General features: G+C 37.2%; 4 protein-coding genes and 1 pseudogene across 4 annotated transcripts; 4 read left to right on the top strand and 1 right to left on the bottom strand.

The window, feature by feature from the left end:
- The first annotated feature begins 3,585 nt into the window (after positions 1-3,585).
- On the top strand, positions 3,586-4,536 carry LOC124104551 (olfactory receptor 4F15-like). The gene has a single exon (XM_046461551.1). The coding sequence runs from the start codon at positions 3,598-3,600 to the stop codon at positions 4,534-4,536; it is 939 nt and encodes a 312-aa protein (XP_046317507.1). The 5' UTR covers positions 3,586-3,597.
- Positions 4,537-28,458: 23,922 nt separating this feature from the next.
- Positions 28,459-29,415, top strand: LOC124104523 (olfactory receptor 4F6). The gene has a single exon (XM_046461515.1). The coding sequence runs from the start codon at positions 28,477-28,479 to the stop codon at positions 29,413-29,415; it is 939 nt and encodes a 312-aa protein (XP_046317471.1). The 5' UTR covers positions 28,459-28,476.
- A 10,259-nt stretch (positions 29,416-39,674) lies between these two features.
- On the top strand, positions 39,675-40,628 carry LOC124104541 (olfactory receptor 4F15). The gene has a single exon (XM_046461531.1). The coding sequence runs from the start codon at positions 39,690-39,692 to the stop codon at positions 40,626-40,628; it is 939 nt and encodes a 312-aa protein (XP_046317487.1). The 5' UTR covers positions 39,675-39,689.
- A 1,914-nt stretch (positions 40,629-42,542) lies between these two features.
- On the bottom strand, positions 42,543-49,446 carry LOC124104066 (transmembrane emp24 domain-containing protein 4-like; annotated as a pseudogene).
- Positions 49,447-69,703: 20,257 nt separating this feature from the next.
- LOC124104474 (olfactory receptor 4F3/4F16/4F29) lies at positions 69,704-70,645 on the top strand. The gene has a single exon (XM_046461438.1). The coding sequence runs from the start codon at positions 69,707-69,709 to the stop codon at positions 70,643-70,645; it is 939 nt and encodes a 312-aa protein (XP_046317394.1). The 5' UTR covers positions 69,704-69,706.
- The last annotated feature ends 1,444 nt before the right edge of the window (positions 70,646-72,089 follow it).

Raw genomic sequence — 72,089 nt, 5'->3', positions numbered from 1 at the left:
CCCCTACTTGTTTGTTATTATTAGGAGGAGTTTAAATTTTATATTTAAAATTATTTTTTACATTATTATCAAATTCAAGTTTTCTTAAATTGTGATTAGAGTGGTTTAAGAATGTACCATTTCTATTTTTGGAAATTTATTGTGGTTCAATATATGTTCATTTGTGTGATCTTTATGATTACTTGAAAACAATTACTCCTAGAAACTAAAACATAAACCTCTGCTTTAGGTTTCAGAGTATGATGCCACTTAGGTTTATCTTCTTATTTACATACCTTTTGTTTTTTTATATCCTAACATTTTTATCTCTGCCTCCATTCCCTTTTTGTGACTCACTTTTAGCTTCCTCCATTGGCTTGTCAGGATTCTGGGTGACAATTCCCTTGGATATGTATTGGTGATCCCAAGTCTCATGTTGTTGATCCTGTCTCTGTAGTATCATTTGGTCAGTATTCCCTCGTGTTCCAATTAGCTCTATCTCCCACAATAATAACATTTTTATAAATGTTTGTGCACAAAGAAATGCTAGATCTGACCAGAGGAATGTTGAATGTGGTTATGTTTTGGAAAGAGTTACATCTTTGGTCTTTAAATGAGTAGATTGGCAGCACATACAGAAATAGTTTAGTGATATGATGGTACAGTGTTGAAATCCCCAAGGGCAAGTATTATTAAATAGATGTTTCTAGTGACAGTATTAATTTGTAAAGAAATAAATTAAATATTACCTTGCATAGGGGAAGCAGCTTTAGCAGAGCTTAATGAGCAAACATCAATAAAATGAGAAGAAAAAGGACACAGAAACTGAAATTTCTTTCTTGTCTTTTAAAAATCTATATTAATTTAAGGTTGAAGTTGAGAAAAGGGAATTAGAATGTTAAGGAGAAAGTCTTGGAAGTTTGAACAGAATCTACTTGCCTTAGTTCTGGAGTTTATTTTTGACACAGAGACATGTTGCGGGTGTGCTAAAAATGTGAAAGGCTAAGGGAAGGAATACTTAATACTTCAATAAGTTCAAAGTGTCCATTAGGCATGATGAGCATCTAGTAAATGTTTGTTGGTTGAGTACAAATTATTGTGATTAATACAAAATAAATGATCCAGCAAATTTGCAATGATATGTTAATCGAGTCACAAAATGAATTACAGAAGAGGGAGAAGGCATGATCAATGTGAGGAGAGGGCATTCTATGGGATGTGGAGACAGAGTGCCTTTGCTTCTTTGTCCATTCACTAGAGAAGGTAAGAACTAAGTCTCTTCTGCAAAAAGCTAAAGGATTCTGTGGGGATCAAGACATTGGGGGTCTGAAAGCACAGCAGGTTTTATATGGCTTTGCATTCTCCTACCATGTTTATTTAAAAAGCCAGAATATATTATGGATGCATTCAAAGTGGCTTAAGAAACCCATATGCTGTGAACACTTGAGGATAAATCTGTCTTTTTTTTACTTAGATTTGCCCAGTGTGCTGAGAGTAGAACACGGGGCACCCAGAAAGGGTCTAGGTATGTGATACAACTGTGAAGTCATGAGAAAAAGCTGTCTGCTGTACATGTTGGATGAGAGCAGTGAGAGCATCAGTATCAGTTCTACCACTCACTCCTGGCCTGGCATCTTACTTATCCTCCTTGGTCTTCATTTCTCTACCTGTAAAAAGGAGCCAGTAATACCAATTTTCATGGTTTTCATAGATGTCAAACAGGATCGTGTCTGTAAAGGAGTAATTATAGTGTTTTGCACATGGTGGTCACTGTTTTTGTTAGTTATTGTTATTACCATAGAAAGCTTACCACTGTTGCAGACTGGGGGACGATTCAGCAGTTCTTTAAGTAATCATCCCTTTCCCCCAGACTGGGGGAATAATTCAGTAATTCTTTAAGCTTAGTTATGATGCTGTGTATTGGAATAGATTAGCTCCATCTCTTAATCTGCAACACGGGTTATGATTTCGTTCGGAAGATAGTCCTAATCACCCTAACTCAAGGGTATCTTTTCTGTTTAAAAAACTATGATCATATTACTATTTGACATTTTTTTGGTAGTGAGGATTGCACCCAACAGTGCTTAACAACTGACTACACACCCAGACCTTTTTATTTTTTATTTTGAGATAGAGTCTTGTAAGTTGCTCAGGACCTTGCTAAGTTGCCGAGACTGTCTTGAACTTGTGTTCCTCCTGCTTCAGCCGGCCAAGTTTCTGGGATTACAGGTGTGTGCCACCATTCCTGGCTTTATTTGACATTTTAAAATAGTTTATTTTTTATAATTTTTACATTGTGTGTGTGTGTGTGTGTGTGTGTGTGCGCGCGCGCGCCTGCACATGCTAAAGTGCAAAAGCATTAAGTAATACTTCAGGAAGTTCAGAGTGTCCACTGAGGATGATGGGCATCTAATAGATGTTTGCTGATTATTTGTTGATGATTGTGATAAATGACAAAATAAATGATTCAGCAGATTTGCAATATTGTTAATGAAGTCACAGAGTGAATTAGAAAAGAGGGAGATTAATTTGAAGAGAGGGCCTTCTATGGAATATGAGATACACCCAACTACAAACAAGGGAAAAGATGCAAATATATTAGCAGTTCAGTGAAGAGCATATCATTATTGTGGTGAGCTTCATTACACAGCAGACTAGCACTGAATGATAAAATAATAAAAACATTACACTTGAAAAGATTCCTTAATGTCACCTGCCTCAGCCCCTTTATTTTATAGATGATGAAACTGGGTTCAGGAAGTAAGCTGAGTTTGGAGGGATGGTAGAAAGAACCGAGTACTCAAATTCCCTCAGGGCAGGGGTAGGACATGTTCACGTTCTTCTGATTTGAAGTGTGACATTCTTTCTATCATTCCAGGAACCAGGGAAAGTTAATATGGCATGGATGGTGATTTGCAAGTATCATTTTTGTGTAATTTTGTTATTATCCTGTTTTTACTCCATCCATCTTTAGATTCTGCATCATGAATCTCTTTTCTGACCTTGTACTTGACCAGAATGCTGTCACAGCCCAGGCTGTGTAATCCATCTACACCCTGGACTGAGCTACCAAAGTGAGAATTTTAGGGTTTCTCTATTATCTCCTCTCCTCATGGAGAAAAAGTGAATATGATTTGATAAAACAGGAATAGCATGAAGCTAAACATGAGGGAGTATTGATGAGAGTGATAGTACTGCATACAGGAGTAAAGACATAAGGAAAACAAAGGTCATGAGAAATTGCTTGAAGTTTGGGGAATTCCATGAGCAGGAGCAATAAACTGTGAGGGAGAAATCAGAGTTCATTTCCATGCCCTTTCCCTTCCATCATCATATTATTCCAGAGAATTCCTACTCCTCCAGTGATCTTCTGATTCCTAATTTCTTTTTGCCTAATCTCTTTTTTAAACCTGGAAATTATAGGGAGTCTGGGAGTTAGAAGCAGTGGCTTGTTTTTGCAGCTATAGTTGAATGGCAAAAGGGTTTGTCATTGCTCAGGCAGTATTTTTTCCTTACAAGTTGAAACTCATGTAGTCGGTGAGTCCCTACAAAGTTTGATTTTTTTTTGTTACTTTCCTTTATCAGGTAATGCTTGAGACAGTTCTGCTCTCTGAGACAATGGATGGAGCCAACCACTCTGTGGTGTCTGAGTTTGTGTTCCTGGGATTTTCCAACTCGTGGGAGATCCAGCTTCTACTTTTCCTCTTTTCTTTTGTGTTCTACTTGGCAAGTCTAATGGGAAACTTCCTCATTTTGTTCTCTGTGACTTCTGACTCGAACCTACACTCCCCCATGTACATTCTGCTGGCCAAGCTCTCATTTCTTGACCTGGGAGGTTGCTCTACTGTGGCCCCCAAAATGATGTATGACCTTTTTAGAAAACACAAAGCAATCTCTTTTGGGGGTTGCATAGCTCAGATCTTCTTTATTCATGCTATTGGGGGAACAGAAATGGTGCTGCTCATAGCCATGGCCTTTGACAGGTATGTGGCCATATGTAAGCCTCTGCACTACCTGACCATCATGAGCCCACGGATGTGCATTATCATTTTGGTTGTTGCCTGGATCCTTGGCCTCATCCACTCAGTGGCCCAGTTGGTTTTTGTTGTAGACCTGCCCTTCTGTGGCCCAAATGTACTGGACAGCTTTTACTGTGATCTCCCTCAGCTCATTAGACTTGCTTGCACAAAGACAGATAGACTGGAGTTCATGGTCACGGCCAACAGCGGATTCATCTCTGTGGGGTCCTTCTTCATACTGATCATTTCTTACATCTTCATTCTGGTTACTGTTCGAAAACACTCCTCAGGTGGTTTATCCAAGGCCCTCTCCACTTTATCAGCTCATGTCACTGTGGTTGTTTTATTCTTTGGGCCATTGATCTTCTTCTACACCTGGCCTTTTCCATCATCACATGTGGACAAATTTCTTGCGATCTTAGATGCAGTTCTCACTCCTTTTCTAAATCCAATGATCTATACATTTAGGAACAAGGAGATGAAGACAGTAATGAGGAAACTTTTCTATCAGCTTGTGGGTTACAGGAAGATGTCCTAAACACTCTAAACCAAAATGCAACTCTACACTCAACGAAGATGGGAAAAATGTAGTCACTGAAAGTTTTGATCTCTCTTAATGTAGTACACTAGGTTACATTTAGGTATGTTACCATGTTACCTTGCTCTTGTGTATCTCCAGTACCCTCACCAAGTAAGGAGATGGGGATCTAGCAGTGGAGCTTCCTGTGCTTCAGGATCTGAACTGGGTGATTAACGTAAATCATTTAATATTCATGATAACAACACAGTGAGAATTTTTACTTTGATAATTTTTAAACGTAACTAAGAGATGCTTTCTGCTCATTCTCTTTGTAATTACAATGTAAAATGTTTCAAACCAAAGTCGATTTTTACCTTTAATCCACTACTTCCAATCTTCTTTATACCTCCAAAGGTGCCAAGCAGTGAGTTTAATTATTTAGAGTTGGAAATCAGTGTATTTCTCCTTTTCACTGTATGCTTTCCCTGTTTTGAATTTGTTAATATTCTTTATCCGAACTATCCAGCAAATTGCCATAATAACTAAATGCTTGTTTTTTTTTCCCTTCCCTCCCTTTCTTTAGTATCTGCCTTCCTACCTCATCCTTTGGACACTTAGAAAACTCTTGATTATATAATAGGACAATGGAAATTTTAGAATTTGGGATCTAATTCTAAAATTAGATCAAATGGGATCATTTGTTACAACCTATTTATTTTATAGATGATAATACTCAGGAACAGAGATGTCACATGATAAATCTAAGTTTATCATGAAAATCAGTTCTCCTTACTTTTAGATTAAAAACATTGAAAATATATCTAAGCCTACTTATTGATTTGAATTCCTAAGGTTTCTGCTAACAGACGAGTGCTCCTCTGGTTTCTATTGTCTTTCTGTTTCTGACTCCAAGCAGAAATGTCACAAATGAATCCAAGGCTCTTTTCATTGGCATCAGCTTCATATGATGTCATTTCCAAATTCTTCTTTTTTTTACAGTCCAATAATAAATTTCTTGGACTAAGTCCTGGTTATTTTATAACTGCCTATATATATATATATATATATATATATATATATATATATATATATATATATATATACCTTATCCATGGCTTTTTAACGTCACTTAAAAAACCCTCCAAAATCAAACAGTATTCCTCTGTTCATATGCTTTTCTACTGAATGAATCCTCTAAAGGTCATTCAACATTACTTTTTCATTGTTACAAAGGTCTGTCAGTTTCTGATATAAGGTTCAAGAATTTGGGGTATGTGTGTTACTGTATGCTTTTGTATGCTTCTGTTAGTGGCTCATGGTTTCCATGACTGAACAGCTGGGACACATTAGAAATTTTGGGCCCTAAAGATAGTATAAGGACAGAGAAAATATTTCTGATTTATTAACAAAATAATTTATTGATTTATAAACTAACATATATGATATTATGTTAATATCAATTTATTTTAAGGAATCTAGAAAAATATTGCATTTATATCCATATCTCTGAAGTTTTGCTATTTTTTTTTTTTTTTTTTGCTACTGGGGATTGAACCCAGGGATGCTTTACCACCAAGCTACATCCCCAATCCCTTTAATTTTTTTATTTTGAGACAGGATCTCACTAAGTTGCTTGAGATTGCAGGTGTATCACACCACGCCCGACAAAGTTTGTTGATTTTTCATAGGTCCTTATGATGAATTAATTTCTTAAAATATTGGCAGGTCTTAGACTTTTTTTAGGAAGTTAATTTATTCTTTGATTTTTACTTTTATTCTTATTTAATTAATTTTTTAAAAAACCCTTTTTATTGTGATTATAAAATCTCACAAGCAGCACTACAGGGCATTGAGTTGAAGGAGGGAAACCACTGGGTTAACCTTTGTGCTTTGTGGAGACACTTTGAATGGCTCCACCTCTACCCTTTGACTCAATAATTGAACTTTTAGCATTTGATCACAGGTAAGTAATATAATAAAGAAAATGTGTTATTTATTACATCATCATCCATTACCATGCATAATTAGAAATAAGTTCATCCATTAAGATAGAATGTTTAGTAATGTATAGCAAATTCCATTAGCTACACAAAATGAGCTGATTGATTCTTAAAGCATGTTCTCAAATATTTCGATTGTATCAATAATAAAATATGACAAAATGTAAAATTAACTGAGCAATCTTTAACACACACATGCCTTTTACTAACAGTACTATTAGTTCTGATATTCCATACTAAATTGTGCTCTAAATGCATAAACTATTTTACTTTGAAAGAAAAATGAGAAAATATGTGTAGTCTTATTTTATTTTTGACTTTTAAAAATTGTTAATTCACTTATAAATTATATATGTATTAGGAAAAATACAAGCTTACATTTTAACTTAACCAGGTGAGAAAAATTTCTTTTTGGTAAAATTAGCCATTGGGTAAGGGTTGGCTATGTATGACATTGTTCCTTTTCCCTTTTGGTATGCTTTGTTTATTTCTTTCTCTTGATAATCTCATGATAGATCTTTTTGTATATCAGTGTAAAAGAAAGTTATGTGACTCTCTGATTTTCTGTTTGGCAAATGGCAACTTAGATGTACAATCTTTCCAAATAAAATTCAGGTTAGTTTTTCTACTTGTCTTTAGCTGTTTCATTTACAAACCCAATTGAAGCCATCATAACTTTTTTCTCATCTATTTGTATTTTCACAACATATTTAAGCTCATTTGTTGTTCTCATCCAAATATCACTACCACCACCACCACTACCAGTATCAGCAGAACCACTACCAACATCAACACGACCACTACCACCATTTATTGAATACTAATGATGTGGCGGGCAATATCCTAGGTCGCCTACACATATTAACTTCTTTAATTCCAACAGCAGTCAGCTAGATAATCATTTTTATTCCACAGATTAGGTAACTAGTAGGCACAGAAATACTTAGCAAGTAGTTTAGGGACATGCAGCTGCTAAGCGATAGAGCAAAGATCTAAATCTAGGTGGCTTCTGCTTCAGCATCCCGCTTTTGAATCACCATATTATATTACCTCCCAGGATGGTGGGTTCCTTCACGTGTAGTTCTAAAATCTAAATATTTTTCTCTTTACTTAACAGCCTAAAATGGTAAAGATAAATATACATCAACTCAATACAATATGGTATTTGATTTTTTTTGTACCAAAGATTGAACCCAGGGGCACTTAACCACTGAGCCACATCCCAACCCTTTTTATTTTATTTTATTTTACTTTTTAAAATATTTATTTTTGGGGTGTAGATGGATACAACACAATGCCTTTATTTATTTTTTTTAATGTGGTGCTGAGGATCGAACCTGGGTCCTGCCCGTGCTAGGTGAATGCTCTACCACTGAGCCACAATCCCAGCCCCATTTTATTTTATTTTTGAGGCAAGATCTTGCTAAGTTCCCTAAGGTCTCACTAAATTTCTGAAGCTGACTGTGAACTTGTGATCGCCCTGCCTCAGCCTCTCAAGTCACTGGGATTACAGGCATGCACCACTGTGCCAGGCCCCAAAATATGCTATTTGAAATTTATGTTCTGTCATTTTAATATATCATTAAAATATCCATGGGTTTATTGTTTGAAGGGGGTAAGACTTAGAAGTAATTTATGTAATAAGATAATTTTATAGGTTTCTCCTATCCATCATTATGGAGGTAGTGCATTGTGTACTCCTTGGAGATCCTTAGTCCACAATAGAATCATATTGAAGAAAATGTTGAAGCCTAAGTGGACACTTCATGGGGTTCCTTCATTCTCATAGAAACAGAATTTAAATTAGTCCACTCATTAGTGGGAGTGAATGAGCCAATTTTCATGAGTGTTTGGTTTACAGCTGGAATTGACTGCCAGAGGGTAGCCTCAATGGATCCTCTGGTTAGCCCATTCTCTCTCTCAAGTGGATGCAGAAGGTTGGGTTGTAATCAAAAGGTGACATGAGAAGAAAATTACCTCTAGATAGGAAAGAGAGGTGGGAGGGAAAGGGAGGGAGAAGGGGAATTGCATGGAAGATGGAAGGAGACCCTCATCATTATACAGATTACATGTATGACGATGTGAGGGAAAAAAAAAGAAGTGTGTCACATTAGATTGGGTAGAGAGAAGTGAGGGGAGGGGAGGGGGGATAGGAAGGACAGCAGAATAAAATAGACACTACTATTGCTGTATGTGTATACGTGACTATATGACCAATGTGATTCAGCAACCTGTACACTCAGAAAAAAGAGTAATTATACCCCATTTGATTCAAATGTATGATATGTCAAGATCATTGTACTGTCATGTGTAACTCATTAAAACAAATAATAATAATAATAAAAAAACCCAAAAAAGGTGAGAATCAGTCCTATAATCAATGTCTCCAGGAATTAAGTAGGATTCAGAATAACTTGCTATGTGCCAGCTGGGGATGGAAATAGAAGATGAAAAATACACAATTACAAATTTCTGGGATATCACTGTCTAGTGAAAGAGAGGGTTAGGAAACAAATTGTTACAATAAAACATATAAGTTCCATATGCAATGCATATCCCTGTATCTATCTATGCATCCATAAATGTGTAAATCTATAATGAGGTGTAGGCATAAAGGAGCAGATGAACAATTCTGCTTAGAAGTCTCAGAGGAGAAAGTTGAGCTTGGTATTGAAAATTGAGGAGGAAAATGAATATGTCCTGGTTCCCAAACATTCAGCATGGTGACTATGGTTAATAGTGATGTATTGGATAATAATGATCATCACATTCCACTATCATTAATAACTCCATGCCTCCTCCCCTCTGCTCCAACCCCTCTGCCCTATCTAGAGTTCATCTATTCCTCCCTTGTTCCCGCTCCCTATCCCACTGTGAATCAACTTCCTTATATCAGAGAAAACATTCGGCATTTGGTGTTTTGGGATTGGCTAACTTCACTTAGCATTATCTTCTCTAACTCCATTCATTTACCTGAAAATGCCATGATTTTATTCTCTTATTGCTGAGTAATATTCCATTGTGTATATATGGCACATTTTTTTTTTAACCATTCATCTGTTGAAGGGCATCTAGTTTGGCTCCACAGTTTAGCCATTGTGAATTGTGCTGCTATAAACATTGATGTGGCTGTATTCCTGTAGTGTGTTATTATCCAAAGTACAGGTATGAAGACACGAATTGGTGTGAATATACTGTGTATACAGCCAGAGATATGAAAAATTGTGCTCTATATGTGTAATAAGAATTGTAATGCATTCTGCTGACATATCTAAAATAAATAAATTAAAAAAATAACATAAAGCAAAGAGAAAAAAATAGTGATGTACTGTATCCTTGAAAATTTTCTAAGAGTGGATCTTATTTATTCCCACCAACAATAAAAGTAACTATGTGAGGTGATGGATATGGCAACTAGCTTGACTATGGTAATAATTTCATTATGTAGATACCTTTATCAAAACATCCCACTGCATACCTTGAATACATACAATATTTCTTTCTGCATTATACTTCAATAGCTGGGGAAAAAAGGGAAATTTGCATAGGAGATTGCCACCTAGGTGTGAGAAGGCATTTCATGCCATGTGAACACTATTCAAAGGTGTGGAATACTGTACAAGGGCAGGCTTAATCGATGAATTCTGAAGGTGTTCTTTTGGTGCATCACAGCAATAGAGATCGGGTTGGAGGGGTAGGCAGAGGTCGTATTGATGTATTTGGTAGCTATAACTAAGAGTATTAATAGGTAATGGGACAAACATTAACATGAGGGTAACATGAAAAGATTTTTTTCTAACATCACTTTTATCACAGTGTAGAGGGTGAATTTGGGGGGTCCAAAGGAAGAATGACTTCTGAGACGCAGGTAAAACTACCTGCAAAATGGCAATGAATTGAAGATAAAATGGGGATGAATTGAAGATAAATTTTTTTGACTTAATGATTATTTCCATCAATAATAAAGAAGTGGTGGTGAAGATAAGTTCAAGTTTAATGAGTTGTATGACTTAACCTTATATTAGATAAATGATCAAACTGAATTTCTGTCCACCTATAATTGATTTTAAATCAGACATATACGAACATACTCTTATAAATGATGGCAAGTCTCACAACTTGTGTCTTGCAAATCATAGTTTCAGAGCCATGATTGTTTCAAGAGGGCTTTGAATTTATTCTAAAAGCATTTGGAGATATTTTTGAATGTTAACTAATAGGATAATTAAAAATATCTCTTAGAACTTCCCAGTAAAATCAACATGTCACATTGTCAGAGTTCTTTTGATGAGAATTCTTAGGAATGCAGGCTGAGTGATTTATAGAATGCTCTCTCTCATCTTCATTATCATTGGTGGTACACTTAACGAATGTTTTCTATACAACCTTATTTGTTTCTTACAACAATTCTATGGATCAAGAACTAATATTCCTTCTTTCTTCCTTTTTTTTCGGGGGGGGGCAGGGGATGGGGGATGGGGTTTGGGTACTGGGGATTGAACCCAGGGGTGCCTAACCACTAAGTCACATACCCAGCCCCCTTTTTAATTTATTTTTAGACAGGACTTGCTAAATTGTTCAGGGCCTCAATAAGTGACTCAGATTGGAACTTGAAATCCTCCTGCCTCAGCCTCCTGAGTTGCTGGCATTACAGGCACGAAGCACCATGCCCAGCATAGTTTATTTTATTTTTGAGACAGAGTGTTGCTATGTTGCCCTGGCTGGGCTTAAACTTGATACTCTCCAGCCTCAGCCTCCCATGTGACTGGAATTACTAGCATGTGTCACCACATGTACTTTAGAAGTTAAAAAAAGGGAAAACTTGGAGAAGAAAAATGACTATCAATTTTGACAGCTTTCCTGTTATAGGAATTACATCCTTTTAGGTGCTGTGAAGAATAGTATATTAGTCACAGTCATCCTTTTGCTCAGGTCAGCCCGTGCATCCTGATGGAACATGGGAACTCACCCAGGGAAGCAGTAACCCATGGATCTGAGATGATGTCACCTGCTGGGTATCAAAGGTTTTTTTTTTTTTTAAGATTTGAACATTTCAAACTGATAATAAAAGCATGAAAGTTGTAAATATTAATGGAATAGCATGTAGTGTTATGATGCAACTATATCATGTAACGTTTGCCCCATCACTAAAGTATTCTTTCTACAGTATAGATCTTACTATATCACACCTTGCTAGAACTCCAGTGCCTCCTTCTCACCAGTAGGAGAAAGTTTAAACTCATTAACATGGTTATAAATCTCTTCCTCATTTGGTTCTTGTTTAGTCTTCAACTTTATCTTTTCCTCAACTTTATTTTTTCCTTTCCCTCTTTTCTATTCTGTGCTATTCTTGGAAATCACTGGAAGAAATCAAGCAGAGGAATGATAAGATGTTGTTTTCAACTGAGAAATATCACTCGAATTTCTATCTGGAGAACAGAGTACTTTTTTTTTTTTCCCTGTGCTAGGCTGTACGATACCACTGAGCTACATCTTTAGCCTGGAGAAAAGATTTAAGGAAGTAAGAGTAGGAAAAAAAATTTAGGAGGATTTGTAGTAAACTAGGTGAAAATTAGTAGTATATTTGCCTAGAATTTTAGCCATGCAGATGCTTCAATATTGATAAATTTGAATTTATTTTGAAAGAATAGACAAATCCTTTGAGTGTGCATTGAGTATAATAGAATGATCATTTATAAAGCAAGTCAACTGGGAGTGAGAACTACAATTGGGAAATGAGCTTTTCCTGAAACCCTGATGAATTTTTATGGCCATAGTTAATAATCATAATTGTCATATATAATAGTATACAGTAATCATGCATCTCTGTTATATAAGGTATCTCTGTTGTATAAGTAGGTGGAATACATCAAATCTCAAATGAAAAGATATCAGCATGCTTTCTTCATAGCATTTATATGAATGAGGGCCATAAATGTTTTGGCTGTAAATGAAGGGTTTTATAAGTAAAACCTTCCCCATATTGATTCACATATTTTGTAAACTTAGGCCTTGAATATCTTTGGGTTGGTAAAGATGTAGAATAATACTTGGAATAAGCAAAAATATTTATCTAGTTTTTCAACATTTTAACAAATGTTATCACCCACTATTCAATAAGCATGTATAGGAATGAAGTTAAAAGAATTTAAGACAATCAGCACGACTTGTTGAATACAAATGTGTTATATTTGCCACAATATTTTAAGACTTCTATGATCAGCTTGAGCAGCAGAGGTTTAATTTTTCCTTGGATTTATTTCCCCAAGCATTTGCACATAATCAGCACTGCCACGGTCCATGGTGCAGCCATTCTTCTTGGAGGACATAAGCCATGCATGACACATAGTTATCTACTTCTGACATTGCCCACCTCTCTCAAGCTGCCAGCTCTGAGTTGCCCATATCATGCTGCCTGAAACTTTGTTGACTGCCCTGGCTCTTTTGCTTGGTTTTTTACTTCCCCTTTGCAGCCCTTTTAGAGGGACTTTTGAGTGCCTAGTTTAATGAGGCTTTTCTTACCACAGCCTAACCATTCCCCAAGAGTGTAGAAAACTGAGAATCTAGGGCAGTGTGGGGAGGGACAGAAAGGCTGTATTGGAAGGTGGCCATGCACACTCTTGATCTGTAGCTGTGTGCTCTGTCACTAGGACCTGCTGCTTAATGTGGCTTACCCTGCTTGATATTTTATGCTTAACATTCCTAGGCTTTTTATTTTTTATTTTGAGGCAGGGTCTTAGGGCCTTGTTAAGTTGCTGAGGCTGGCCTTGAATTCGTGATCCTCCTGAGTCGGTGGTATTACAGGTGTGTGCCACTGTACCTGGCAAGACTTCTTCTTAGATGTACCAAATTTCTCTCTTTTGGATGCCTCAAGTTATAAGTCAGCTTTATATGTATCTAATCTCATTTGTTGATAATGAGAATTTTCTTTTCACAGGACTTCAAGTCTCTTTTCAAATCTTCGTAGCTGGAGGGAACTGTGACCACGCACAGAGCAGGCCCATCGGCCTGCTGAGGGGCAGAGCCACCCCCCACCCCCCGCGCCTGCCAGGTAGGTGGAACGGTGACCACGGACAGAAAAGGCCCAGTGGCCCGCGGCGGGACAGAGCTTCCAATCACTCCTGCAAGGTAGGCGGGCCTGCGACCCACCGGCAGAAGAGGAGCAGCGGCCTCCTGAGAGGCAGAGCCGCCCCCTCCCCCTGCACCGGCAAGGTAGAGGGAACTGTGACCACGCACAGAGCAGGCCCAGCGGCCTGCTGAGGGGCAGAGCCGCCCCCCACCCCCCGCGCCTGCCAGGTAGGTGGAACTGTGACCACCGACAGAAAAGGCCCAGTGGCCCGCGGCGGGACAGAGCTTCCAATCACTCCTGCAAGGTAGGCGGGCCTGCGACCCACCGGCAGAAGAGGAGCAGCGGCCTGCTGAGAGGCTGAGCTGCCCCCTCCCCCTGCGCCGGCAAGGTAGAGGGAACTGTGACCATGCACAGAGCAGGCCCAGCGGCCTGCTGAGGGGCAGAGCAGCCCCACACCCCCCGCGCCTGCCAGGTAGGGGAACTGTGACCACCGACAGAAAAGGCCCAGTGGCCCGCGGCGGGACAGAGCTTCCAATTACTCCTGCAAGGTAGGCGGGCCTGCGACCCACCGGCAGAAGAGGAGCAGCGGCCTGCTGAGGGGCAGAGCCGCCCCCTCCCCCCCGCGCCTGTAAGGTAGACGGAACTGTGACCACCATCAGAACAGGCCAGACCTGCAACCAAGAGACAGAACAGGCCCAGTGGCCTGAGGAAGGGTAGAGCCCCCCCCCCCCGCGCCTGCAAGGTAGGCGGACCTGTGACCCACTGGCAGTACTGCCCCAGAGGCCTGCAGAGGGGCAGTGCCGTTGCCTGCGCCTGCAAAGTAGACAGAACTGCGACCACCGACAGAACAAGCCTAGCGGCCCGCAGAGGGACAGAGCCGCCGCCCGTGCCTGCAAGGTCGGCGGACCTGCTACCGACCGGCAGAGCAGGCCCAGCGGCCTGCCGGCGTGGTAGGCACATTGCCCCAATTGGAGGAGGGGCAGAGACGCCGCCCACGCCTGCGAGGGAGACTTTGCAACTATACAAGACCAATATAAATATATAGGGGGAAAATTCAATAGCACAACAGTTTCACCAAGTAGAAAGGAACGCGAACAGTATGAAGAGACAAGGAAAGAAAGGACCACAAGCAATGCAGGTCAACTCAACGTTAGAAGAGGTAATAGCTGCAGCAGAGGGAATGTCAGATAAAGAATTCAGGATATACATGCTTCAGATGATCTGGAGTCTCAAGGAAGACATCAGACAGCAAAATCAGACAATGAAAGATCACTTCAACAATGAATTACATAAACAAATCCAAGAAGCAAAAGATTAACTATACAGGGAAATAGAGGTTATAAAAAACAAACAAACAGAAATCCTAGAAATGCAGGAAGCAATAAGCCAACTTAAAAACTCAATTGAGAATACTACCAGCAGAGTAGAACACTTAGAAGACAGAACATCAGACAATGAAGATAAAGTATTTCAACTTGAAAAGAACATAGACAGCTCAGCAAGACTGTTAAGAAACTATGAGCAGAACATCCAAGAAATATGGGATAACATCAAGAGACCAAATTTAAGAGTCATTGGGATACAGGAAGGGACAGAGTTTCAAACCAAAGGAATGAGCAATCTATTCAATGAAATAATACGAGAAAACTTCCCAGACTTGAAGAATGAGACAGAACCCCAAATCCTAGAAGCCAACAGGACGCCGAATGTGCAAAATCATAAGAGACCCACACCTAGACACATTATAATGAAGATGCCCAACATACAGAATAAGGAGAGAATTTTAAAAGCTACAAGAGAAAGGAAGCAGATCACATTTAGGGGTAAGCCAATCAGGATAGCAGCTGATCTTTCAACACGGACTCTGAAAGCTAGAAGATCCTGGAATAACATATTTCAAACACTGAAAGAAAATGGGTTCCAACCAAGAATTGTGTTTCCAGCGAAATTAAGCTTCAGGATGGAAGATGAAATTAAAACCTTCCACGATAAACAAAAGTTAAAAGAATTTGCAGCTAGAAAACCATCTCTTCAAAACATCCTTGGCAAAACATTACAGGAAGAGGAAATGGAAAATAACAATGAAAACCAACAGTGGGAGGTAGGACAGTAAAGGGGGGAAAATAATCAAAGAGGAAAACAAACCATGTTTAGTAACATAAATAAACAAATATGGCTGGAAGAACAACCCATATCTCAATAATAACCCTAAATGTTAATGGCTTAAACTCACCAATCAAGAGACACAGGCTAGTAGAATGGATCACAAAACAAGACCCAACAATATGCTGCCTACAGGAGACGCATTTGATAGGAAAAGACATACATAGGCTGAAGGTGAAAGGTTGGGAAAAATCATATCACTCATATGGACTTCGGAAACAAGCAGGAGTATCCATACTCATATCAAATAAAATAGATTTCAAGCCAAAGTTAATCAAAAGGGATAAAGAGGGACACTACATACTGCTCAAGGGAACCATACACCAACAAGACATAACAATCATAAATATATATGCCCCAAACAATGGTGCAGCTATGTTCATCAAACAAACTCTTCTCAAGTTCAAGAGTCTAATAGACCACCATACAATAATCATGGGAGACTTCAACACACCTCTATCACCACTGGACAGATCTTCCAAACAAAAGTTGAATAAGGAAACTATAGAACTCAATAACACAATTAATAACCTAGACTTAATTGACATATATAGAATATACCACCCAACATCAAGCAGTTACACTTTTTTCTCAGCAGCACATGGATCCTTCTCAAAAATAGATCATATATTATGTCACAGGGAAACTCTTAGACAATATAAAGGAGTAGAGATAATACCATGCATCCTATCTGATCATAATGGAATGGAACTGAAAATCAACGATAAAAGAAGGAAGGGAAAAGAATACATCACTTGGAGAATGAACAATAGGTTACTGAACGATCAATGGGTTATAGAAGACATCAAGGAAGAAATTAAAAAATTCTTAGAGATTAATGAAAACACAGACACAACATATCGGAATCTATGGGACACATTGAAAGCAGTTCTAAGAGGAAAATTCATTGCTTGGAGTTCATTCCTTAAAAAAAGAAAAAACCAACAAATAAATGATCTCATACTTCATCTCAAAATCCTAGAAAAAGAAGAGCAAAACAACAGCAAAAGAAGTAGAAGGCAAGAAATAATTAAAATCAGAGCTGAAATTAATGAAATCGAAACAAAAGAAACAATTGAAAAAATTGACAAAACTAAAAGTTGGTTCTTTGAAAAAATAAACAAAATCGACAGACCCTTAGCCATGCTAGCGAAGAGAAGAAGAGAGAGAACTCAAATTACTAACATACGGGATGAAAGAGGCAATATCACAACAGACACTTCAGAAATACAGAAGATAATCAAAAATTATTTTGAATCCTTATACTCCAATAAATTAGAAGATAGTGAAGGCATAGATAAATTTCTTAAGTCATATGATCTGCCCAGATTGAGTCAGGAGGATATAGACAACCTAAACAGACCAATATCAATTGAGGAAATAGAAGAAACCATCAAAAGACTACCAACTAAGAAAAGCCCAGGACCGGATGGGTATACAGCAGAGTTTTACAAAACCTTTAAAGAGGAACTAATACCAATACTTTTCAAGCTACTTCGGGAAATAGAAAAAGAGGGAGAACTTCCAAATTCATTCTACGAGGCCAACATCACCCTGATACCTAAACCAGACAAAGACACTTCAAAGAAAGAAAACTACAGACCAATATCTCTAATGAACCTAGATGCAAAAATCCTCAATAAAATTCTGGTGAATCGGATACAAAAACATATCAAAAAAATTGTGCACCATGATCAAGTAGGATTCATCCCTGGGATGCAAGGCTGGTTCAATATACGGAAATCAATAAATGTTATTCACCACATCAACAGACTTAAAAATAAGAATCATATGATCATCTCGATAGATGCGGAAAAAGCATTCGACAAAGTACAGCATCCCTTTATGTTCAAAACTCTAGAAAAACTAGGGATAACAGGAACATACCTGAATATTGTAAAAGCAATCTATGCTAAGCCTCAGGCTAGCATCATTCTGAATGGAGAAAAATTGAAGGCATTCCCTCTAAAATCTGGAACAAGACAGGGATGCCCTCTCTCGCCACTTCTGTTCAACATAGTTCTCGAAACACTGGCCAGAGCAATTAAACAGACGAAAGAAATTAAAGGCATCAAAATAGGAAAAGAAGAACTTAAATTATCACTATTTGCAGATGACATGATTCTATACCTAGCAGACCCAAAAGGCTCTACAAAGAAACTATTAGAGCTAATAAATGAATTCAGCAAAGTGGCAGGATATAAAATCAACACGCATAAATCAAAGGCATTCCTGTATATCAGCGACAAAGCCTCTGAAATGGAAATGAGGACAACCACTCCATTCACAATATCTTAAAAAAAAATAAAATACTTGGGAATCAACCTAACAAAAGAGGTGAAAGACTTATACAATGAAAACTACAGAACCCTAAAGAGAGAAATAGAAGAAGATCTTAGAAGATGGAAAAATATACCCTGTTCATGGATAGGCAGAACTAACATCATCAAAATGGCAATATTACCAAAAGTTCTCTATAGGTTTAATGCAATGCCAATCAAAATCCCAACAGCATTTCTTGTAGAAATAGAGAAAGCAATCATGAAATTCATATGGAAAAACAAAAGACCCAGAATAGCAAAAACAATGCTAAGCAAGAAGTGTGAATCAGGTGGTATAGCGATAACAGACTTCAAACTATACTACAGAGCAATAGTAACAAAAACAGCATGGTACTGGTACCAAAACAGGCGGGTGGACCAATGGTACAGAATAGAGGACACAGAAACCAATCCACAAAACTACAACTATCTTATATTTGATAAAGGGGCTAAAAGCATGCAATGGAGGAAGGATAGCATCTTCAACAAATGGTGCTGGGAAAACTGGAAATCCATATGCAACAAAATGAAACTGAATCCCTTTCTCTCGCCATGCACAAAAGTGAATTCAAAATGGATCAAGGAGCTTGATATCAAATCAGAGACACGCCGTCTGATAGAAGAAAAAGTTGGCTACGATCTACATACTGTGGGGTCGGGCTCCAAATTCCTCAATAGGACACCCATAGCACAAAAGTTAATAACTAGAATCAACAAATGGGACTTACTCAAACTAAAAAGTTTTTTCTCAGCAAAAGAAACAATAAGAGAGGTAAATAGAGAGCCTACATCCTGGGAACAAATCTTTACTCCTCACACTTCAGATAGAGTCCTAATATCCAGAGTATACAAAGAACTCAAAAAATTAGACAATAAGAGAACAAACAACCCAATCAACAAATGGGCCAAGGACCTGAACAGACACTTCTCAGAGGAGGACATACAATCAATCAACAAGTACATGAAAAAATGCTCACCATCTCTAGCTGTCAGAGAAATGCAAATCAAAACCACCCTAAGATACCATCTCACTCCAGTTAGATTGGCAGCCATTATGAAGTCAAACAACAACAAGCGCTGGCGAGGATGTGGGGAAAAGGGTACACTTGTACATTGCTGGTGGGACTGCAAATTGGTGCAGCCAATTTGGAAAGCAGTATGGAGATTTCTTGGAAAGCTGGGAATGGAGCCACCATTTGACCCAGCTATTCCCCTTCTCGGTCTATTCCCTAAAGACCTAAAAAGAGCATGCTACAGGGACACTGCTACATCGATGTTCATAGCAGCACAATTCACAATAGCTAGACTGTGGAACCAACCTAGATGCCCTTCAATGGATGAATGGATAAAAAAAATGTGGCATTTATACACAATGGAGTATTACTGTGCATTAAAAAATGACAAAATCATAGAATTTGCAGGGAAATGGATGGCATTAGAGCAGATTATGCTAAGTGAAGCTAGCCAATCCCTAAAAAACAAATGCCAAATGTCTTCTTTGATATAAGGAGAGTAACTAAGAACAGAGTAGGGTCGAAGAGCATGAGAAGAAGATTAACATTAAACAGGGATGAGAGGTGGGAGGAAAAGGGAGAGAGAAGGGAAATTGCATGGAAATGGAAGGAGACCCTCAGAGTTATACAAAAGTACATACAAGAGGAAGTGAGGGGAAGGGGAAAAATAATATAAGGGGGACAAACGAATGTCAGTAGAGGGAGCAGAGAGAGAAGAGGGGAGGGGAGGGGAGGGGAGGGGAGGGGAGGGGAGGGGGGATAGTAGAGGATAGGAAAGGCAGCAGAATACAACAGACACTAGTATGGCAATATGTAAATCAATGGATGTGTAACTGATGTGATTCTGCAATCTGTATATGGGGTAAAAATGGGAGCTCATAACCCACTTGAATCAAATTGTGAAATATGATATATCAAGAACTATGTAATGTTTTGAACAGCCAACAATAAAAAATTAAAAAACAAAAAACAAAAAAGAAAACAAAAAACAAACAAACAAACAAAAAAAAAAAACCAGCATGGTACTGGTACCAAAATGGTGGACCAATGGTACAGAATAGAGGACACAGAAACCAATCCACAAAACTACAACTACCTTATATTTGATAAAGGGGCTAAAAGCATGCAATGGAAGAAGGATAGCATCTTCAACAAATGGTGCTGGGAAAACTGGAAATCCATATGCAACAAAATGAAACTGAATCCCTTTCTCTCGCCATGCACAAAAGTGAATTCAAAATGGATCAAGGAGCTTGATATCAAATCAGAGACACGCCGTCTGATAGAAGAAAAAGTTGGCTACGATCTACATTTGGTGGGGTCGGGCTCCAAATTCCTCAATAGGACACCCATAGCACAAAAGTTAATAACTAGAATCAACAAATGGGACTTACTCAAACTAAAAAGTTTTTTTCTCAGCAAAAGAAACAATAAGAGAGGTAAATAGAGAGCCTACATCCTGGGAACAAATTTTTACTCCTCACACTTCAGATAGAGCCCTAATATCCAGAGTATACAAAGAACTCAAAAAATTAGACAATAAGAGAACAAACAACCCAATCAACAAATGGGTCAAGGACCTGAACAGACACTTCTCAGAGGAGGACATACAATCAATCAACAAGTACATGAAAAAATGCTCACCATCTCTAGCAGTCAGAGAAATGCAAATCAAAACCACCCTAAGATACCATCTCACTCCAGTTAGATTGGCAGCCATTATGAAGTCAAACAACAACAAGCGCTGGCGAGGATGTGGGGAAAAGGGTACACTTGTACATTGCTGGTGGGACTGCAAATTGGTGCAGCCAATTTGGAAAGCAGTATGGAGATTTCTTGGAAAGCTGGGAATGGAGCCACCATTTGACCCAGCTATTCCCCTTCTCGGTCTATTCCCTAAAGACCTAAAAAGTGTCCCTACAGGGACACTGCTACATCGATGTTCATAGCAGCACAATTCACAATAGCAAGACTGTGGAACCAACCTAGATGCCCTTCAATGGATGAATGGATAAAAAAATGTGGCATTTATACACAATGGAGTATTACTGTGCATTAAAAAATGACAAAATCATAGAATTTGCAGGGAAATGGATGGCATTAGAGCAGATTATGCTAAGTGAAGCTAGCCAATCCCTAAAAAACAAATGCCAAATGTCTTCTTTGATATAAGGAGAGTAACTAAGAACAGAGTAGGGTCGAAGAGCATGAGAAGAAGATTAACATTAAACAGGGATGAGAGGTGGGAGGGAAAGGGAGAGAGAAGGGAAAATGCATGGAAATGGAAGGAGACCCTCAGAGTTATACAAACGTACATACAAGAGGAAGTGAGGGGAAGGGGAAAAATAATATAAGGGGGACAAACGAATGTCAGTAGAGGGGGCAGAGAGAGAAGAGGGGAGGGGAGGGGAGGGGAGGGGAGGGGGGATAGTAGAGGATAGGAAAGGCAGCAGAATACAACAGACACTAGTATGGCAATATGTAAATCAATGGATGTGTAACTGATGTGATTCTGCAATCTGTATATGGGGTAAAAATGGGAGCTCATAACCCACTTGAATCAAATTGTGAAATATGATATATCAAGAACTATGTAATGTTTTGAACAGCCAACAATAAAAAATTAAAAAAAAAATCTTCGTAGCTGTGTCTCTATTTCCTGAACAACTTTGGCAATCAAGACACTGTTCAGCTCTGGCAAAAAAGCCTGTAGGAGTTCATGCAGCTGAGTTGAGATGTGTGCAGTATCAGGATAGAGGCTCAATAAGAAAATAAGAAGGCAAATCACTTATTACTAATTTGTTGAATAATATAAGACACAATCAGGAATGGAAGAGAGCCCCTTTGAGTTAATAAAATCTGGAATAATATCACTTTAGAGCACTGTATCAGGTCACTATATTAAAGTTATTTCTAACTGAATGGTGTGGTTATGGAATCATTGGTTGATTAAAAACATGGCTAGGATATTTTATACTTCTTTCTGTCAACAAGTGAAGTCTATTTCTCCAACTTAAATTTGTCTTGGTGTTGTCCCTTGCTTTGACCAGTGAAATGTAGCAAAAGTGATGTTTTCTTTTCTTTTTTTTAAAATTTTTTATTGTTGGTTGTTCAAAACATTACATAGTTCTTGATATATCATATTTCACACTTTGATTCAAGTGGGTTATGAACTCCCATTTTTACCCCACATACAGATTGCAGAATCACATCAGTTACACATCCACTGATTTACATGTTGCCATACTAGTGTCTGTTGTATTCTGCTGCCTTTCCTATCCTCTACTATCCCCCCTCCCCTCCCTCCCCTCCCCTTTTCTCTCTCTACCCCCTCTACTGTCATTCATTTCTCCCCCTTGTATTATTTTTCCCTTTCCCCTCACTTCCTCTTGTATGTAATTTTGTATAACCCTGAGGGTCTCCTTCCATTTCCATGCAATTTCCCTTCTCTCTCCCTTTCCCTCCCACCTCTCATCCCTGTTTAATGTTAATCTTCTTCTCATGCTCTTCGACCCTACTCTGTTCTTAGTTACTCTCCTTATATCAAAGAAGACATTTGGCATTTGTTTTTTAGGGATTGGCTAGCTTCACTTAGCATAATCTGCTCTAATGCCATCCATTTCCCTGCAAATTCTATGATTTTGTCATTTTTTAATGCAGAGTAATACTCCATTGTGTATAAATGTCACATTTTTTTGTATCCATTCGTCTATTGAAGGGCATCTAGGTTGGTTCCACAGTCTAGCTATTGTGAATTGTGCTGCTATGAACATCGATGTAGCAGTGTCAAAAGGGATGTTTTCTAAGTTCTGGAACTTTGGCAACAAGTTGCTTTGCAGCTTCCACTTGTGCCCTCTTGTGGCATTCTCCATCACCATATATGGAAGCTTGGGCAAAACTACTGAATGACAGATGACTCCCTTGAAAGAGAGGCCAGTCTATAAGCTACACTAAGGTTGTCTTAAACCTGAGTGAGGCCATCTTTAACCTTCCAACCTAGTCAAAGTGCCAGATGACTGATGCCATTGGGGAAGCCCAAATGAGACCAGGGGAGGAACTACTCAGCCAAGCTTGGCCTGAATTGCAGACTCATGAGCAAGTAAAATGTTATTGATGTAAGCTACTTTGTTATACACCAATAGAAAATAGATACAGAGTATTGTTTATGAATGGCCCTTTCATTGACTGACTGTATACTTTTTAGGTAAATAAATAAAATATAATCAGATTTTAAAAATCCTGTTGATTTTTTTTTAACAGAAAAGACCTAACCTATGAGAGGTTATACTGCTAGTGATTTCCTTTATCCTACCTCCACTAGCATTTTGAATCCATCCTCTTTTGTTGCTCTGCTGACACCCTGTTCATTTTTCCATATCTCACACATAATCAAGAACTAAATAAATATTGACCAGACGGCTGTGCATTTTACTACCTCTAATTTAGTTATCCTTTATTATGGGACACAGAGCACATTCAGATTCCACATCAGAGGATGCTGTTCATACTTTTATCTCTCCCTTGTTTCTTCCTGTGGAGATGATATGCTTTATTTTCACTTTTTGGAAAGTGTTTATTTTCTTTTGTGTGGAGTTTCTTCCCTCATAAATGAGAAAAACAGGCAAAAAGATTAAAAAATATGAAATTTTCACACACACACACACATCCCTATTCTCTCTTATTTCCTCTCAAGTGACCCATTACCAATTTTTCTGTTTGATTACTGTGGCCAAATATCTGTGGTCCTTGGAAACAATTCCCTTGGCCAAATGTGCTCAAGAAGCCAATCCCAGGATTCTACAACAGCATTAAGTAATTTTTCAGTGCTGCTAATTAGTTACTTTGCCTCTATGGAGGTATTACCTGTGACTTTTTATGCCAAACAATGATAATGTTTTAAAGGCAAGAACTCTGCATTTTGTGGTCTTCTAAGTCCATGATAATTTTAACATTGGTCCAGGTAGGTTAGATGGATGGGAACTGTCTTTGATGGGGATCAGAACTCCACGTTGAAACACACAATTATCTGAGGGAGAATTTCATAAATCTCAAGAAACAAACGAACTCTGTTATTTAACAGGGGAATTGCAGCAGATTTACCGATTGAAATATAGAAGACCAAAGGATGAATAGACTCAAATTATGATTTTGTGTTGTATTGTGATTGTATTGTGGGGGTTATTCTGATGGTGTTTGCACAGATGTTGTGCACATGGATCTCTAGGAAAAGAATAAGTTAAGAGTGTAAGATTTGTCTAGCTGGAGTAATATGAATTTTGGACAATACTAAAGAAATATGCACACATATCCACTTTTGGTTTTCTTTTAAAAAATTTAATTGACACATAATAATTGTACAGATTTATGGAGTACAATGTGATGTTTTGATACATGTCTAGTTTGTATAATGATCAAATCAAGATAATTAGCTTCTTCATTACCTTAAACATTTGTCATTTTTTTTGTGGTGAAACTTTCAAAATCATCTTTTCTTGCTGTTTTGTAGATTTGGCATATTATGGTTCTGGGTCACAGACAAGATGCCAAGTGGAAATAACCTGAACTGATGAGGCCAAGAGTCAAACATATTAATTCTGGATTTGTTTCTAGCTATTTCTATACCTTCAGCAGAGTCATTTACCCTCCCTATACTTTGTTTTCCTTAATTCTAAAATAAAAGGATTTTACATTTACTAGTAAAATGCCATTCAGGTTATAGCAGTCTAGAAGTCTTGCTGCATTGATAGTAGTAAGAACAATTATTTTTGAAGCATGTAGCTCTGTTTCAAGTTCACATATATTATTCCTATATTCTGAATAGGTCCTGAACTCTTTCTACTCATTTCAGGAAGAGTAAACTAGTGGACCAATGGAGGAACTTTTATCATCATCAGATTGAAATGCTTCCTTGCAAATTTCAGTATTACCCAGGAAGTCTAGTTTTAACTAAACTTTGTTAGTAACTTGAGACCAAAGGTTAGAAATTAGAAGACTCCATATCTTTATCTGAATGACTCCAAACATTGTTTAACTTTCTAAAACTCTGTAATTATCAGCTTTGTTCAATTGGTGGTAAGCTCATGTGATTTATAGTTCATTTCCTCTTTACACTGGCCTGTATAGGAATGAGCAGACCTGAGCAGAGAGTCAGCTGTCAGTAGATGGTTTTCTTTGTTCCTCCTTCTATTCTTAATGGTGGGAGTGTAGGCAGAGATGGGTGCTCTGTGTTACAACATAATCCTGGGGTTCAGAACACTGCAAAGGCACCTGGGGTTTAGTTGCCTGTCCCCACTAATAACCTATTTTCCTTTTATATTAGTGACCTAACTAGACAATTTTTCACTCTATATTCACTGAAAGCTCAGATCCAAACTATGATTCTGCCTGTGTTAAAAAGGGATGTCATTTAGTGAGGACTAATACCAAGTGGTACCTAGATTTTTTTTTTTTCCTTTTTGAGATGGAGTCTTCCAATGTTACCCAGGCTGGTCTCAAACTTGAGAACTTTTTGCTTCAGCAGGGATTACAGGTCTGTGCTGCCATGCCTGGCTCAAAGTGTGGTAGCTAGAGACACCAAGTTTTTAAAAATATTTTAAAATTAGTTCTTTGTAGTTACACATAATATTAGGGTTCATTGAGACACAATTATACAGGTGTGGTATATAATTGCTCTATTTCAGTTGAAGTAATTCCCCTTTCCCTTTCTTCTTCTCTTCCCTCTACTCTAATGGATATACATAAAGGGGAAATTCATTGTGGTCTATTCATTTATGCACATAGGAAAGTTAGAGGCCCCAAGATTTCAAAATAGACAGAACATGGAAAACTGGCTAGAAAGCAGAACTACCCAGTATACAAGTCTGCTTTCCAAGTTTTTACCAACACTAGTAATACATCTAATTTAAAAATCTTTTTTTAAATTTAGTTTTTTAGTTGCAGTTGGACACAATACCTTTATTTCACTTATTTATTTATTTTTTATGTGGTGCTGAGGATCGAATACAGAGTCTCACTCTTGTGAGGCGAGTGCTCTACCACTGAGCCTCAGCTACAGCCCTTAAAAATCTTTATAATGTAATATACATGAAAATTTTAGAGATAAAAACAAGATTTTGTGTAAAAATTAAACAGGGTTTAGAATTGAGCTTGAATTGAGCACATTAATAGAATAACTGCCATTTTCTAGTGGAGCAATTTAGAATTCAATCATTTGCTTGGATCAATTATTTCATTGGGGGAGGTTTCTAATGATAACCACTATAAAAAGAATCTAACTCTAAGCTGAACTGCTGTTTATGAATATGATTGTCATTTATACTGTTATAAGAAAGTATGAAAAAGACTTTTTAAAGGCATATTGGAGAAACATTTCCTACAATAACAGGGAATTCAAAGGGGTCCCGTTTTGGAACACTAAGAACAGTACTACTATTATTAGTGTTTTTGGTTTGGTTACCAAAATATATGAAAAATTCATCTCCATTTAGTGCATACGAAAGTAAAATTATCAAAGAAGACTTCATGGAAGAAGGAATTTTGCTGGGCAGGGTGTTGGAGAGAATGGGAAGAATTAGAGAAGTGTCATGAGGGCGAGGGCACTGCAGGCCCAGCGGATGGGGGAGTGAAGCACAGCCTAGGGTGTGCATGAGGGAAAAGAAAATACCATTCAGATGCACATCTAGCGAAGAAGTAGTTTAGCTTAGAGTGTGAGGTAAAAGGAGAAGTGGAGTCACAAAGATAGATTATGATTATATCTTTGGTCATTCTGAAGATACAAATGGTGTAATTTCAAAATCCACATACATTTACCTTGCTGTAAAAATGAAATTGGTATACGCTGACTGCAAAATTTAAGATAGGCACAAAGTAAAAAGTAAAAGTTCTCTTCTCCTTCATTACTTTTCAAATTTAGAGACAATTATCAGTAACAGGCTTTTGGGTATTAACCTAGATGTTTTCTACCTATTTATTTTATTTTTAAAACCACATGGCAAAATGTAGTGCTGGAAATTACTGACCTCTCTCCTGTCTTCCCTAAGTACATTAAGTCTACCTCTGTATTATGAATGGCTGCATGGTACTCCATGGAAAGTTATTTTTCTAGTCTCCTGGTCTATATATTGCATTGTCAAGCTTTTGCTCTTAAAAACAATACTTTAAGGGCTGGGATTATGGCCCAGTGGTAGAGTGCTTGCTTAGGACATGCAAGGCCCTGGGTCCGATCCTCAGCACCAGGTAAAAATAAATAAAATAAAGGTATTGTGTACAACTACAACTAAAAAATAAATATTAAATTAAAAAAAAACACAATGCTTTAGCAAAAAATAAGAAAAAAAATGTTATTTCTTTGGCCACTTTGTCTACGTGCACAAACATATGTTCAGAAAAATTTCCCCCTTTTGCAAGTAGAACAGCTGAGTCAAAGTATCCGGAGCATGTAAAAGTTCAGAGGGTGTTTCCAAATTGACAAATGTTTATAAGTGTGTTTTTCCATCACTCGGTATGAGACTGCTTGTCTCCTTCCCCAATACCCTGAATTTTGTCAAATGTGTAAATATCTGACAAACTGATAAGAAAAAATCCCAAGTATCTTGCTATCTTAGCATGCATTCATTTCATGAGGTTAAACATCTTTAAATACAAGTAGATAAGAACATTTCTAACACTTCTAACATTTCTGTATTCACTCTTACTTGTTCTCCTTTACTTGGGATTTATGACTCATTGCTGTCATTCTGGTTACCTCTTTTACTTGATAGCTCACATTTTTTTCTCCCCCAACCCTTAGTCAGAATCTCCTCCACAGTACCTATAATTACACCAGTTTCTCCAGCACTCACGGTGAGTGCCATGATCTGCCAAACTCTGCTCTTGTATTTAATGCTCTCTTCTAAAATAACTCACTTTGTCCACCTTAAAAATAAGGGAAATTTATGTCTTACAAATAAGGGAAATTTATGCCTTTAAAAATGCATAGAAAGATTATGAATAAATTGGGAATATGGTTATACATATGGTATTAATATATTGAGGAATATCCGAGTTATGCATAAAACCCACTGTCACTTAATTCTACAGTTAATGTATAAAAAGTTTTTTAGTTTGTATTTTTATATGAAGTATGACTATAAACTAATACTTAAAAACACAATAGAGGTCATAAAAAAGTGAAATAAATTATTCTGTGCAATATATTTTTGGCAATATATAACAGAGGAATATGAATTGCTTTATGATTAAAATTGTCTCCAGAAGAATAAATTAACTGTTGTTTGGTTTTCTGACAACTTTTGAATTGCCCATGATTTTGCCAAGATCAGTGCCATTTATCCTAAGAGTGTTCCTTTACTTTCTTTCAGGGAACATGAGTGACATCACTGCTGACAGAGGCAATGGATGAAGCCAACCACTCTGTGGTGTCTGAGTTTGTGTTCCTTGGACTCTCCAATTCATGGGCAACCCAGATCTTCCTCTTCTTCTTTTCCTGTGTGTTCTATGTAGCAACTCTGATGGGGAACCTTCTCATTGTGCTGGCTGTGACCTCTGACCCTCATTTACAGTCCCCCATGTACTTCCTGCTAGCCAACCTTTCCATCATTGATTTGATATTTTGCTCCTCCACAGCTCCCAAGATGATCTATGACATTTTCAGAAAGCACAAAACCATTTCCTTTGGAGGCTGTGTAGTTCAGATCTTTTTTATCCATGCAGTTGGGGGCACTGAGATGGTGCTGCTCATAGCCATGGCCTTTGACAGATATGTGGCCATATGTAAACCTCTCCACTACCTGACCATCATGAGCCCATGGAGGTGCATTTTGTTTCTAGTTGCTTCCTGGATTATTGGCTTTATTCATTCAGTGACTCAGTTGGCCTTTGTTATAGACTTGCCTTTCTGTGGGCCAAATGAATTAGATAGCTTTTTTTGTGACCTTCCTCGATTTATAAAACTTGCTTGCATAGAGACCCATACACTGGGATTCATGGTAACTGCCAACAGTGGATTTATTTCTGTGGCCTCCTTTTTAATTCTGATCATCTCTTATGTCTTTATTTTGATGACTGTCCAAAAAAAGTCTTTGGGTTGTTTATCCAAGGCCCTCTCCACTCTGTCAGCTCATATCACTGTGGTGGTTTTGTTCTTTGGGCCATTAATCTTTTTCTACATGTGGCCATTTCCCACATCACATCTGGATAAATTCCTTGCCATCTTTGATGCAGTTATCACTCCTTTTCTAAACCCATTCATCTACACTTTTAGAAATAAAGATATGAAGGTGGCAATGAGAAGACTCTGCACTCAGTTTGTAAATTATAATGAAATTTCTTAAGTATATAGATGGTATATGAAACAGCAAAGTAAATTTGAATTTCAGATGAACACGTTATGTAAGCTATGTTAAATTTAGCCAGAATGCCACCATCTACTAAGTTGTGCTCTGTTTTTTGCCTTCTGCCCATATTTAATTGTGATATAAGTCTGTTAACTGCCTTATAAACAGAATTGAAGATGAAAGGTTGTGGCTACTTCATCTCACTAGTGGGCTTATCTATATATAAGGGTAAGCAGAGTAACTTAAACGTTAAAGGATCCATTTTTAAAGTCAATATGTAGTTTATTATCTATTATCTATTTTTTCCATTTTAAGTAGATGATCTTACTATAAATATAATATTAATTTTTACTGACTCTGATTTGTCTTACTATTTAGCTGATTTGTTTTCATCTCTTTACTTGTGAGCTATTTATTTGTGAATATGATTTTTTTCAAAGTCCAGTAAGAAGGCAGAAGCCATACCAATTTTTTTTTGAAAAGAGAAATTTTGATGTAAAAAGTTATTAACTAAATGCTCCATTTGTGTAAAAAATAAATGAAATTAATTTATAAAAAAGAGTTGTTAACTAAATATAAAATTGTACTATACAATTTTTGTTGGAAACCATTATTTTGCACTAGGAGCCTACACTAGGCCCTAGCAGGCCAGACCAAACCAGAATGGACTCACTCTGCTCAGTGTTATGCAATTAATCCTAACTTTGAAATGGGCCCATTTTCCAACCAAACCAGACCAAAACAAACCAAAACCAACCCAGGAGATTCCAAACAACCTGAATCAGTGGAACAAGGAAATCTCCTGTTTTAATCCTTTAAGGGAAGTCACTCTACTTTTTGTCTTTGATTCTGATTTCTTCTAGTCTTTTGTGGTATTAAAACCAACTTCCTCTGATCAGCTCATTGGACATCTATTGTACTGTATAGAATGAGGTTTCACTTGATTTTAGAATCACAAATAAAACCAAATTACAGCTTTAAACAAAATTAGATGTAATTTTGTTTCTGACAGTGAAGTAGTTATTTGAAAAAGAATGAACTCTAAAGTCATAGATGTAGCATTTGTAGGAAGCAAATTTTGCCTTAGAATTATTAAAACTCAAGCCACCAAACTATTAAATCCTTGAGGAGTGGATGCTGTCTGCTGGTGTCTCTGTTTGAAGGAGGGCCTATGGGACAGGACACAGCCCTGAGGGAGAGGTGCCTCTGGCTGGTGCTGGTATTCTTGAGAAGTGTGTGGGTGGGTTGTGTTCCTCTTATACTGCAACTACCCTGCTACTGCTTTAAAAAGTAACCAAGGCTGCTGAGGTGAGGTTTGTGGTTGGGTGAATCTCAGGGGCAGAGAGGATGTCCACTGGAAGTCAACTGGAAGAAGCAAACCCATTCTTCTACTTCCAGCCTTGCAGTAGCACTTTATCCCCCTCTAAGGGTATGGCTTAAAAAAGGAGGGGATGACAGAAAGAAAGTTGGCAGAGTCCCAGCTCTTTTGAATCAGAAAGAAAATAAGTACCATAGATCTGAAAGATTACATACAGACATGCAGTTACTTAGAAAAACATTAAACTTACTGTGGATCAGAAAGCTTTTGTAATGTAAATTGTACATCATCTTAGAGAGTTCACATTTTAGGAAGTTCAGCTACTGGAAAATTAAGTAATTAGCTCAAGATCTTAAAAGTAATGTATGAGCCAGGCCCAGTGGCACATGCTTGTAATCTCAGTAGCTCCAGAGGCTGAGGTAGGAGGATCATGAATTCAAAGCCAGCCTCAGCAACTTAGCGAGACCCTAAGCAACTTAGTGAGATGCTGTTTCAAAATAAAAGAATGAAACAGGCTGGGGATATGGCTAGGTTTTTGAAAGCCCCTGGATTCAATACCTGGTACCAAAAAAAAAAAGTAACATATAAAAGGTCCAAATTTAGAATATAGGTTGATGGTCTCCTGGTCTTTTGCTGTCTTTTATCATTTGAGAGCATGTTGCCTTGGTTTGTAAGTATGGTGTCCCAACTGGACTGTTAATTTTTCACTGACATACACCATATATTATTCATTTTGTACATTAAATGTCAAGTAGCAGAATTTCAATAAATGCTCAAGCATGATTTTTCATTTGATTTTTGCTGATATTTTCAGTTCTATTTTTACATTTCTTATTCTATTTAAAAATAAGATCTTTTAATGCTTTTATTAGTGCATTATAGTTGAACAAATAATTATACATAATAGTTGGGTTCATTTTGACATCATCATATGTGTATGGAATTTAATTTCAGTCCCCAGAGTCTCTTCTTTTCCTCTCCTCTTCCCTCTCCTTACTGCCCTTTCTCTCCTCTAATGGTCTTATTTTGGAATAAGTTTAGATTTACAAAAATAGTGTAAAGTTGGTAGAGAGGGTTCCCATATGCCCTTCACTCAATTTTGGTTTCCCCTAATGTTATCATTTTACTTTTCTCCCAAACTGAGAAAGCAACACTGATACATTACTGTTAACTGAAGTCTGGACTCTCCTCAGATTTTACTAGTTTTCTTTTAATGTCTGTTTTCTGTTCCAAAATTCAATCCTGGATACTACATTATATTTAGTTATCATGTATTCTTAGTATCCTCTGATTTTGATAGTTTCTTTGTCTTATTTTGTTTCTCATGGCTGTGATAGCTTCGAAGAATATTAGTTGGGTACTTTGTAGAATGTCCCTTATTTTGAATTTGTCTGAAGTTTTAGACTTGGGTACTGAGTTTTTGTAAGGAACACTCAAGAGGCGAAGAGAGCTTCTTATTACATGATTTTGGGAAACATAATATTCACATTGGTCAGACTGTAAAGGCACTCTGGATACGTGATTGCTCCCGATCCTCTTCTCTTGCTTCATCTTTGACTCAGTTACTTTTTGCTCCTATCCAGACAGAACTCTTGGCCTCTTTCTCTCTGAGTTTCCTAGTTTTATGCCTTTTAGAATTGATATTTGATAATCTCTTGACTGTTAGTTTCCCCCAGAAATTCTTACTGAAGTATCTTTGGCTGTGTAATCACCTTGGTCAGCTCCTGGCTACCCTATATTTTACCCAGACCCTCTAGCCTAATTCTATTTGAGTGGGCATTTGCATACTGTGTCACAAATCTTTGACCTATAACTGTTAGCATGCCCACATGGATGAATTAACAACTGCTCTCTATACCTTCACATTGGGATCAAGGACAATGGGGGAAGAAAATGGTTTTTTTTTTTTTCTACCATTATATTATTTCTAAGGCTGGAACTTGATCACTAAGTAGATCAGTCATTTGCCTTATTTATATTATTTTTTCTATGTGATAAAAGAGTGATTAATAAAATAATGATCACTGGTTCAAAGAATCATTGCCTCATAATGCTCGGAAAGATGCAATAATAGTCATTGCTGATCTTCAGAGAGACATTCATGAAGATGTCATTGCAGCTTTTATTATAGAGCAAGTGTGATATGCGAAAGAGGAGACAACTGCATGTATAGACTAGGACCTCTCAGAACAGATGCTGGCCAGAGTTGGAGCAGTCTGAGAAGTCCTTTTGGTTTAGGCACTAACTTTTATTAGTTAATTCATAAAGACTTCTGGGAAAAGAACTTGGGGATAGGTGAAACTCCAAGAGACTCATGAAAGTGACTATTCTAACCAGTATATAAGTGTTTAAGAATTTTAACAAGTATTATTTTCCTGGTGTGTTCCGGCTGAATAATAACATTATTAGGATGTATGGGTTTAAGTTGGAGAAGATCATCCAGTTCTTCCAAAATCATATTGTAGTGGCTCTGAAAAACTTGGAGGTAATCTGGGTAATCAGGCATGTAGAAGGTGGTGCATACTCACCTTGGAGTGCTATTCAGTAAGGTGTACACATAGCAACATGGGCTAAGAGGGAAAAAACAATTCAAATGAGATGAAAGAGATTATTTTATACATACATCCACAAAAATCAATACATGTCTCACAGTAACACACAACAATAGGGTATACTTTTTAAAGACCAGAGTGGTTATCTTTGAGAGAAAGGAATTAGTAATGGGGAATGGAGATTAAAGGTAACAAATAACCCAAAAAACCTAAATGCTGAATGTTTTCTCTGATATAAGGATGTTGATTCATAATGGGGTTGGGGTGGGAGCATGGGAGGATTAGATGAACTCAAGATAGAGCAAAGGGGAGGGAGGGTTAGGGAAGGGGGTGGGCGTAGAATGATGGAATGAGATGGATATCATTACCATAAATACATGTATGAAGACACGAATGGTGTGACTCTAATTTATGATGGTTGGTGGCAGATCTGGAGTGGCAGTTTGTACCATGGCTTGGTTCATGATAGGATGAAGATGAAGTTGTTAACCATACCAGGGAAACTTTAGAGATATTAAAAATGTACTCTATGTATAATATGAATTGTAATGCATTCTGCTATCATATATAACAAATTAGAATAAAATAATAATTAAAAAGGTAACAAATAAGTAAAAAAGAGAGACAGAACTCTTTATAAACCAATGCATATAATGTACCATGAGTAGAAAAATATGATTATCTTAATCCTCTGAACACACGGCAATGATAAATTTTTAAGATTATGGATAACTTAAACACCTTGAGTTGATCCTTACACCACATAGACATGTGAAGACATTACATTGTACCCTATAAGGATGAAATATTATTGTCTGTCAAAAAATAAAAAAGAACAAATCTTATTACTTTCTTTTAATATTTTGAAGTAAACACTTATTTATATTATTTCTCCTTCCAAATGACAAGCATAGTCAAGGGACAATGAATTATTTTGACAATTGGATCCCTTTGTTAAATTCATTAATTATGTTGGTTCACTTGACTGCAGGAAACTGCATAAGTTTCTTTGGAAGTGAACATGAGTTAAATAAAGCCTGAATTTCAAAATGCTTATGACAATGTGTAAAGTTTGAAATTCAGTAAAAGTCACAAGACAGTTTTAAAATAACTTTTTTTGGTAATTATTTCACTTTTTAAATTTATTTATGCATAGAGAAAATTGACATTTATAAGGATATTTAATATGATGTCTATAAAGCTCTTGGGAAATGAGTATAATCAGATTACCTGGAGATATTTTAATTCAACATGAGAGGACTTAAACTGGCAAACAAAGTGGTAGAGATTGATTTTCTTAACGATTCCAGTGTTACCTTGCCCTCCTGTGACCCATTATCAGCATTTTCCCTTGTTGTTTTGGACATGATGAATGCATTTTTGGAGACAATTTCCTTGTCTAATTGACTTTAGCTTTGCAGTACCAGGTCATTATAGTTTTGTTTGGTCACTGGCCTCCCCAGTGCAGTAATTAGCAATTTTTCATTTATAGAAACATTTGATACACTTCAAAGTAATTGAGATAACAGTCTGTGAATAGCTTTGAAGGAAGCATGGCATGCTCAGAACAGGAAGACATTAAATTATTTTAACTTCAGTGGTGAGGAAGACTCAGGTAACATCTTACTCTTTGCACACATCACTAAGTTGAGGACCCGCAGAAGCAGGTGGTGGTGGTGGGGGCAAGATGAGGATCACAGCAGAAAAATAAATATGAACTATTGTGGATATAGAGAAGTAACCTTAATTTTAAACTAGAATTGGGAATGACTTGGAGATCCACAGGTGCAGCTGATGGGTTGGTGACAGATCTGGAGTTTGTACCATGGCTTGGTTCAGGATTGGATGAAGATGAAGGTTAAGTTGTTAACCATACCAGGGAACCTTTAGGAAAATTTGTTAGCATTGAAAATACAACAGACACTAGTATGGCAATATGTAAATCAGTGGATGTGTAACCGATGTGATTCTGCAATCTGTATCCGGGGTAAAAATGGGAGTTCATAACCCACTTGAAATATTATATGTCAAGAACTATGTAATGTTTTGAACAACCAACAATAAAAATTAAAAAAAGAAAATAAGGACAAATATGCTTATCATCTTCCTAACAAGTTTGTTGTCTGCTTTACTTTTCTTTAGAGGAGAGCTAAGACATAAAGAAGAGGAAGTTCATTAGATACTAGCGACAAATATACTTAAAAAAAATAAAACTCCATTTTTATGGAATCAAGAAGGAAAAAGAATGCCCGAAAACTTGCTTGGAAGAAAAACATTTAGGGACCTAACTTACCTTAAAGTGAAATAATATGGTATCAGTTAGAATTAGGTGATGAAAAAATGGAGAAAAAAGTGGGAAACTAGATGTGCAATGTTTAGCAGCCAGGAGTCAATCTTCTGGTTCTTGTTTGTGTTTTTAAAACATTTATAATAATTTTTTCTAGGTCAATTCAACAAGAGGTTTGGTGGTGAAATGGGGTGAATAGGCAAAAGGGACAAAGGGATAAAAGATGGATCCTATGAAGAAAATCTAAGGGGATTAAAACTGGAGGGTACAGAGGAGTGACCTTTATTTGATTTTATCAAGTTTAATGGTATTAAACTCAGATAAATATCTGAGAGAGTTGCTGGCAACTTCTTTGTGCCCACAGAGGGTGAATTAGGTTGGACATTGGCTTCATCAAAAGGATGAAAGATTTTCTTTTTGCAAAGGAGAGTCTTTCGATTATTAAGTTAATAAACAGCAGGACAACCAGGAAATAAAATGAATTTTAAAACCTGGTTAACTGGGGAAGAACTGACATGTCCTGGATGGAAAAACATAAGAAAGGAACTGATTCAGAATATATTTTTAGTTTTCTTTTAGCTTAATGATTTTATTAATTAGAGATAATGAACAGCTCTTTTCCCCCCTGAAAATTTAAAATGTAAAGTTATCATGAAGCAAATCTAAAATATAGCCTAATTCTATTCAAATGAAGACAGAACTAGAAATCTCAGAGCAGAATATCTATCCCCTGCTGGCAATGATCTTAGGAGGGGATGCGCTCTTTTTCATGAGGGTGCAGGATGCCTTAAAGTTATCAAGTGCCCAGCATCTCCCTCTGGAAGCCATTCAGAGACTGATGCCCAGAGATGGATACTTAGTACTCATGAAATCTGAAGACTCAAGACAAGAGCTGAGTAGGTTTCCAGGTATGGTGATATTTTTCTATTTGTATTATTTTCCCTTTGTTCTTAAGAACTTATAGAGTGGGTTAAATTTTGCTTTCAGTCCCATTAGTCCTATTCTTAGTTCTAGTTGTCATTCCTGTGAAATGAATAACAGTGCTTCTGTTCATAATCTGTCACTTGCAGCAACCCATCCAAGCTAATCCTCCATAAGTAATGACTCAGATTTAAAAGGCATCACATGTCTTTATTATCAGAACTCTTACATCTTGCGTGGGTAAAATCTCAGTTAAGGAAAGCCATCTGGTAACTTATTTATCTGTCTGTCATAGCTTAACCCTTACCTTAGCAGTGTGAGTGAGTCCAGGGCATGCATTATGATAAGCTAAAAGAAGACAGTTCTGGATGCTAATAGAAAATATTTTGGGGCACTGGAGCTTTTAAGATTTCACATTTAGCATGTAAAATATGTCTTAATGAATCCAACTATTATTTATAATCATAATGTACCAATGAAAAAGGATTAAACATTTAAATAAATGCCTATTCTGCCACTGCTTCCTCTCTATCATAAATTTCCATCTAATTGACTATCCAGGTCTCTTGTGGCTTTCAATTATTCAATTTCTCTTTGTATTTATTTTCTTCAGTTTTTCATTCATTTATTTCTGGTTTTATTTATTTTTTCTTTCTGATTTTAAAAATGAATTTAATTTTCTAAAAGTGTCCACCTTGCTGTCTGCTCAGGCTCTGTCTTTGTGTAGACTTTACATAGAATCATGTTTTCTCCCTCTGAATGATCTAATAAATCCTCTTTTGGTTTTTCTCTTTTCCTTATAAATTCATTAACAGGCAAGTGCACCATCATTTCTTTTCTTATTCTTATCTGCCTTTTGTTGCTGTCAGAATTTCAATTTGGAGGAACAATTACTTATAATCCTACTTTCTAGTATATTCTCATTGTTCCTACGTCAGGGGAGCCTTAATAACATTTTGGTTAGAAGCATATTTTTTCCCTTAGTGATCAAGAGAAATTCTTTTGCTTTGGCTCATTCTTAGAGATGTTTTGATTAATTTATAGTTCATGATAGGGGTTTGGATACAAATAATAAGATGGTTTATACTGTTCTTACTTAAAATTGTTTTGAAGAAGTCTAGCCAATTATGCTATGTCCATGTATGAATACACTGCATGAATTCTGTTTATATATAATTAAATGCACAAATTAAAAAGTAATAATAGAAGGGAGACAAGTAGAGTACAGCAAGGGGATCAGGTGAAATGAAGAGGGGAGTGAAAGAGAAGATACTAGGGAATGAGATTTTTCACATCATGTTGTGTGCATATATGAGTATGTCAAGTCAACCCTACTATTATGTTTAATTATAATGAGCCAATAAGAAAATAAATTGCTACGACAACCTTAGGGTTTTATTTTTTATTCTTATTTTTATATATTAAATTTCTTATTCCATTCATTTATTCCACAAAATTGATATCTAGTTTTTTCATCTTCCTATTATCTCAAATTTCAACACATTGGTAAGCACTTTTGTAAATACTGTATAAATATTTGTTGAATTAATAAGTGAATAAGCCAAGAAATATTCCCAGCATTGTTTTTGAGTTGCTTTTCATTCATTCAGTACAAAGGATTATGATACATGAAACCCACACATAGTGTTTTATAAATATATGTGGGAAGATAAAACCAAGGCATATTTATTAGACAAAATCATTGAAAAATTAAATAGTGTAATAGAAGCTATCAGTACAAGAATTCAGATAAAAGAAGTCAGAATAAACAAGAAGAGACTTTCTGAAGGTGAAAATTAACTTAGTAGCAGGCAGAGTGTTTGGAGCTTCCTGGGTGTTGATGAATTACAGAATTTCTTCAAGTGTTTTTACCCTTTCTGGAGAAGGAAGATCTGTATGTAATACCAGAATTGCATTTTCTATGGTGAAGGCGAATTACACAAAATCAAGGATTTTTGTTAATGGGAGAACATTCGGCCTTTGGCTTTTTGGGATTAGCTTACTTCGATTAGCATAATATTCTCCAACTCCATCCGTTTACCTGCAAATTCCATAATTTTATTCTCTTTTAAAGCTGAATAATATTCCATTGTGTATATATACCACAGTTTCTTTATCCATTCATGTATTGAAGGGCATCTAGGTTGCTTTCACAGTTTAGTTATTGTGATTTGAGCTGCTATAAACATTGCATCACTATAGTATGCTGATTTCAAGTTATTTGAGTATAGACTTTTTATTTACATACTATTAATATGAATCTTTATTTGCAGACTATTAATATGAACCTCACTAAATCAAGATATACTCTCTTAACTCCAGTGACATTCTTCAGTCCCACTGATTTTATTTTATTTTTATTTATTTTTAATTTTTATTGTTGGTTGAGTCCCACTGATTTATTTCTTCATTCAACTGGTGTGAAGCACTTATGTGACTGTTAGTCACTGTTGGTGATTGTGGTGGTAGTGGGAGCTGCACATGTGGACCAGACAGATTCCTGTACCCAATAAGCTATATTTTAACTGGACAGATGGATGTTTATATAATCATGAGAGGCAAAGCAAAATAAATGCTAGTATACAGATAGCATATAGAGATTTAGGCAGATTGGGAAGATTTCACAAATGAGGGAGTTTTAGCTGGGAAAAAAGAACTTTGAAAATTGGATTCTGTGAGAATCGAATGAGAGAAAATCTGAAAGTTGAAGAAAGAAGAGAAACATTTGTAGTTCATTTGAGCAATATATACAGTAGAACAGAGACTTTAAAAACTCTATGCTGTGTATGAGTAATTGTGACATGGTTCATATGACTGGCTGAAATCTGTCCATTCATAAGAAGTCAAAGTCTAAAGTATTTGAAGATGACCTTAGATGTCATCCAGGTAGAAGAACAGACTGGGCAGGAGGAAATAGAAAGTATCCATGTAATGCTAAACAAAAGCAGAAGGGAAATAGGTCTAGAGATGGAACTAACTTAGTAGTAGCAGTTTTGAAAATCATAATGCTATTTAGGAGCTAGCTATCCCTCTAAGTAGAGACCAGTGTAAATGTGATGAAGTTATTTTGCTGTGTGAGTTGTTAACAGGAGAATTATTTCCATGGTTAGAGGCTTGCTTTCTTGAGTACTAATACTTGTGCATTTCTTTCTTCCCTTAGGGCACATGAAAACTGATGCTGTTCTCTGAGGCAATGGATGGAATGAATCATTCTGTAGTATCAGAGTTTGTGTTCCTGGGACTCACTAATTCATGGGATATTCAGTTTTTCCTTCTTGTTTTCTCCTTGTTGTTCTACTTTTCAAGCATAATGGGAAACCTTGTCATTGTGTTCACTGTAACCTTGGATGCTCACCTGCACTCCCCCATGTATTTCCTCCTGGCTAACCTCTCAGTCATTGATATGGTGTTTTGCTCAATCACAGCTCCTAAGATGATTTGTGATATTTTCAAGAAGCACAAAACCATCTCATTTTGGGGATGTATTACCCAGATTTTCTTTAGTCATGCTGTTGGGGCTACTGAGATGGTGCTGCTCATAGCTATGGCCTTTGATAGATACGTAGCCATATGCAAGCCTCTGCACTACCTGACCATCATGAGTCCAAAAATGTGTCTATACTTTTTAGTCACTTCCTGGATCATTGGAGTTATCCACTCATCAGTCCAATTAGTTTTTGTGGTAGATTTACCTTTCTGTGGCCCTAATATATTTGACAGCTTTTACTGTGACCTTCCCCGGCTCCTCAGACTTGCTTGCAAAAACACTCAAGAACTTGAGTTCATGGTCACTGTCAACAGCGGTCTCATTTCTGTGGGCTCCTTTGTTGTGCTAGTCATTTCCTATATTTTCATTCTGTTCACTGTTTGGAAACACTCTCCTGGTGGTCTATCCAAGGCCCTCTCTACTCTGTCAGCTCATGTCACTGTGGTTGTCTTGTTCTTTGGACCACTCATGTTTTTCTACACGTGGCCTTCTCCCACATCACACCTGGATAAATATCTTGCTATTTTTGATGCATTTATTACTCCTTTTCTAAATCCAGTTATCTATACATTCAGGAACAAAGACATGAAAGTGGCAATGAGGAAACTATGGAGCCGTCTTATGCATTATAGAAAGATTTCATAAATAGATTGCCTATGAAGGCGTGGAACTATAGATTCTCCCTCATGGTAGTTGCAGAAAAGTCACTATGCAATTTCAGAGAAACATTGAAGATTTATGCCATGATATATGCACAGAAATTTACTAACTACTAAGTATCTATTTTACCATTAAATTAGAAGTGATGTTATTGTTTGACACTCTGTACATTAAAGTGTTAAAAATAAAATCATATGTCTTTTGTAATCTACCATGTTGAAAGTCTGTACTCTAGGAAGGTGTCATGTAATTGAGCAGATAATAAATAATATTTTATCTTTTTCCTATATTGGATAGATTAGTCTATTGATAGACAAACTATGTTCTATGATCTTTAATCTGCTTATTACCTATTTTGATTTCAATTCTTTTATTCCTAATGTTTTTTTTTTTGCTTTTTACTGCCCCAGTGTGTACATCTTTTTCTTCTTTATCAGGCTCCTCTGTCTCACAGTTTGGGAAATTGTTATTTGTATATGTAGACTATTAGAATTTAAAATTGGAATGAATTACTGACAACATTTTTTCTGATCTCTTCAAGTTATATATGCTAAAAAAAAAGAAGAGAAACGGATGTGATTTGTCCAAGGGCACATCATTAGAAATCATCAGGGAGAACTAAGCACTAGAAATTGAGTCTGCTTATTAGGTAATCAATCAGTGCCCTTTCACTTTAAAATCAATTTTGTGTTTGAATTTATGCTCACAATTCACTCTTAAAGTGGTGCTGGGGATTGAACCCAATGCTTCATGTATGATAGACAAGAACTCTACCACCAAGCCACAACCCCAGCCCTACTCTTAAACAGTTTTTGTAGGCTTAATTTTGAGTAATAGAGCTTTATATACCTCTTTTTTTATTCCTTCCTCTAAGTTGTCATTAGAATTTCTTTATCATTCCTAAATCCTTCCCTAATTTCTACCACTACATTTCTTTGTTCAAGACTTACCAAAGCTGAATTTTAAGCCATTGTTTAATTACAAAAAGTTTAACCCTCACTACTAAGTAGTATCCTTTTGTCTATAGTTGTGTTTATGGGGATGCTAGATTAAAATTTACTATATGGGCATGAATGCCCCCTGAGTAACAAAGTTCATGGTGCTTCCTTATCCCTATAAATTATCAATATTTAATCTATTTTGAATTTATATATGGTAAGGAAAGGCTTGCATTTACTTTTTCTCTGTTCCATTTCTTTCCTTTGAATTGAAGCAATGTATTTTAATACATTGAATTATTATATATTTTGGGACCTATTTCTGGAACTATTTTATCAGCTGTTCTATTTGTCTATTGTTTTGTCCAAACCATACTCTTTTTTTTTGCAGGTCAGATAAAATAATTTAATAAATAATATTCCAAATAAATATGTAATAAAATTATGAAACAAAAATGTCAAGAATGGGCAATTAATCATAAAGTTTTAGTATAGGAGAAGGGCATTAGCTATTCACATTTAGGATTCAGGGGCTAAGAAATCAAGTACTTAACTTCCTCACATGTCCTTGCCGACATATTCTTTTCTTGGTTGGCTTCTGAAAATGGTTAAGCAACCACTCTGTCCACCTATAGACCCCAGGAAAGAGGCCCATCCAAGCTAAGCCCTAGCACAAGTCCGTACAAAAGTCCATTCCAGATCACCCACCCAGGCAGAACAAGAATCTTTCCTCTTTCCCTTTTTACCTTCCTGTGCCCATAAACTCTTATTTCGTCTCAAACACAGTTACTATAAGATGTTTTATTTCATTGAAAAAAATCTGAACAAAGAACCAAATTTGGTTCCCTTAAAAGTGAGGGGAAGAGGGAGGGTAAGAGTGCATTGTCCATACTGGTTCTGCCACTATCTTATCTCTGACTCTGAGGCCCTATGAGAATCACAGGTGTCCAAGAGAATTCTGCTAAGCCTCTTTTTTGGCCTTGATAGTAGCTGCTTTCTGGCTTACAGACTGCTGAAATCTTGAGAGCTTCCATGGCAATTATTAAAAATGTGTGAATAAACAGAATGCCTAGAGACTGGATTGTTGGCAATAATACTTCAACTATGAAAGAAAATAAATAATTTATAAAAAATCATTCTAATATGTAGAAAAATATTTCAATTCTCTGGGACCAAGACCTCCCCCTTATTTACATTTCCAAAGCCATTGAGTGAACCCAGAACTGACCAGGGAGCACTGAGGCAGGGTCTTCTCTGTGGGGTATGCCAGTCTCATACCAGATAATTAGATGAAGACAAAACCGAAGGTCATTTGCTCATTTTGTGAGAGGACAGGGAAATCCAGGAGGCAAAACAAACAAGACTGAGTGTTGGATTAGTTTCAACTCCTCATAAGCCCTAAAATAGAATTTGAACTCTTGGAGCAATGTCCTGTGTCCTTGAGAACCAGGTTTAAGCAAGTTACTGTACTGAATGATTTGTTGCCATAGAGTGGAGAAATCATTCTTTTTCGTTTCTCTTATCCTCAAAATCCAAGTGGTTTGGATAGTTCATGGATTGGTTAGGGAAAGTACAAAAGTATTCAAGTGAAAAGGGTCATATGGAGAGAGCACTACATTAACTTCTTGGCCTCAGAGAAGCTTTTTAAAAAAAATTTATTTACTTATTCTAATTTGTTATACATGACAGCAGAATGCATTTCAATTTATAGTACACATATAGAGCACAATTTTTCATGTCTCTGGTTGTACACAAAATAGAGTCATACCAATTGTATCTTCATACATGTACTTACGGTAATTATGTCCATCTCATTCCGCCAACTTTCCTATGCCCATGCTTCCTCCTTTGCCCTCCCTTCCTTTGCCCTGTCTAAAGTTCCTCCATTCTTCCCATGCTGCCTCCCCACCATTCCCATTATGGATCAGCATCCACATATCAGAGAAAACATTCGGCCTTTGGTTTTTAGAGATTGGCTTACTTCACTTAGCATGATATTCTACAACTCCATCCATTTACCTGCAAATGCCATAATTTTATTCTTTTTTAAAGCTGAGTAAATCCCATCGTGTATATATACCACAATTTCTTTATCCATTCATGTATTGAAGGGCATCTAGGTTGGTTCCACAGTTTAGCTATTGTGAATTGTCCTGCTGTAAACATTGATGTGGCTGTGTCCCTGTAGTATGCTGTTTTTAAGTCCTTTGGGTATGGACCGAGGAGTGGGATAGCTGGGTCAAATGGTGGTTCCATTTCAAGTTTTCCAAGGACTCTCTATACTGTTTTCCATATTGGTTGCACCCATTTGCAGTCTTACTAGCAATGTACGAGTGTGCCTTTTCCCTACATCCTCACCAAAATTATTGTTGTTTGGATTCTTAATAGCTGCCATTCTGACTAGAGTGAGATGAAATTTTAGAGTAGTTTTGGTTTGCATTTCTCTAATTGCTAGAGAGGTTGAACATTTTTTCATATATTTGTTGACTGATTATATGTTATCTTCTGAGAAGTGTCTGTTCATTTCCTTAGCCCATTAATTGATTGGGTTATTTGTTTTTTTGGTGTTAAGATTTTTGAGTTCTTTATGTATCTTAGTGATTAGTGCTATATCTGATGTATGTGTGGTAAAAATTTGCTCTCTTCACCTCACTGATTGTTTTTCTGCTGAGAATTTTTTTTTTAGTTTGAATCCATCCCATTTATTGATTCTTGATTTTATTTCTTGTGCTATAAGAGTCTTAGCATTTTCTTCACATATTCTACTGATCTATTAAGGACGTCGAGGCCTAATCCAATATGATGGAGATTTGGGCCTACTTTTTCTTCTATTAGGCACAGGGTCTCTGGCTTAATTTCCAGGTTCTTGATCCACTTTGAGTTGAGTTTTGTGCATGGTGAGAGATAGGGGCTTAGTTTCATTTTGCTGCATATAGATTTCCAGTTTTCCCAGCACTATTTGTTGAAGAGGCTATCTTTTCTCCAATGTATGTTTTTGGAGTCTTTGTCCAATATGAGATAACTGTATTTATGTGGGTTTGTCTCTGTGTCCTTATTCTGTACCATTCGTCTATAAGTCTATTTTGGTGCCAATACAATGCTGTTTTTGTTACTATCACTCTGTAGTATAGTTTAAGGTCTGGTATAGTAATGCCACCTGCTTCACTCTTCTTGCTAAGGATTGTTTTGGCTATTCTGGGTCTCTTATTTTTTTCAGATGAATTTCATGATTGCTTTTTCTATTTCTATAAGGAATGTCATTGGGATTTTGATTGGAATTGCATTAAATCTGTATAGTGCTTTTGGTAGTATGGTCATTTTGACAATATTAATTTTGCCTAGCCAAGAAAAAGGGAGATCTTTCCATCTTCTAAGGTCTTCTTTGTTGGGAGTCGACCGGGCTCCAAAGACTAACTTCCCCATCCCCCCAAAAGAGCCATCCAATGGTGAGCCCTGCTGGCTCACATGATCCTTACCCACCAATCAGACTAGCCCTGCTGGCTCACATGATCCTTACCCACCAATCAGAAAGCATCCCATGCCAACTGTAAAACCGTTCAACCATTAAACTGTCGTAACTGTCAGATCATCCCTGACTCTATAAACATGCAGAGCTACCTCAATAAACCGGCATTTTCTCCAACAGCAAGCCTTGATCATTCTTTCATTCTTTGATTTCTTTCTTTAGCTTCTGTAGTTTTCTTTGTAGAGGTCTTTCACCTCAGAGAAGCTTTTGAGGTAACTCATCTGCCAAATACCAATGAGGATAAGGATGACATTCTGAGTGATGGAGGACCACGGGACCCTCTGGTTGGTGCTCTCACTGGTTAGATGGAAGCCCTCTTCAGGATACTTCTGGTAATCCTCCTTCTGGATCTGTTCCACTTGATCAAGAAACTGGCAGCCATGGAGTCACATTACTGTCAGTTTATCCTTAGCTGCAAACTCAGGATAGGTGTTGATATGCTGTCCAATCAGGACGTCCAGGGACACATGCTTTTTGCCACCAGAGAAGAGGGCCATTCTGGTGGAGTTGGAGGGCAGACAGATCTGATGTTCACTGGGGGTGTGGTAGGTGAAAATGGAGCGGGTATCGGAGCCCCAATGCCGGGACAGTACCACCTTGCCTTCAGGGTCCCTCACCTCCACCTGTATGCCAGGTCAGCAGAAGGAAGAACTTTTGCTTGCATGGTAACTGGGTTCTATAACTCCTGATGTCCATGGTCTCATTGAGGATTTCCTGGATGAAGCAACACTTCTCTGTCTCATCGATGGGGAAGTAGAGCACTTGAACACCACTACCAGTAAGGCTGGCAACACCCTAGCTTAGACACAAGCCTTCACACCTGGCCCCCGGGCTCACGCGCATGGTTCGGGCTGCTCTGCGCTTGCTCACTGCTTGGAGTATTGCACAGCCGGACAGCCGAACTTTACTCTTGAGGACAGTGGACTTAGCTGTAAGTGTAACATCTGGAAAGGTCAGCCTACCAACTTCCTATTTATACTTTTCTTAGTAATTTTTAAAATTATCTTTTAAAATTAACACGTATTATTTGTACATATTATTGGAATTCGTTGTAACATTTCCATACATGCAGGTAGCTTGATGATACTTCCTTTTTGTGAGAAACGTGATTGGTGAATTGTGTACGCTGCTTAATTAAGTCACATTAAAATCATTATGCTTCTTTCTCAGATAGGTAAATTTCAAATATTTCAGAAAACAGAAAATGGAATATTAGTAAAATAGTGTGAAAGTTCTGTTTGTCTAAAAATTGTGCAGTAACTTGGTTACTAAAGATTGGAAAGAACCCTATTGATTGAAGTTTTCTTTTTAAGTTTGATGGCATTATGATTGTTTCTGGTAGTTTGTAAGCTAGGGGAAGGAACAACCGATATGACTCACATAGTACTTCTCATGATCCAGACATTTTTCTAAGTGATTTACTTTGAATTTTTTGTAGCACATTCTTTCATTATCCACAATACAGAGAAAGAGTCTGGGGTGCAGAGATACTAAATACCCTCAAGGTCTATTAGGTTAGACTCAAAGTCTGGCAGTTTGAATTTAGGATCTGCTATCATAATTCCTGTACTTCAGTGATTCTTTGGTAATTAAGATGTCAGAAGAATTTTTTTTTAACTTGAAAGCATTTTCTTCATACACTTCACTGATCTTTGAAGGGGAGGGAGGAGGGATGTGATAATGAAAGAATAGTGGAATGAATCTGACCAATTATTCCTGTGTATGTACATGAATATACCACAACCATCATGTGAATCTCACCATCATGTATATATCCACAATTAAAAAAACTGTAAGTGAATAGAAGAAAGATCATTAGAGTAGAGAGAGGGGAACAACGGGAGGGAAAGGGGAAGAACTGGGGACTGAATTAGAACAAATTATATTCCATGCTATCATAATTTTGTCAAAATGAATTCTAATGTTATGTATAACTAAAAAAGAACTAATAAAGGAAAAAAGAATGCTATCCCTATTTATGGGTCTTCCTCTGGTGACCTCATCACCACCAAAGCCCCAAATTTATGGGTCAGCTTACAAATAGTTATTATTTATATATAATCAACTACGTATTTTGTTTTATGCACTCACTACTATCAGGGAAGTTGAAATTTTCTGGAATTTCCCTAATAGGTTGTAGAGAGAAAAAGTAAAGGCTCAGAAAGATATTTGAGTGGATTCAGTATGCATAACCTATATAGATAATCCTTAACTCTACTCTTCTGGAAAGGGGTGGAAGACATGGTATTACCAAGTCTGCTGTGATAAAAATACTGTGCAACAGCTTCATAATTCTACTGCCCAAAGGTACCTATGGCCATTTATTTGCATCATCAAATGTCAGGAAAAAAGAAATAGCACATCATTTAAAGACTTTTGGACTTTGACATTGGACTTATATTCCTAAGGGTTCATCATTGCCCTCTGGTTTGAGTGGAAGCATATAGGAATTATGTAATACATGGAGTCCTAGTTTTGATCAAATGTATATTGGGTTCACCAAATGACAACCCCAGTGATGAGGGTCACACCATTACCTGAATGTATAATTGGAATGTATGTACTTGGAAGTTGGTTCAACTTCCACAATCTTTTCTTGCCCTGTGAGTTATAGTTGTTATATTGATGAAGGCACTGAAAATTTTCCATTCCTGGGCTAAGATAGTGTTTCAAAATTTCTCTTGCATTTTTTATGGCAGTGGTGGTAAAAAGATACCCGCAAAGTATGGGAATGATGATCCCTGTCTTATCTGTACTTAATTCAGTAGTGTGTCCCCCTATAGAAATTAGACAGTTCCAAGAGAATGACAATGAACCATTGTAAATGCAACCCATGAGTAATCTTAATTGCAGCTTCTGTGCTAAAGGTGGTATTTTTGCTGGAGTCATTTAACATAGTCTTGAATGTATGATATGTGACTGCTGATCTAGTAAACTTTCTTTTACATTTCTTTCAGAAGGGAGAATTAGAAATAGCATTTACTTGGAATGGACCTACATATACATTTACAGTTTTATCCTTTGTAACAATATAGTCTGGAAAGACCTGGACCATTTGAGTGTTTTAAACCACTATAATGGTCCATTATCTTAAGATAGCATTCTTCAAAACCCAATAAATAAGATTTGGCCAGTATTGGATGCTTTGGTAATATATATGTGCTCTCAAAGGAGCAAATAAGTTCTATGAAGAATTATTAAATTGTCACATCACTAAAAATTTTAGGAGTTTAGTTTGGAGCATGTCAGGACATTGTTTTCAAAGTAAAGGAAAATTATCGCATCTTCTGTCTTCCAACACTGAATAGGAAGCACTATGCCAGGTAGGTTTCTTTGGAGGAAGACTATTCTATAATCAGGAATACCACTCCAACCTATGTACTAGAGGATATGAAAGGCTGACATACTTGAGTGGGGTACAGATATGCAAAAATATATAAATTCTTTGCAGTGGGTCAAGATTCTGTGAAAATAGCCTTGTTGTGTAGGCCATACTATCTGGCATACTCTGGTATTAGAAAAATTGGTGGAGAGAAGAGAAAAGATGTTTATTGCCAAGCACCAGTTGGATTATTACAACAAAAATCTGTATGGGCTTGAGCAACCACTTTCCTAAGTATTACAGAGTAATATGTAGACAGAGGATGCCACCACACATAATACTATACCAAGGACCAACATTAAAGAAATGGAGGTATGAGAGTTAGCTTATGACCATTACGTCTACTGTTCCCAGTAATAGAATCTGCTGGTCTAATAGAGCAGAGATGGCTCATTTCACACGAAGCTGAAGCACCTGCTTGGAAATGATATTTTGAGAATAGGATGAATTCTCTAGGTTACTCTATAGATAATAAATCAATAATTATCATTTGATATTGTGTCTCCATTAGATTGTATATATAGGTTCAGAAAACAAGGTATAATTGGGAACTTAAGCCTCACATCCTTGAAACTTTGGACATTATGTGTATAGAAGTCCTGATTTTCACAGTTAGATGGAGCTTTTGTACCACAGACACGAGTCCCATTAAAATGTGGTTAATGGAAATTGCTCAGCAAAGTCAAGCTGCTTCTGCCAAGAACAAACAGACAAAATGAGCAACCATCATCTTAGCAGGGACAGTTGCTCATTAGGAAGAAGTAAGGCTGTTATCAGAGTAAGGAAAACACAGTTTGGCACTAATTGATCTACACAGGTGACTTTTAGTACTTCCTTAACCAACTGTGATGGTAAATGGGCCGCTACAACAGCCAGGGCTTGGGAAGTACATAGTGTACAGTGGTTTAGCGTACTCATGGGTAACTGTCTAAATGAACTTATGGGGGGATCCAACATGGCGGCCGGCAAGGAAGCAGCACTTTCAGTATCTCCACATTAACCGGATCAGAAACACCCATTAAAACAGCTACATTCTACCTACTGAGGAACTTCTAGCAAAATTCCGCTGAAAGGAGACCTGCCAGGAAGTAGTAAGTTATATTAGAGGTGACAGTTGGCCCCAGACAAGTGAATCTTGGCCGGCCACGCGGGCGCAGAGGTCCAATCCCGCAGCCACCACCCAACCGGCTCTGCAAGCGGCCCCCGGCGGCCCGGGGCAGCGAGAAGGGTCCCCGCCTGGCCCGGCAGACAGCTCCCGCCATCCTGGCTCTCCTGGCGGCCCCGCTCGATCGGTGATCGGCCACCCCGCCCGCCCGGCTCTTAGCCACGAGGCCACTGCCTACCGGGTTCTACAAGCGCCCCCCGGCGGCCGGCACGGCGAGAAGGGTCCCCGCCTGGCCTGGCAAACGGCCTGCGCCCTCCTGGCTCTGCTAACGGCCCCGCCCACCCGGCAAACGCCCTCCCGGCTCTGTTGGCGGACCCGCCCCGGCCAGCGCAGGCTCGGCTCTGCAGGCGGCCCCCGGCGGCCCGCGCAGCAAGAAGGGTCCCCGCCTGGACCGGCAGACGGCCTGTGCCCTCCCGGCGCTGCTAAAGCCCCGCCCGCACGGCTAACGGCCCCCTGCCCGCCTGGCTCTGCAAACGGCCCCGCCCACCCGGCAAACGGCTCCCCCCCCCTGAGACGACGTGAAGGAAATCTAACCAAGCCTTTATGAAATAGCGAACTGGGAACTAAAACCAGAGATTGGGTCAGACCAGAGACAAGCCAGTTCCACCCCTCCCTTCGGACACTCCAGCAAGGAGGCAGGGGCCCTCCATTGCAGGGAGGGGAAGTCACCAAAGTTCGGCCAAAGAGATTCCTTCCCAGCGGAATCTACTTTAGCAGGTGTGTGACTCCCACCCGCATCAGATACAAACAACCGGGAAACTTCAAAATCTCTCCGTGGGCGTGACTGTAAGGGCCAAAGGACTCTCGACCCCCAACTCCCAATACTGCCAGTGATGTGGGCATGACTGTAGGGGCGGAGGGAAGCAGAGAAGACTCCCCACCCCCAACTCCCCCAACCGCCAACTGAGAGGGCATGACAGTAGGGGCGGAGGGAAACAGAGTACACTCCAGACCCCCAACTCCTCCTACTGCCAGCGGAGTGGTCGTGATTGTAGGGGCTGAGGGAAGCAGATGGGATCCTCGACCCCCAACTCCCATTACCACCAGTGGCGACACCAATGGTCTTAGCCGCCAGACTCCGAAGGTGTGCCCACCAAAGGGGTCAGGAAAAATTAAACTATTGACTCCCAGAACACAGCTCCACAGCACTGGGGCTTAGATGAATGACAGAGAGAGTGCTCAGTCATTAGGGAAATAGAGCACCCAGAGGGGCTGAAAGTGTAACCAAATCCTTGGAGAACCTCCTCCGGTGCACAGGACCTGGCTGGCTGGCAGGAAGAAGGGGAGGAGGGGCTGTAGAAGTGAAATGGCTCTGGACCAACAGGATTGAGAGACTCCCAGGAGCCGCCTTACAGGGATTGCTGTTGACACATTGAAGGCAAATCTCAGCCCGGGGGGCACAGCTTTGCCTACGGGAAGAGAAGAAAATGGATCTCTAAGACCTAATTTTATTTCTTATTTTATTTTATCTTTTCTCTCCCTTTTTCCCTCTTTCTCTCCCCTTCCAAGTTTTATTGTTCTTTCCATTCTCCTCTATGCTATCTAACTCCCCCTCCTTCTTACTTTTCAAGAGCACCTTCCTTTCCCTTCCCCCCAACTTTCATCCCAAGCATTACGTCCTCCATTTCATGTAACTGTCTAAATGCAAACAGGTGAATGTTTCGAGGCCGTCTATAGTGCTCCTAAATACCTAGCTACTACCAACACCCTGATCCAATTGACGGTTAGCATCCCTCTTCAGTAGAGCAATCTTCTAAAGTAGCCAAGACATACTAACCCGTATACCTTCATAGCACCCAACATAAAGTCCTAAGAACAAAAAACAAATCACTATATGCATACAAAATCCGGAAGCCCTTTATAAATTGAATGAATCAGCTCTAAAGTACAATAAAACCCAACATCTATAGGCATAATCTCCCACCACAAAGGAGAAACAACAGATATAAACAAAGCCAAAACAAATGTATAGGAGAAAGCAGTTACAAAGCAGTCAAATAGAGCTGGAAAGTAACGTGAACAACATGAAAAAACCAGGGAAAAAAGGAGTACAGATAATGCAGGACAACTTAAATCTACAGGAGGACCTAGAAGCATCAGAAACATGGACAGGGAAAGAAATCAAGGCATACCTAACTCAGATGGAACGGAATTTTAGAGAAGACATGAGACAGCAAATCCAAGAATTGAAAGTATATTTTGAAAACCAACTAAACAAACAAATTCAAACTGCAAAGAACGAGCTTTACCAGGAGATAGAGATCTTAAAAAAAAACCAAACAGTGATTTTAGAAATGCAAGAAACCATAAACCAGATTAAAAATGCTAACGAGAATATTACAAATAGACTAGATCAAGTAGAAGTCAGAACATCAGATAATGAAGACAAAGTTTATCAACTTGAAAAGAATATAGTCAATACTGAAAAGATGCTTAAATCTCACGAGCAATCTATCCAAGAGATATGGGATTTCATCAAAAAACCAAATTTGAGAGTCATTGGGATAGAAGAAGGCACAGAGATTCAAGCCAAAGGAATGGACAACCTATTGAATGAAATAATCCTAGAAAACTTCCCAGAGATGAAAGATGGAATGGATTGCCAAATCCTGGAAGCCTACAGGACCCCAAACATCCAAAACTGTAATAGGCCAACTCCAAGACATATAATTATGAAGATAGCCAACATACAGAACAAGGAGAGAATATTAAAAGCTACGAGGGAAAGGAGGCAGATTACATTCAGGGGTAAACCAATTAGGTTAACGGCTGATTTTTCATCACAGACTTTGAAAGCGAGAAGATCCTGGAACAATGTATTTCAAATGCTGAAAAATAATGGATTACAACCAAGAATACTGTATCCAGCAAAATTAAGCTTCAGATTTGACAATGAAATTAAAATCTTTCATGATAAACAAAAGCTAAAAGATTTCGCAGCCAGAAAACCAGCACTGCAAAGGATTTTGGGCAAAATTCTACAAGAAGAGGAATGGAAAAACAGTGCCCAAAACCAACAGCGGGAGGTATCTCAGTAAAGGGGGAGGAAAACAACCAAAAAGTAAAAACTAGCCAAACTAAAATAAATAAATAAATAAACATGACTGGAAGTACAAATCATATTTCAATTGTAACCTTAAATGTTAATGGACTAAACTCACCAATCAAGAGACACAGGCTGGTAACCTGGATCAAAAAAACAAATCCAACAATATGCTGCCTTCAGGAGACTCATATGATAGGAAAAGACATACACAGGCTGAAGGTGAAAGGTTGGGAAAAATCATACCACTCACATGGCCCTCGGAAGCAAGCAGGAGTGGCCATACTCATATCGAATAAAATCAACTTCAAACCTAAGTTAATCAAAAGGGATAAAGAAGGACACTATATCCTGTTAAAAGGAACTATTCACCAAGAAGACATAACAATTATCAATTTATATGCACCAAATAATGGTGCAGCAATGTTCATAAAACAAACTCTCCTCAAGTTCAAAAGTCAAATTGACCACAACACAATAATTATGGGTGACTTCAACACAACGCTCTCGCCATTAGACAGATCCTCCAGACAAAAGCTGAATAAAGAAACTATAGAACTCAATGACACAATCAATAACCTAGACTTAACCGACATATATAGAATATATCAACCATCATCAAGTGGATACACATTCTTCTCAGCAGCACATGGATCGTACTCAAAGATAGATCATATATTATGCCATAGGGCAACTCTTAGTAAATATAAAGGAGTGGAGATAATACCATGCACCATATCTGATCATAATGGAATGAAACTGGAAATCAATGAAAAAAGAAGGAAGGAAAAATCCTGCATCACATGGAAAATAAACAATATGTTACTGAATGATCAATGGGTTACAGAAGACATAAAGGAGGAAATCAGAAAATTCTTAGAGATAAACGACAATTCAGACACAACATACCGGAATCTATGGGACACAATGAAAGCAGTTTTAAGAGGGAAATTCATTTCCTGGAGTTCATTCCTCAAAAAAAGAAAAAAAACAACAAATAAACGAACTCACACTACATCTCAAAACCCTAGAAAAGGAAGAGCAAAACAACAGCAAATATAGCAGAAGACAAGAAATAATTAAAATCAGAGCGGAAATCAACGAAATTGAAACAAAAAAAACCATCGAAAAAATTGATAAAACTAAAAGTTGGTTCTTTGAAAAAATAAATAAGATCGACAGACCCTTAGCCATGCTAACGAAGAGAAGAAGAGAGAAAACTCAAATCACTAACATACGGGATGAAAAAGGCAATATCACAACAGACACTACAGAAATACAGAAGATAATTAGAAAGTATTTTGAAACCCTATATTCTAATAAAATAGAAGACAGTGAAGACATCGATAAATTTCTTAAGTCATATGAGCTGCCCAGATTGAGTCAGGAAGACACACACAATTTAAACAGACCAATAACAAAGGAAGAAATAGAAGAAGCCATCAAAAGACTACCAACCAAAAAAAGCCCTGGACCAGATGGGTATACAGCGGAGTTTTACAAAACCTTCAAAGAAGAATTAATACCAATACTTTTCAAGCTATTTCAAGAAATAGAAAAAGAAGGAGCTCTTCCAAATTCATTTTATGAGGCCAACATCACCCTGATCCCGAAACCAGACAAAGACACTTCAAAGAAAGAAAACTACAGACCAATATCTCTAATGAACATAGATGCAAAAATTCTCAATAAAATCCTGGCGAATCGAATACAAAAGCATATCAAAAAAATTGTGCACCATGATCAAGTAGGATTCATCCCTGGGATGCAAGGTTGGTTCAATATACGGAAATCAATAAATATTATTCACCACATCAATAGACTTAAAGATAAGAACCATATGATCGTCTCGATAGATGCAGAAAAAGCATTCGACAAAGCACAGCATCCTTTTATGTTCAAAACACTAGAAAAACTGGGGATAACAGGAACTTACCTCAACATTGTAAAAGCTATATATGCTAAGCCTCAGGCTAGCATCATTCTAAATGGAGAAAAACTGAAGGCATTCCCGCTAAAATCTGGAACAAGACAGGGATGCCCTCTCTCACCACTTCTATTTAATTTAGTCCTTGAAATACTAGCCAGAGCAATTAGACAGACAAAAGAAATTAAAGGCATAAAAATAGGAAAAGAAGAACTTAAAATATCACTATTTGCGGACGATATGATCCTATACTTAGAAGACCCAAAAGGGCCTACAAAGAAACTACTAGAACTGATAAATGAATTCAGCAAAGTGGCAGGATATAAAATCAACACGCATAAATCAAAGGCATTCCTGTATATCAGTAACAAAACTTCTGAAATGGAAATGAGGAAAACCACCCCATTCACAATATCCTCAAAAAAAATAAAATACTTGGGAATCAACCTAACAAAAGAGGTGAAAGATTTATACAATGAAAACTACAGAACCCTAAAGAGAGAGAGAGAAGAAGATCTTAGAAGATGGAAAAATGTACCCTGTTCATGGATAGGCAGAACTAACATCATCAAAATGGCAATATTACCCAAAGTTCTCTACAGGTTCAACGCAATGCCAATCAAAATCCCAACGGCATTTCTGGTAGAAACAGATAAAGCTATCATGAAATTCATATGGAAAAACAAAAGACCCAGAATAGCAAAAGCAATTCTAAGCAGGAAGTGTGAATCGGGAGGTATAGCGATACCAGGTTTCAAACTGTACTACAGAGCAATAGTAACACAAACAGCATGGTACTGGTACCAAAACAGGCAGGTGGACCAATGGTACAGAATAGAGGACACAGAGACCAATCCACAAAATTACAACTTTCTTATATTTGATAAAGGCGCTAAAAGCATGCAATGGAGAAAGGATAGCATCTTCAACAAATGGTGCTGGGAAAACTGGAAATCCATATGCAACAAAATGAAGCTGAACCCCTTTCTCTCGCCATGCACAAAAGTAAATTCAAAATGGATCAAGGACCTAGATATCAAATCAGAGACTCTGCACCTGATAGAAGAAAAAGTTGGCTTCAATCTACACATTGTGGGGTCGGGCTCCAAATTCCTTAATAGGACGCCCATAGCACAAAAGTTAATAACTAGAATCAACAAATGGGACTTACTCAAACTAAAAAGTTTTTTTCTCAGCAAGAGAAACAATAAGAGAGGTAAATAGGGAACCTACATCCTGGGAACAAATCTTTACTCCTCACACTTCAGATAGAGCCCTAATATCCAGAATATACAAAGAACTCAAAAAATTAAACAACAAGATAACAAACAACCCTATCAACAAATGGGCGAAGGACCTGAACAGACACTTCTCAGAGGAGGACATACAATCTATCAATAAGTACATGAAAAAATGCTCACCATCTCTAGCAGTCAGAGAAATGCAAATCAAAACCACCCTAAGATACCATCTCACTCCAGTAAGATTGGTAGCCATTATGAAGTCAAGCAACAATAAGTGCTGGCGAGGATGTGGGGAAAAGGGTACACTTGTACATTGCTGGTGGAACTGCAAACTGGTGCGGCCAATATGGAAAGCAGTATGGAGATTCCTAGGAAAGCTGGGAATGGAACCACCATTTGACCCAGCTATCACCCTTCTCGGTCTATTCCCTGAGGACCTTAAAAGAGCATACTATAGGGATACTGCCACATCAATGATCATGGCAGCACAATTCACAATAGCTAGACTTTGGAATCAACCCAGATGCCCTTCAATAGATGAATGGATTAAAAAACCGTGGCATTTATACACAATGGAGTATTACGCAGCACTAAAAAATGACAAAATCATGGATTTTGCAGGGAAATGGATGGCATTAGAGCAGATTATGCTAAGTGAAGCTAGCCAATCCTTAAAAAACAAATGCCAAATGTCTTCTTTGATATAAAGAGAGCAACTAAGATCAGAACAGGGAAGAAGAGCATGAGGAAAAGATTAACATTAAACAGAGACGAGTGGGGGGAGAGAAAGGGAGAGAGAAGGGAAACTATGGAAATGGAAGGAGACCCTCATTGTTACACAAAATTACATATAAGAGTTTGTGAGGGGAAAGGGGAAAAAAACAAGGGAGAGAATTAAACAACAGCAGATGGGGTAGAGAGGGAAGATGAGAGGGAAGGGGAGGGGGGATAGTAGGGGATAGGAAAGGTAGCAGAATACAATAGTCACTAATATGGTATTATGTAAAAATGTGGATGTGTAACCGATGTGATTCTGCAACTTGTATTTGGGGTAAAAAATGGGAGTTCATAACCCACTTGAATCAAATGTATGGAAGATGATATGTCATGAGCTTTGTAATGTTTTGAACAACCAATAAAAAAAAAATGAACTTATGAGCCAAGTAGGTTAGATTTTGCCAGCTGAGGACTCTAGCCTGTACAGGATAGGAGGCATATGAGCGCCAGATGTGATTTCAAGATTCACTTTAGCAGCAAGTATTGTAACTCATCCCATTAACTTTTCTTATAATATGCCTTTGTGTTACGAGATGTATCTAAATCCTGAATGAGCCTTTCCCAGAACTCAGGTGAAGCATAAAGATGCAAATGGCTCCAGGGTGGAATTCATGTATGCTGTGTTGTGCTACTCAGATTCCCTCCTTAGGTCAGAAGGGTTCAGTCCCCCAGCTGGTGGAAGCACTATTGTCTTATGTCTCTAATCAATCTTCCCTCTTTGGCATAGTCTTTGCTAGGGAGACCTGACTTATCTAAGGCTATGCCCTCATTTTGTGGTAATTTTGGTTGTTAGTAGTCCACTTGGGACAATTATCATAGGTCTTCCCAAGTGTAGAACTTTCTGAAAGGGAGATGAAACTATATTATAATTTTACTGTTGTCCAGCTTCTCCCTTTGCTGCATCGGGCTTACCTCCTATCTCCAAATAGAATTGATTCTGAGAGCAATCTCAGATAAACTTGATGCATGCTGTTCTACATCTCAGAGTCTACTTCCCAGGGAATCCAACCTGTGATGCATTTATTTTTTATCATTACTGCCAGAAAAAGATCTGGAGGGGATTGGTATGATATGGAATATTATGTTGTTCCACTGCTCTAATAATAACTTGATAACTGGACTCGATGAATTAGAAGTAGTAAGTATCCTAGATGCCTTAATAAGACATATGTGTTCCACATAATGGAAGATGAATCCTGCATATATTCATAGACCTCCAACATTAGTGACTTCTATCTCTAAGTGGTTTGAGTCATGTCATGTTGTTTTTTCTGAAGTTGCCACACTGCAGAGAAAGAAACACAGTCCTCACCTAATCTCTTTGGATTTTGGAGGCAGTATATACAGTATGTGAGAGTATTGCTCTAGCATATTTATTGGGAGAATTCATAAGCTTCCAGATATGAGAGTTGTCTGGAGCAAAGAAAGTCTCTCTAGACAGCCTGGAGGCAAAAAATAACCTTCATGAGTAGCATACTCAGATTCCTATGGTGTCCAACTCCTTCAACATCTCTTTCCAGTAAGCATGTTTTATATGATTAATTAACAGTGAGCTTGTATTATGAATGGATAAATATGTCATGCAAGTGAATGTTCACTGCATTATTAAAACAGACTCTGGGGTTGTCCTGAGAATAATGATGAAGTAAAACCCTTTTAATGTGAAGAATTTCAGGGAATCCACTATATACTACCCTTGGAAAGTATAATGACTTGAGGAACATCTCTTTCTAATTTTGGTAAGGCAAATGAATGATTGGTTTGGTTGTTAGGGCTAAAGAATGAAGATCATAAAATTACTGACATGAAATTCTGCAGAGGCAGGCATGATGATATATGCCTGTAATCCCAGAGACTCAGGAGGCTGAGGCAGGGGGATCATAATTTTAAGGCCAGCCTTAGCAACTTATTAAGGCCCAAAGCAACTTAGTGAGACCCTGTCTCAAAATAAACACAAAACCAAACCAAACAAAAAAGACTGGGGACTTAGCTCAGTGGTAAAGTACCCCTGAGGAATAAAAAAGGAATGAGGTTCTTTAGAGAGAATATAGCTGGGTTTTTCAGAAAGGCTCTGGGGAATTAAGATATTTATGGCCTATGAAAAATGATGTTAGAAGTTATTCTCTGAATAAGAACGAGATGATTCATTTCTGTAATGTCACTCAGCTGCTTTCCCTATCTATCCTAGGACTCATTAATTGGCACTAAATAAGTATATTACTTGGTGCTTAATTGGTATTAAATAGTGACCATACAGCATAGATAAAGTCTTTGTATGGAGTCAACAACAGTTTCCCTTCACTAGGGGTAATCTGGTATCATCACTATTGCATGCCCAAACCACCAGCATGAAGGTAGATCCTTTGTATACTGTGTGGCACCATGCTTCATCATGCCTTCAACTGGACTAGCTGTCCACTGTGTGGCAGGTGGAATAAAGGTAATCCCTTATTTTATGGAAGACATAAAGACTGGTTTTCATAGAGATATACATTTATCCTAGGTTCTGACTTTTCCTTCCAACACTACAGTTCATGAAATTGTAGAATACCTCTCCTGCCTTATCTATTACTAGGGTGTAATTTCAGTTCTGGAAACATTTTTATAGAAAATGAAGTATAACAATGGACTGATATGTATTGAATTCACTGGCTATATTTGTACTCTGTAAGTCAAAACCACTCACTGGTAAATGCTTTGCATGTTGTCTAATTTATTTGGTGCATCCTTTAAATCAGTGGCAATATGTACTGATTCTTGTAGTATATATTATATAATATATAATATATTATATATTTATATATTTTCTGACCATATAAATATATATGCCATATATATTTATATATATACATATACCATATATTTATATGGTCAGAATATATATAATGTGAAAAAAGTCACAAATGTAAAACAAAACTATATGTTTGAAAAATTTATGTCTCTCTCTCTCTCTTTTTACTTTTTAAGACTTTGAATTCCTCTATGACATGGAAATATGATAACATACCATAAACGCTATGTAAACTCCAATATGCAGTAAGATCTATGTTACTTGACATTAACATATGGTCAATATTAAGTTAGTAGGATGATTTTTATCTTTTCTCTATACATATTATGTATCTTGATTTTAGGGAAATCTTACATATCAACCTCACATGTGGCTAATGCCTCTTATTCTACAGCACTCAGACCAAGGCTATTAACTCTTTTATATCTGCATAATATTGGGTGTAGAGAAGGCCACCTGAGCCACTCTGATACACCCTTGCCTTAATCCATGTATGCCAGTCCTTATGTGAAGAGAGGCTTCAAGTGAAAAAGAGATGCTCTATTGAACAGGAGTCCTTGAACTTAGATCCTCCTGCCTCAGCCTCCTGGCTTTCTGGGATTCTAGGTGTATACCATAGTGCCTATGTGCCTCCTATTCTTTTGAACTCTGTTTAATGAGATTGGAGGTCCTTGGGCCCCAGAGAAGAATTTTCCATAGGGAACACAGCTGATAATGGCCTCTGACTGCTTGGGGCTCTTTATGTCATGTACCAAAGTTCAAAAAGTCTCTGTCTGACATTTTGTGGTCTGAGGAAAGAGTTAAAATGGAAACTCATGAGTCATTAGTTGAAATATTTAAAGTTATAAATCAAGGTAATTAATTCTTGGGTATAGTGTGTTCTATCTTTCTGTGTTGATAAATGTACACTATATTGATATTTATATATTTAAACCTAATTTGGAAAAACCACATTTATGGATTTGTGATGTTTGAGGATCAGAAAAAAATGAATAAGGAGGGAAGTAGGGTCCAGGTAGGTATCTCTCAAAATCTCCATTTCATGTTGATGGGCATGGCCGGAGAGAGGTCAGTTTAGGGCCTTTATGGCATGGGTCAGAGCAGTATATTATTTTTTGTTTGGGTAAAGGACAGTATGATTATTGGGATGACACATCCCAATTATCAGGGAGAAATTTGATTCCTCCTGTATACCAAGGACAAGGAATATTAAATCCAGAACTCAGGGGATCCATTGGATGATTCTTAGTACTCCTTTGCCCAATAGTTCTCATCAATAGAAAACAGTGGCATCCAAGTAAATAAAAGATTATGTCATGATGAATATCCTATAGGAAAGAAGCTTTGTTCATTCTATCAAGTAGAGAAGTCTCTAGGGTACATACTAATGGCAGATAATGTGAAATGAGAGAAATTCTCTTGTCAAAATAGCCCTCATGAACAGCTACACAAAGTGGGGACTATGACAGCTATGTGTTATGTTAATTACATTTTCCTCTTTGCTAATTTGTAAGAAGCACATACATTCATGGTGGCTCACATTTTTGGATTAGATCACTAATAATTCATTCCTCTCCTTCCTTGTTTTTCCCTCCCTCCCTCCCTCCCTCCCTCCCTTCCTTCCTTCCTTCCATACTGGGGATTTAACTCTGGAGTGCTCTACCACTGAGCTATATACCCTCAGCTCTTTTTCTTTCTTTCTTTTTTTTTTGGAGGGGGGGTGTACTGGGATTGAACTCAGGGGTACTTGACCACTGAGCCACATTCCCAGCCCTGTTTTGTATTTTATTTAGAGATAGGGTCACATTGAGTTGCTTAGTGCTTTGCTGTTGCTGAGGCTGACTTTGAACTTGAGATTCTCCTGCCTCAGCCTCCTGAGCCATTGGGATTACAGGTGTGTGCCACTGCGCCCGGCTCCCTTAGCTCTTTTTAAAATTATATTTGGAGGCAAGGTCTCAATAAGATGCCCAGTCTGGCCTTGAACTTGGGATCTTCCTTCCTTAGTCTCCCAAGCTGCTGGGATTACAAGCTTGTACTGCCATGTCTGATCAATAATTCTTTATGTTACTCAGTTTCCTCTTTCCCTTCTTGTTTGTTTCCTTGATAAAAGGTGAATGGGAGTTGGGTGTGGTGGCACATGCCTGTAATCCCAGCAAATAGGGAGGCTGAGGCAGGAGGATTGCAAGTTCAAAGTCAGCAACTAAGTGAGGCCCTAAGCAACTCAGCGAGACCTTGTTTCTAAATAAGATATAAAAAAGGGTTGGGGATGTGGCTTAGTGGTTAAGTGTCCCTGGGTTCAATCCCTGATACCAAAAAAAAAAAAAAAAGTGCAAATAGCCTCTAGTTTCAGTCTCAACACTTACTTCTTATGGGCTTTGGAAATCTGACCTCACTGAGCTGCATAAACAGGTTCCATTGTCCTTTGTTTTCTTTTGGGTTTTGGCCAAAGTGTAACTGTAGCGAGAGATTTGAGATCCAGGATCAGATCATTTCATTTATTTCTTCTCTTCAGGGACACCATGGGCTGGCTGTGTTACTCTTCCATGGCCCTCTCCATCCACAAATGCTTTATTTCTAGACTTTTACAACTACTTTTTGTCTTCGTCCCTTTAGGCTCAAGAGAAGTAATGTTTTCTCTGCTGTCTTTAGCCTAGGACCCCTAGTTTTTCCTTACAATGTTCACAGCTTTGTGAATATTTTTTTTATTGAGCTTTCTCCAGTTATTTAATTTGACTGTACCATCTCTTATCTTGATGGGATCCTGACTGATAAAAGTGTGCAAAATTGAAAGTCAAAATCCTTGTTTGCTCCTCTAATAATCCTACTTTCCTGAATTATTTATGGAAAAATTTAAAATCTCTATTTATCCATAAAAGTAAGTATTTATTTATTATTTAGTGGTACTGGGGATTGAGCCGAGGGCCTCATGCATGCGAAGTAAGAGCTCTACCACTGAGCCACACCCCAGACTTTTTTTTTTTAATTTAATTTGAGGCATGGTCTTGCTAAGTTTCCCATGCTGGCATTGAACTAGTGATCCTTCTTCCTTAGCTTCCTAAGTAGCTGGGATTGCAGGCATGCACCATGGTGCCTGACTCAGAGGAGTAAATATTTATGTGCACAGCAACCTATTATACATGCAAGTTTGCTCTCTACTGTTCTACTTAGTAATGTGTGTGGCTGAGTTTTATAGAGTCTGAACTTTCTTTTTAATGACTATTTTAGGAACTGCCTAGAATAAGCCATTACCTATATTTGTAAAATGTTCAAGAAAATAGTACAGATGTATTAAGAAGGCAATATTCCAGTCTCATTTCCTCTTCTCTAGTGTCTCATTACGAGATTTTAGGATGTTTGTTTTTTCTGGTAAAACCGAATAGGTCTCTGGGGACAAAGTCCTTTGACCCATGAGGACTGTCTAAATTCATATCTATGCAGTATCACTTGGCCACTGTCCTTAAGCTATAATCAGCTTTATTTCTACCCATGGCAGAATGTTATGGCCTTTAGTGTTAAGAGAACACAGGAAGATCTCAGACTCCATGAAGGTGCCCTATTCTTTCTGTAGGTTAAATGGAGGATCAGAAATAAATTAATAATATGGAGAACAGGTTTAGGTTTTTGGTCTGACATGATTCTGTTATAGGAATTCCCATGGACATGCATCATTTCCTACAGTGCATGAGTATCATCATAAAACACAGAAGATAGTGTCTAGGGTGACAAATTGAACTACTGGAGAATAATTATGATAAAAGGAAGTAATTGTGAAACAGAAGTGGTTAACTGACATGGACTTTCAATTAGAACCACAATGTGTTGGGGTAATGTGAAAAGTATTAGAAAAATTCAAACAGCTTTATGTTTTGTATTCATCTTGCTATTAATTAATCACACTGTTTCCAGTGATGACTGTATGAATGATGCTCATCCTCTGTAATTTGATAAACAGGTAAAAAATATTTAGTGGCACATGAAACTAAGAAAACAAGGGTTCTTATAATTTTGTTTTTATTATAGCTTCAAAAGAGATGAGGTGTGTATGTCATGTCATTTGTGCATGGAATGTAGAAAAGTTGAACTGACAAAGAACAAAACTGTGGTTTTGGAGGTTGAGGGATAGGTGCATTGGTGAGATGTTGATCAAAGAACATAAAATTTCAGTTAGTGAAGAAATAAGTTTAAGAGATGTATTGTACATCAGGATGACTGTAGTTATTAATGATATGCTGTATATGAAAAGAGTAGATTTTAAGATTTCTCAATTCAGTAAATAAGTATATGTGCTAATGCATATGGTAGTTTGATTTAGCCATTCTACAGTGTATCCAAACATTATGTTGTACATTATAAATCTATAAAATTTGTGTTTGTCAGCTAATAATTAAAAAAAGAGATGAGGCACAAACTGTGAAAATAGAAGCAAATTTATTAAGATATGTTTAAGTTTTTAGGATGGAAGAGATGTCCAAAGAGTAGAAGAGATATCCAAAATTCAAAAATTAATAAATTGCTGCTACTATAGATGTTATTTTAAAATAAAATGTGGAAAATTAAAGTAAAACAAAATTACCAGGAAATTGAGTTAGTTCTGTTTTCTTATGTGCTTTTGAATTTCAAAGTGTTTTGTATCATTTTTTTGTTTTGGAAAAATTCTTTAAAAACACACTTTTTCCCATATTTTTTACTGGTACATTATAGTCGTACATGTTGGTGGGATTTGGTGTTGCATATTTGTACATGCACACATTATAACAATACAAATTGGCCAATATCAATCCACAGCACTTCCAGTTCCTCTCTGCTTCCCACCCTGTGGTCTTTTTCCTCTACTGATCTTCCTTTGCCTTTTGGAGATCTACCTCCACCTTTCTTTTCCTTTTTCCTCTCTAGTTTCTGCAAATGAGAGAAAACATGAGCCCTGACCTTCTGAGTTTGAGTCTTTTTGCTTAACATTATGGTCTGTAGTTCCATCCATTTTCCTTCAAATGCCATAATTTCATCTTTCTTTATGACTGAATAAAATTCCATTGTTTATATATACCACACTTTCTTTATCCATTCATCTGTTGCCAGGCATCTGGGCTGATTGCATAACTTGGCTATTGTGAATTGTGCTGCTACAAACATTGACATGACTGTATCACTATAGTATGATGATTTTAGTTGTTTTGGATAATATGAAAGAGTGGGATTGCTGGGTCATATGGTCATTCAATTCCTAGTTTTTTGAGGTATCTCCATACTGCTTTGCAGAGTGGTTGTACTAATTTGCTGTTCTACCAACAATGTTTGAGTGTAACTTCCCCCCCTTTAGCATTTATTAACCTAATTGGACAATATTGAATTTGTATTATTATTATTTGTATTTTTAAAAAATATCCTATTTATTTATTTATTTATTTATTTTTATGTGGTTCCAAGGAATGAACCAGTACCTCATATGTGCCAGGCAAGTGCTCTACAACTGAGCCACAACCCCAGCCCTATTATTTGTATTCTTGATGACTGCCATTCTGAGAGGTAAAATCTCAATGTAGTTTTGATTTGCACTTCCATAATTGCTAATTATGTTGAGCAATTTTTTCACGTATTTGTTGGCCATTTGTGTTTCTTCTTTTGAGAAGTATCTGCTTAATTCATTTGCCCATTTATTAATTGGCTTATTTGACTATATTGGTGTCAGGTAAAAATGTTCTCTCTTGAGAACAGTCAATCTAAGAAATTGCTTCAGAGCATAATCAACAGGGTTGTAAGTATTTGATCACTTTTATGTGAATGGGCACCATTCCTTGTTATTCCATTAGAAACATGCTTATGGCTATTGCTTAGGACTGAGAATTGGATCCTGACTCTACCTCAAGTGGATTTAGTTTTGATGACCCAAACTATGTGGATTTCTGTTTTCTAATGGTTGGTACTACTCTTTCTTTTAGTACATCTAGGGATAATTTCTTATTGACTTTTGCCATTTTTTTTCTTCCCCAGTACCTGTTTTAGGGCAATTAAAGACAACTTAGTATTGTCCAATTAGGTTATATTTACAATATCTTTGCTTTTATATTGAGTTTTCCTTAAATTTCCCAATTTCTTATATTACTTATTTTTCTTTATGGCTTTGATTTTTATATATTTTCTTTTTCCTTAATTCTACTTCATTTTCATAATCTTCTATTTTCTGTTTTTTTGTTGCTTCAGAACTTTTATCAGTTTTTAAAATTCATCTTCCCTAATTATATTACTAGGTATATTTTACATTTTAAGTAATTTCAATGTAAACTCTTTTATCCTAAACTGTGATATCATAAATATGTGATATGCTGTATCTATCAGTATTTCAATTGTAATCTGATTGTTCTATTTTCTGATTTTCAATTGCAATGTGATTTTCCCAGCTTACCATTATTATATCTGAGGTCTAAGTTCTCCATCACTGAAACCTTCAACTGACTTTTGATGGGGATAATATTTTTGGTTTCTTTCCTCTTGCCTCTTTTTATTCTGTGCATTGTGTCAGCAGTTGCAGTTGTAAAAAGCACATAACACAATTCATGTCCTCAATTCATACAAATGTAAAACTAATATAATGTGTTCAGTGTTATTTATTGGCATGAATAAAATGTTATGAGTAGGAACATTGAGATGAGTAAAGTATGGATTCTGCTTATGATGTAATGAGATTGTTGAGAAGGGGAGTCTGCTAAAGCCTGTGTTTAGCTCTCCATGAGGTATGGATAGCAGTTTTCTCCCAGGTGGAGGAGAGCAATGGTTAGAGATGATGGGAGGGGAGTTGGGAAAGAAGGACTTGTATATTTAAAGGCATGATGGAATGTTTATTTCGTGGCAGTGCCAGCAAATAAATTGATAATGCTGGATCATGAGATTAAAAAAAACTAGAAAAAATGAAGTAGAAAATGAAGTTAGAAGGTAGCAGCTCTAAAGGGGCTTTGAATGCTTGAAGAGGTTGCAGTTCACCTGGAGGCAGAGAGGATGCTCTAAACCACTAATGGGATGGTCAGCATCTGCTTTGAGTGCAGATGGAGGCTTGTTGAAGCAGCAGGATGCTGTGGAGGCTTTGTAGTGACCCTGGTGAAACCTGATGAGAGAAAGATACAGATATATAGCTGACATATGAAATTTAAAAAGGAAATATGATACACTAACCTCTGAAAAAGTGCCCTTAACTGTATCATGGGTATTGCGTGTTTAGTTTCCAGATTTAACACATGAATATTTGCTATTTTTTCATGAGATCTGTTTTTTTTTTTGGTAATAAATCATTACAAACACAGCTGAATTCACTTGTCCTGTTAGTTTCCTCTTTCTTCCTTCCCAGAGAAAATCACTTTTCTGGAGTTGGATATTCTTTTTGTTCAAACTTTTTTATGGTATAAATGTATTTTATGGTTTATATGTATATGCATTTATATTTATATTTAATAATATTTAATATGTATGGAATTAAAATTTTGGTCAATTTATATGAATATACTATTTTATAATCTGATATTTTCCATTAAATATTATATTCTTGAGACTTCTTCATGGTGAGAAGTATAAATCTGATTCATTCTTATTACTTTCCAAAATTTCCAAATAATTTATTCCAGTGAATTAATATACAATAATTTATTTATAAATTATTTCATTACTAGATACATTTTGGAGGAAGAATAATTATATTTGGTATCATATTAGTTCACATTCTCATTTTGGTGACTTTAATTTTCTCCATTTTACTTATGGGAAAAGTGCTCAGAGATGAAATGTATGTTATTCAAGATCAGCAAGTTATTAGGTAGAAGAATGTGAAACATAGTTTTTCCATATACTGAAACCTATAATCATTATATTATTACATGGAGATTTTAAAATTGTTATTAGATCTTATAAGAGCTAAAATAGAGGTGAATTCAAAGGAAGGCACAATCTTGCAACCTCTAACAGCAATTAAAGCTTGCTGGACCCTCTCTAGAGGTTTCATTCCTCTGGAGACAGAGTTGAGTGTTAAACTGGCATTTTCTGTTATGAGCCCATATAGAAACCCATCTATTTCAAGTAAGAGTATTTTCTTGAACAATGAGAATGATAACAAATGTTTTAGGAAACTGTCATATTTTTCAAGATATTAGAAAGCTGAGAGTTGTCTGGGATGGTTAATTTTGGTGGCCAAAGCAGCACTCATCAATGTCATTAAGTGGCAGTGAGGAGCTGTAAAAGGTGCTCATCTTTCCCCAACAGTTTCTATCATCATCTTGTCACTTGGGTTCTAGTCTAAGCTCTATCACTAAGTTTATTTTTTGTCAAGTTATTTAATATATTTGCTAATGCATTTCCTGATCTAAAAAGATTAGAGACTTTCCTGAATTAGAGATCTTCAATTTTTCTGTATGTTTTAAAGCTGACCTCATTGATTTGGGTCTCCTGGAATAGATTGGAGACTTACCTTTTAGTTCTATTCTGACTTTTGGTAGAACAATTTTTTTCATTCTACCTTTTATTCTATCCTCATCTGGTAAATTTAACTGCAAACAAATGGATTTTATTTATCTTTTCAGCAAAAATTTATGTGCCATATTTTACATCAGGAGTGATTCTAAATTTTTATTACTTTGGGTATATGTGGAGGAATGGGATAATAAGTGGGTCAGATGGTCAGATGGTGATTCCATTTCAAGTTTTCTGAGGAACTTCCATACTGCTTTCCACAGTGGTTGCACCAATTTGCAGTCCTACCAGCAATGTATGAGTGTAACACATTCTTGCCAAAATTTATTGTGACTTGTATTGTTGATAATTGCCATTCTGACTGGAGGGAGATGGAATCTCAGTGTAGTTTTAATTTTCATTTCTCTAATGGCTAGAGATGTTGAGCCTTTTTTCATATATTTGTTGACAGGTTGTATTTTTTCTTCTGTGAAGTGCCTTTTCAGTTCCTTTGCCCATTTATTGATTATTTTTTTTTGGCATATTATGTTATTGAAATATATATCTTATGATATGGAATTTTCATGTTTTCTGCCGGCATGTAGCATCTTATTTTTTTATTCATTCATCAGTTTTGTCTCATGAATTGAACCATCTATCATCGACAAGTAAATAAAGTAAAATAAAAAAAATTCCCAAATATATACAAAAATCGTATGATTAAGATATACTAATTATTGCACCAATTAGAGTTTCATAGATAAATAAACTTAAGATCAAAGAGTGTAAGTAACTTGCCCCAAATCAAAACTGTCAATGGATGAATAATAGAAGAAATCTTGTTTTGTGAATTTAAACCCCATATTCTTTCTGTAACTAACATTAAATAATTACAAGTTAACACGATGAATCATCACAGAGATTTGTAAAATATATTTTCCATTTCACTGTGATGATTCTGCTAGCTTTAAGCTTTTCAGAACATGGATCATGTACTCTAAGGTAGCCCTTCTCAAATTACTGTACCACAAGGGACCAGTCCTTTTCCCCATTAATTTGCTGTCCTTCACAGGTGGAGATTTTTGGAAAAATACAAAATCAGAAACATTGGTATCATTGTAATGTTAATTTCTAGAGAAGTTTCTAAACATTTGTTTTCAATTTTTGTACCTAATGTGATGCAAAATGATAACAGTTCATAGGTACTTTTCAGTATACCATATTTTTGTTGATTTAGGAGCCTAAATATGGGTAAATCATAATGCCTGCCTTCAGGAAGTTTATGGTCTCCTTGATGAGTTAGATTTGTACCAATTTTATTTTAATATAAGGGACAGTAAAATAAATACTAGTAATAATAAAGGGAGATTTCATTGATGTGGCAAATGTAAATTAATTGTGAAGATGACCACATCTTAGAGGTAGGGGTAGAAATAAAGGAAGAAAAGGAGTGTTTTCCAGATGTTTTATTGTCTTGAAAGTTGATGCAATCGTGCTTAGTAACATGTGACTGGAGCTGACAAAAATAGGAAGAGTTTTTTTGGATTGAGTTCTTATTACTTATGTTGGTCATCTTCTTTCTCACAAGGAACATCACAAAGACTAGCTGGGAGGAATCAGGGTGTTATATTGAATAAAGACAGAACCTAAGTGTCGAGAGGAGATATACATAACGGTGACCAATTTTATATTTCAGGGACTATTAGCATGTGAAGTCAGTTTTAACGCTAAAGTATAAATAAACTTTTATAACTTTGACTTCTGTCCTCCTAGTTTATTAATATACTTGTCATAATTTGCATTTTCTCCTGTTGTTCTTCAGGCAGCACCTCCAACAAAACCAATGGATGGAGCAAATCATTCTGTGGTGTCGGAATTTGTGTTCCTGGGACTCACCAACTCCTGGAGTATCCAACTACTAATCTTTGGGTTCTCCTTCATGTTTTATGTGGCAAGTATGATGGGAAACTCCCTCATTGTGTTCACAGTGGCTTCTGAGCCTCACTTACACTCTCCCATGTACTTTCTGTTGGCCAACCTCTCCTTCATTGACCTGGGTTTTTCTTCTGTCATCTCCCCAAAGATGATTTATGACCTTTTCAGGAAGCACAAAGTCATCTCCTTTAGAGGTTGCATCACTCAGATCTTCTTCATCCATCTCATTGGTGGTGTGGAGATGGTGCTCCTCATGGCCATGGCCTTTGACAGATATGTGGCCATATGTAAGCCTCTTCACTACCTGACCATCATGAGCCCAAGGATGTGCATCTTCTTTTTAGTGGCTGCCTGGGTGGTTGGCCTTATTCACTCAGTGGTTCAATTAGTTTTTGTAGTAAAATTGCCCTTCTGTGGCCCTAATGTGTTGGATAGTTTCTATTGTGACCTTCCTTGGTTCATCAGACTTGCCTGCACAGACACCTATCAACTGGAATTCATGGTCACAGTTAATGGTGGTTTCATCTCTGTGGGCTCCTTCTTCATACTGATCATTTCCTATATTGTCATAATTCTTACTGTTCAGAAACACTCTTCTGCTGGATCTTCCAAGGCTTTGTCTACACTTTCAGCTCACATCACTGTGGTGGTCTTGTTCTTTGTTCCTTTGATATTTGTATATGCACGGCCGTCTCCCTCCACACACTTGGACAAGTTCCTGGCCTTCTTTGATGCTGTTCTGACTCCTTTTCTGAATCCTGTCATCTACACACTAAGGAATCAAGAAATGAAGGTGGCAATGAGGAGAATATGCAGACAGTTAGTGAGTTACAGGAAGATCTCTTAAGTGATTGGTAGTGTTGTAAAGAATACTCATGGACTATTGAAGATCACTGTGATGGTCAAACTCAGATAAAAGCTTCTCTTTGTCCTATCTTGATTTGATGATCCATACTGTATTAAGTCCATTTTATCTTTCACTTAAGAAAGAGGGCCATTAATTTCTGAAAGAGGAGGAATTACATGCAAAATATTTAGAAACTAAAGATTATAATGATTTTGAGCCTAATCCTAAATGGATGATATTATATGAAGTAATTATTAGAAATACATAACAGGAAAACTCTACCTTAATTAAGGACTTCAGAACAGGAGGAAATTTCTCCTTAGTCCTTTGTAATCCAGTATGGCCTCATCTTAAGTTGACTACATTTGCAAAGATCCCATTTGCAAATAATCTCACATTCACAAAACTGCAAAGAATCTACTTGGTGGAAACCAGTCAACCCAAAGTAGTAGTATAGGTAGTGAAGCTATCAGGGAACTAAAATGGTTGTAGTATAACTACAGAGTGAAATGTATTTTTAATTAACATAGTAGAAGTAACTTAGAGAAAACTGAGCTCTAGTCTTGCTTTGATGTAACAGTTGGTAATTAAGTGTTCCTTAATGTTTTTTATTTTAGTAATTCATCAAAGCCACACTCTATAAACTTTGCCCAAAACTTAACAGACGTCATCACCTCTCTTTAGTTTTGTTAATTGAAGTTATACCTATACAACAAGGGAAAATAGAATTTGCTTCCTACTTTCTATATCCATTAGGTTTTGTCTTTCACTAAGACTGGGTTATGCGTATCCATCAGTGAAGGGGGCCAAGTTTGAGGCCTAAATTTGGAAATAATCAGCCATTTTATCTTAGAATGTACCTTTTTTCCTCTTGAAAAAGAAAGCCATATCCTTTTACCCTTTATAGCCATTTTTATGTTGTCCACTATTTCTTCTCATCTCAGTTACCCCTTTTAATTATGACTTTAATCAAAGTGACTTACTCTTATTTCATAGAGAATACTTTAAAAAAAATCTTGCTATCTGCCAGGCGTGATAGTGCATACCTGTAATCTCAGTGGCTTGGGAGGCTGAGGCAGGACTTCAAAGTTATCCTCCGCAACATAATGAGGTTCTAAGCATTTAGTGAGACTCTGACTCTAAGTAAAGTATATAAAAAAGGCTAGGGATGTGGTTTAATGGCTGAGCATCCCTAGGTTCCATCCTCAGTACCAAAACAAAACAAAACAAAACAAAACAAAACACTACTACAACAACAAATGCCCTGCAGCCTGACTACAGTTAATGATAAAAACATATTGTTCAGGAACTATTATAATAGGGGAATAGAGACCTTTCAGCATTGCACTGGGTTGAATTCTCCATACGGTAAGAATAAGTGGAGAATTTTATAGATAAGCAGCAGGTTGTGAGTCAGTGGAATGAAAAGTATTAAGAGAAGATA

The sequence above is a fragment of the Marmota monax genome, unplaced genomic scaffold, assembly GCF_021218885.2.
Source record: "Marmota monax isolate L192 unplaced genomic scaffold, Marmota_monax_Labrador192_F-V1.1 WCK01_AAM20220418_F8-fsc00001, whole genome shotgun sequence".
Classification (NCBI taxonomy): Eukaryota; Metazoa; Chordata; class Mammalia; order Rodentia; family Sciuridae; genus Marmota; species Marmota monax.
This window is presented reverse-complemented; position numbering and strand designations above follow the sequence as displayed.

Coding starts and splice junctions, on each gene's coding strand:
- LOC124104474 (XM_046461438.1), top strand. CDS start 69,707: ATGGATGGAGCAAATCATTCTGTGGTGTCGGAATTTGTGTTCCTGGGA.
- LOC124104551 (XM_046461551.1), top strand. CDS start 3,598: ATGGATGGAGCCAACCACTCTGTGGTGTCTGAGTTTGTGTTCCTGGGA.
- LOC124104541 (XM_046461531.1), top strand. CDS start 39,690: ATGGATGGAATGAATCATTCTGTAGTATCAGAGTTTGTGTTCCTGGGA.
- LOC124104523 (XM_046461515.1), top strand. CDS start 28,477: ATGGATGAAGCCAACCACTCTGTGGTGTCTGAGTTTGTGTTCCTTGGA.